Consider the following 72,089-nt stretch of genomic DNA (forward strand, 5'->3'; position numbering starts at 1 on the left):
GCTGAGGCAGGAGAATCGCCTAAGCCCAGGAGTTGGAGGTTGCTGTGAGCTGTGTGACGCCACGGCACTCTACCAAGGGCAATAAAGTGAAACTCTGTCTCTACAAAAAAAAAAAAAAAATTTTTTTTTTCAAAAAAAAATCCCAAGACCAGAGATGATGGCGTGGTTATGGAGAAAAGGGAACACTTCTACACTGCTGGTGGGAATGCAAATTAATACATTCTTTTTGGAAAGATGTTTGGAGAACACTTAGAGATCTAAAAATAGATCTGCCATTCAATCCTATAATTCCTCTACTAGGTATATACCCAGAAGACCAAAAATCACATTATAATAAAGATATTTGTAGCAGAATGTTTATTGCAGCCCAATGCATAATTGCTAAGTCATGGAAAAAGCCCAAGGCCCATCGATCCACGAATGGATTAATAAATTGTGGTATATGTACACCATGGAATATTATGCAGCCTTAACGATGAAGACTTTACCTCTTTCATGTTTACATGGATGGAGCTGGAACATATTCTTAGGAAAGTATCTCAAGAATGGAAGAAAAAGTATCCAATGTACTCAGCCCTACTATGAAACTAATTTATGGCTTTCATATGAAAGCTATAACCCAGTTATAACCTAAGAATATGGGGAAGGGGGAGAGGGATGGAAGGGAGGGGGAGGATGGGCAGAGGGAGGGTGATTGGTGGGATTACACCTGCGGTGCATCTTACAAGGGTACATGTGAAACTTAGTAAATGTAGAATATAAATGTCTTAACACGATAACTGAGAAAATGCCAGGAAGGCTATGTTAACCAGTGTGATGAAAATGTGTCAAATGGTCTATGAAACCAGTGTATTGTGCCCCATGATCACATTAATGTACACAGCTATGATTTAATAAAAAAAAAAAAAAATCTTGGCTCTGGCTCTCAGATCTCCACTTAGGCAATGATTGTTTTTTCTTACCCAAGAGCACAGGAAAAAGGATGAACAGGGTAAAACACAGACCTCTCTGCAAGTTCGTAAAGATTGGAGTTTGCACCCACTGTAATCTTGCCAATTACTGTTAGCTTCTGCCTGATCCAGCTGGACATTTGAGGCCTCTAACTGGACCTATGCTAATAAATGGTCAGATCTCATCTGATCTCAGGACTAAAAATATTGCTCAAAGAAACTCTGAGTTAAAAACACAAATCTGTGGTATTTTGCACCCTGAGAGAGAACTTACCCGCAAGCCTCGGTTGCAGTGAGAGAGTGAAAGACAATAGATCCAGCAGATACCTCCCTTGGGCTCTGTGTTCCTGGGGGGCCTCTGAGACTCTATCTAGGAACTCACTTCTGACACAAATTAAATTTAATGGAGTTTAATTGAGCAAAGAGTAATTCACAAACTGGGCAGCTGAATTAGAAGAAATCAGAGAGTCTGTAATGCTGAGATGATCCATGGACAGAAAAGAGAAGATGAAATAGCTGAGTTGGTTACAGCTCAGCATTTGCCTTACTTAAAGGTAATTTCAGCAGGTGGCAGCTACCTTTGATTGGCCAGGAACTCCATGATTAGCTAAGAGAAAAGAACAGAAAGGAGGGAAGATGAATGGATCAAACATTAGGATAAACAGCTGACATTTTAAATTTTGAACTTTTTTTTTTTTTAGAGACAGCTTCTCACTTTCTCGCCTTGGTAGAGTGCTATGGCATCACAGCTCACAGAAACCTCCACTTCCTGGGCTTAGGCAATTGCCTCAGCCTCCCAAGCAGCCTCCCAAGCAGCTGGGACTCCACGTGCCCACCACAATGCCCGGCTATTTTTTTGTTGCAGTTTGGCCGGGGCTGAGTTTGAACCTGCCACCCTCAGTATATGGGGCCGGCTCCCTACCCACTGAGCCACAGGCACCGCCCTAAATTTTGAACTTTTTTTTTATTGTTAAATCATAGCTGTGTACATAAGTGCAATCAAGGGGTACAATGTGCTGGTTTCATATACAATCTGAAATATTCTCATCAAACTGTTGAACTCTTAAACTAAAGAAACTTTTAAAACCAATAAGCCTTAACCAAGGTTATAATTTAAAGAAGTAAGAGGTGTGTCTTTTCTATTTTTTTTTTTTTTTTTTTTTTTGAGACAGAGCCTCAAGCTGTCACCCTTGGTAGAGTGCTGTGGTCCCACAGCTCACAGCAACCTCAAACTCCTTTGGGCTTAAGCGATTCTCCTGCCTCAACCTCCCAAGTAGCTGGGACCACAGGCGCCCACCACAACACCTGGCTATTTTTTGTTGCTGTTGTCATTGATGTTTAGCTGGCCCTGGTTGTGTTTGAACCCACCACCCTCGGTGCATGTGGTCGGCGACGCCGTAGGTGCTACGGGTGCCAAGAGGTGTGTCTTTTAATAGTTGGAAAACAGTGTGTATGGGGGGGTTCTTTTCTTCCCTTCCTTTCCTTCTTTCCTCCCTTTCTCCCATTTCTTTTCCCCTTCCCTCCTCCCTCCCTCCATCCCTTCCTTCCTTCCCTTTCTTTTTTTTTTTTTTGTTTTTTTCACAGAGTCTCAGTCTATTGCCAAGGCTAGAGTGCCATGGCATCAACCTAGCTCACAGCAACCTCAGGCTCCTGAGTTCAAGCAATCTTCCTGCCTCGGCCTCCTGATTAGCTGGGACTACAGGCACCTGTCACAATGCCTAGCTAATTTTTCTACATTTTAGTAGAGATGGGGTCTCACTCTTGCTCAGCTGGTCTCTGAACTCCTGAGCTCAAGCAATCCTCCTGCCTTTGCCTCCCAGAGTGCTAGGATAGTAGGTGGGATTGCTTAAGCCCAAGAGTTTGAGGTTGCCGTGAGCTATGCTGTGGCACTCTACCCAGGGCACAGAATGAGACTCTGTCTCAAAAAAAAAAAAAAAGCACAACAGTAAGCAATAACAACAACAAAAGCTATTTCTGAGAGGAAACGGAATCAGTATGGATGCTCCTACACCACAAAGTACAAAAAAAAAAAAAATACTGTTGATGGAAAAGAAGCCATAATCTGTAAAATAATTTAAAAAGGTATATTCTGAGCCAAATTTGAAGACTATGACCTGGAATCACACAAAAAGCCTTAAGTAGGCTCAGCGCCTATAGCTCGATGGGCTAGGACGCCAGCCATAGACACCGGAGCTGTGGAGGGTTCTAATCCAACCCGAGCCTGCCAAACAATGATAACTACAACCAAAAAATAGCCGGGTGTTGTGGCGATCACCTGTAGTCCCAGCTACTTGGGAGGCTGAGGCAAGAGAATCACTTAAGCCAGGAGTTGGAGGTTGCTGTGAGCTGTGACACACGGCACTCTACTCAGGGCAACAGTGTGAGGCTTTGTCTCAAAAAAGAAAAAAAAAAAGCTTTAAGCATGTGGATTCAGGGTGGTGGGGTTACAGTTCAGTTTTACACATTAGGGAGATAGGGATTACAGGTGAAATCATAAATCAATACCTGGAAAACATACATTGGCTTGGCCCAAAAAGGTGTGACATCTGGAATCGGGAGCTTATAGTTGTAGTGGGTTTAAAGATTCTTTAGCTGACAGTTGGCTGAAAAAGTTAAGCTCCGGGCGGCGCCTGTGGCTCAGTGAGTAGGGCGCGGGTCCCATATGCCGAGGGTGGCGGGTTCAAACCCAGCCCCCGCCAAACTGCAACAAAAAGCCGGGCGTTGTGGCAGGCGCCTGTAGTCCCAGCTGCTCGGGAGGCTGAGGCAAGAGAATCGCGTAAGCCCAGGAGTTAGAGGTTGCTGTGAGCCGTGTGATGTCATGGCACTCTACCTGAGGGCGGTACAGTGAGACTCTGTCTCTACCAAAAAAAAAAAGAAAAGAAAAAGTTAAGCTCCATCTAAAAGACCAGGAGTCAGTGAAAAGGAATGCTTAAGTTAAAGGATCTGTTAATGAGAGACAAAGTACTGGACTGATCAAATGATTTGTTATGTACATTGAGACTATGCAGGTAGAGCTTGCAAAGCCTTAGGCCTGTTAGTGAGTCACAAAGACCATCTCTAAGAAGGGGAGGGGGCATGATGAGTTAGGTCTGATCGCCTTTCTCAAGGCTAGCAACTCAATTTTAGCGATCCTCTTGGCCAAGAGGGGTCCACTCAGTCAGATTGGGGGGAGGAGGAGCCTTTAGATTTTAGTTTAGTTCACAATGCCAATACCAGATTTGCTCATAAGACTACTCACGCAAAAACTTTTCTCTCATTAATCTTAAAACTACGAAAGGACAGTGATCTGCTACTGTCTGGTCAACACGACCACACAGAGAGGGAAACTGAATCTGACTTAAAGAAAGAAATCTTACCACGTTGACTGCTGGTCAGAGTTCCAATTTTCCTGGCTGTGGTTTTCAGGAGAGAAGAGTGGGAGTCAGAGTCTGCTTGCTATGCAGACTGTAGGGATGAGGGGAAATGTGCCCTTTTTCTCCCGAAAGTTTGTGAAAAATTAACTCACCTTTAAGGCAGATGAATAAGAGAAATATTTATTTCCAGACACGATGCACATGGGAAGAATCACGAGAGTGATTACCCAATATTTCACTGAAAACTCAGATATTTTGGCACGGCACCCAATGCACCAAGGTAGGCAGGTTCAGACCTGGCCTGCTAAACGACGACAACTGCAACAAAAAAATAGCCGGGCGTTGTGGCGGGCGCCTGTAGTCCCAGCTACTGGGGAGGCTGAGGCAAGAGAATCGCCTAAACCCAACAGTTTGAGGTTGCTGTGAGCAGTAACTCCATGGCAGTCTACCAACAGCGACATAGTGAAACAATGTCTCAAAAAAAAAGGGGGGGGAAAGAAACTCAGATATTTTTATACCTGCTTTCTAGAAAGGAGGGGGGAAAATGTGGAGGATGGAGGATAGGTGCCAGAAATGGTTGCTAGGGAGGATGCATAGGCGGGGAAACAAATTGACTTGTAAATTAACCTGAGAGACAGGTATTGTGTTTTAAATGATTTGGGCCAGCTCAGACAGCATTCTTAATCTCCTTTCTCCCACAACATATTCAGATAACTAGGAGAGAAAAGGAAGTCAGTTCTCCCATTTGATCTTTCCATCAGGTGAGTCCAGTTTATGCAGATAGAGGGAAAGCCCCTTCCAATGCTTCCTGATCTCGAATCACCTTTATTTTATTTGTTTACTTATTTATTTATTTTTGAGACAGAGTTTTGCTTTGTCACCCTCGAGCTCTGTAGCATCGTAGCTCACAGCAATCTCAAACTCTTGGGCTCACGAGATCCCTGTGCTTCAGCCTCCCAAGTAGCTGGGATTATAGGCTGCGTATCTTTAGAGATGGTGTCTCTTGCTCAGGCTGGTCTCAAACTCTTTGAAGCTCAAGCAATACAGCCTCCTCGGCCTCCCAGAGTGCTAGGATTACAGGTGTGAGCCACCACACCCCAGCCTAGAGTAGCCTTTAATTCAAAGTATGTGAGACTCTGTCTCAAAAAAAAAAAAAAAGTTGTAACCTTGGGTAGCTACCAGTTTGAAGTTTATTTAAGAAACCTTTTCAAATGTAATTCAAAATTTCAATTTGAAATCATGTTGGGTTTAGACTGAACTCTACATTCAATGATTACTATCCTTCTATGAACAGGAAAAGGCACAAACAGACACACAGACAAAAAGGCCTTGTAAATCTGGAGGCGGAGATTTGAGTCCTGCTGCCACAAGCCAAGGAAATCCTGGGGCCACCAGAGCTGAAGAGGCAAGGAAGAATTCTTCCTTAGAGACTTCAGAAGGAAGCCTGGCCCAACTAACATCCTATTCTGGACTTTTAGTGTCCAGAACATTAAAAAAAAAAATCTGTTATTTTAAACCTCTTCTATTGTTGGTTGTGGCAGCCCTAAAAAGAATTAATATAATTGCAAATATTTTAATTTGTTCCCTCAAGAAACGTTTATTGAACACTAACACGTGCCAGGGAGAGAAACAAGGAAATCCTTGTTCTTAGGTAAGTAAAGGCTACATTTCTGATAGTGATGGTGGTGGGAAAGAGAAAATAAACAAGCAAACAACAAACAAGATAATTTCTGATGGTGATAAGGAATGTTCAGATAGGGTGAGGTGACAGAGAACATCAACTTGTGTGGGGCTTCTTTAGATTAAATGGTCAGGGAGAAAGTTGTCTGAGGAAATGAGCTGAAACTGAATAAAAAGAAAGCTAAGACATGTGGAGCTCAGTCATTGTGTTGTAGGCAAATGTTACAGCTGGTGCAAAGGCCCTCAGGCAGGACTCAGCTTGTTCATGAGGAACAGGTAAAGGCCAGTGACTCAAGAAGGGTGAGCAAGGAGGAAGGGGTACAAAATGCACAGAGCTCCAAGAAGTGGGAGGGGTCAGATCCTGTGCAGCCTTGTAAACTACAGTAAGGAGTTTATTGTAGATGCAATGGAAAGTCTCTGGAAGGCTTTAAAAAAGAAATAATTGAGGGTTGGGTGCAGTGGCTCACACCTGCAATCCCAGCACTCTGGGAGGCCAAGGCCAGTAGTTTGCCTGAGCTCAGGAGTTTGAGACCAGTCTGAGCTAGAGCAAGACCCCATCTCTTAAAATATATATATATCCAGGAGTGTGGTAGGTGCCTGTAGTTGCAGCTACTCAGGAGGCTGAGGCAAGAGGATTGCTTAAGACCAAGAGTTTGAGGTTGCTCAAACCTCAAACCACAGTTGTGAGCTGTGACCCCAGGACACTCTGTGGAGGGTGACAAAAAGTGAGACTCTGTCTCAAAAAACAAAAACCAAAAAAAAAAAAGAAGAAGAGGAAGGAATAATTGTCTGATTTTTATTTATATGTTTATTATTATTGTTATTTTTTTTTATTTTGAGAATCTCACTTTGTTGCCTAGGCTGAGGCCACAAGGCCATGGCATCAGCCTAGTTACCAGCAACCTCCAAGTCCTGGTCTCAAGTGATTCTCCTGCCTCAGGCTCCTAAATACCTGGGACTTATGGGTCCATGCCACAACACCTGGCTCATTTTTCTATTTTAGTAGAAACGGAGTCTCACTGTTTCACGTTGGTCTTGACCTCCTGACCTCAAGGAATCTTCCTGCCTCAGCCTCCCAGAGTACCAGGATTACAGGTGTGAGCCACTGTGCCGAGTCTCTATAGCTCATTTTAGTCTGAGATTAAAGAATAAGACGACCTGGTTTTCGAGAAGGCAGGCAAAGGCTGCGGAAATTGAGTCTAAAGACTTACGAAATGGGGTAGATAATTCTTTAAAGTCAGAGAAACTGCTCACGTACCCCAGTGCCTGTCTTTGCCATGTTCCTGTGTATAAGATCTTTGACTTTTTAGCTGGGTACATCGCCCAGTCTTCCACGCAGCTAAACGCAGAAGTGAGATTATATTCTGTTTAGTGGGCTCTCAGGGGAAGTGGTGTATGCAATTTCCTGGACTATCCTTAATGGAAGTGGAAATTCCATTCCCTTTTCTTCTTCTAGTTGACTAGATTTGGTATGCATTGACAGAAATCTCAGTAGGAAGCAGCAGAAAAGAACCCTGGTCCTAGGGTGGCGCCTGTGGCTCAAGGAGTAGGGCGCCGGTCCCATATGCCGGAGGTGGTGGGTTCAAACCCAGCCCCGGCCAAAAACCACACACACACACACACACACACAAAAAGAAAAGGACCCTGGTCCTGGATGGCACCTGTCGCTCAAAGGGGTAGGGCGCCAGCCCCATATGCCGGAGGTGGCAGGTTCAAACCCAGCCCCAGCCAAAAACTGCAAAAAAAAAAAAAGAACCCTGGTCTTTAACATGGAGCCAGACCAGTTCTAGAGTGCCTGCTTCTGGACTTTTACAAGAGAGATTAAATACTATTTCATTTAAGCCACCACTTTTTTGAGTTTCTGTCACATACAGCCGATGTTAATCCTAAATGACATGATATCCATAAAATTAACACCTTTCCTTAAGGTGGGCTAAATAAATGTCTTCTTATTACAAACAGGAGTCTAATTAGAATTAGTTCCTTTTTCTTATTTGGGCCATGTACAATTTAGTTTAGTTTTTTTGTGTTTTGGGGGATTTTTTTTTAGAGACCGAGTCTTACTCTGTTACCCAAGCTAGAGTGCCGTAGCATCAACCTAGCTCACAGCAACCTCCCACTCTTGGATTCAAGTGATCCTCCTGCCTCAGCCTCCTGAGTAGCTGGGACTACAGGCACCTGGCACAAAGCCCAGCTAATTGTTCTATTTTCAGTAGAGATGGGGCTCTTGTTCTTGTTGCTCAGGCTGGTCTGGAGCTTTTGAGCTCAAGGTATCCTCCCGTCTTGGCCTCCCATGATGCTAGGATTACAGGCAAGAGCCACTGTGCCCGGCCACAATTTGGTTTTTATATACACCAAAAACCCTTACTCAACCTGTGCTTTGTTTCCTTTTTAAGTTTTAAAAGAAATAAACACTTTCTTTTCTTTTTTTTTTTTTTCTTGAGACAGAGTCTCACCATGTCACCCTGGGTAGAGTGCTATGGCGTCACAGCTCACAGCAAACTCTAACCCCTGGACTCAAGTGATTCTCCTGCCTTGGCCTCCCGAGTAGCTGGAACCACAGGTGCCCACCATAACACCCTTCTATTTTTTGGTTGTAGTTGTCATTGTTGTTTAGCAGGCCCGGGCTGGATTTGAACCTGCCAGCTCTGGTGTATGTGGCTGGCGCCCTAGCCGCTGAGCTACAGGCACCGAGCCAGAAATAGATACTTTCTTCAGATCTATTATTAAAAGCTCCACTACTTCCTCTAGGGAAGCAACAATTGATCCATATTTTCCTGGCACTAGCTCACATTTCATAAATCCTTGTTTAAAATTAACCCAGATCATTAAACAACATAAAATATTCTTTAAAATTATACAATGAAAGCTGCCTTCTGAGAGATTTTTAAAAAGTGAGTTTATGTGTAATCTCAGATGAGGTGACCAAATATCTGAAATTGGCTAAGACAGCCCAGCTCCCAGACTGCCGGCGGCTCTGGTTTCTGTCTCAGCACACATCATACGGTTCCAGCCAGACGTCATCCAACTTTGGGACAGGCATTCCTGCCCCCGCTCAGGAAAGAAAGTCACTGAAAATGAGAAGAAACAATAGGAAGAGTGTAAATGGGGGGGAAATACCCAACTATATTTAAAATTTTATTTATTTATTTATTTTTTTTTTTTTGTAGAGACAGAGTCTCACTGTACTGCCCTCGGGTAGAGTGCCGTGGCGTCACACGGCTCACAGCAACCTCTAACTCTTGGGCTTACGCGATTCTCTTGCCTCAGCCTCCCAAGCAGCTGGGACTACAGGCGCCCGCCACAACGCCCGGCTTTTTTTTTTGTTGTTGTTGTTGCAGTTTGGCCGGGGCTGGGTTTGAACCCGCCACCCTCGGCATATGGGGCCGGCGCCCTACTCACTGAGCCACAGGTGCCGCCCTATATTTAAAATTTTAGTTAATAATTTGGTTCTGTGACCAAGTGTAGGAGCATTTGTCAATATTGCTTAGTTTGGTGTTTTCTACACTGCCTAGCCTGACCATGCATAGGGTGTGATCAGTAATTTAAAAAGTGATAATAGGTGGCACTCATAGCTCAGTGGGTAGGGTGCCAGCCAAATACACCGAGGCTGATGAAAACTGCAACAACAACAACAACAAAAAGTGACAATAGGCTAAACCAGGCTAGAAATGCTCCAGTGCATTGCACATGGTGAGAACATTTTTCAAAAATTTCTATTTATGTTTTGTATGTGAGTCTTTGGTGTGGACAGTGATCAGAAGCAGTTTTAAAAAACTACTGAATGTTAGTAATTTATTTATTTATTTTTTTAGACAGAGTCTCACTTTGACACCCTCAGGAGAGTGCTATGGTGTCATAGCTCACAGCAACCTCCAACTCTTGGGCTCAAATGATTCTCCCAAGTAGCTGGGACTACAGGCAGCTGCCACAATGCCAGGCTATTTTTAGAGCCAGGGTCTCACTCTTGCTCAGGTAGGTCTAGAACCTGTGAGCTCAGGCAGTCCACCCACCTCAGCCTCCCAGAATGCTAGGATTACAGGCATGAGCCACCGAGTTGGGTCTGAATTTTAGTAATTTATGAGTATACTTAGAGTATACTTACCCATTGTTTTCTTGATAGTATTAAGAAATTGTATTCAGGGCGGTGCCTGTGGCTCAGTGAGTAGGGCACTGGCCCCGTATGCCTAGGGTGGCGGGTTCAAACCCAGCCCCCCCCAAACTGCAACAAAAAAATAGCCGGGCGTTGTGGTGGGCGCCTGTAGTCCCAGCTGCTCGAGAGGCTGAGGCAAGAGAATCGCATAAGCCCAAGAGTTAGAGGTTGCTGTGAGCCATGTGACGTCATGGCACTCTACACGAGGGTGGTACAGTGAGACTCTGTCTCTACAAAAGAAAATAAATTAAAAAAAAAAGAAATTGTATTCAGTATGCATTTAATATATACAATAGCAGCAGTACTGTAACCCCATTGCTTTCCTGGGTAGGTTTATTCCTTCAAGCTCCATTCTCACCCAAGGTTTCTTTCTTTCTTTTTTTTTTTTTTTAGAGAAAGAGTCTCACTGTGTCACCTTCAGTAAAGTGCTGTGGTGTCACAGCTCACAGCAACCTCCAGATCTTGGGCTTAGGTGATTCTCTTGCCTCAGCCTCCCAAGTAGCTGGGACTATAGGTGCCTGCCACAAGGCCCAGCTATTGTTTGTTGCAGTTTGGCTGGGGTCAGGTTTGAACTCACCACCCTCGGTATATGGGGCCGGTGCCCTACTCACTGAGCCAAAGGCGCCACCCCACACCCAAGGTTTCAAAATCTATTTCAGACTCAGGACTGTTGGATGGAGGGTTGTCTACAGGGTTGAACCAGTGGTGGTTCAACTTCTAAGTTCTCTGGACATAAGATGTTTGTTTGTATACTTATTTATTTTTTGAGAGAGAGTCTCACTATGTTGCCCTCAAGCTGTGATGCCAGGTAGAGTGTCCTGGCATCACAGCTCACAGCAACTTCAAACTCTTGGGCTCAAGTGATTCTCTTGCCTCAGCCTCCCAAATAGCTGGGACTACAAGTGCCTGCATTTTTTTTTTTTTTTGTAGAGACAGAGTCTCACTTTATTGCCCTGTGGCATCACAGCTCACAGCAACCTCCAGCTCCCGGGCTCAGGCGATTCTCTTGCCTCAGCCTCCTGAGTAGCTGGGACTACAGACACCCGCCACAACACCTGGCTATTTTTTTGTTGCAGTTTGGCGGGGGCCGGGTTTGAACCCGCTATGCTCGGTATATGGGGCCAGCGCCCTACTCACTGAGCCACAGGCTTTTGTTGTTGTTGTAGTTGTCATTGTTGTTTTAGCTGGCCCAGGCTGGGTTCCAACCTGCCAGTCTCAGTGTCTGTGGCTGGCGCCGTAACCACTGTGCTGCGGGCGCCGAGACTGGACATAAGATGTTTAAAGGCTAATTGGAAGTTAGTCAAGTGGACAAGAAGAGGAAGGGCATTTCAGATAGAGAGAACAGTGTGTGGTAAACAAAAGAAAGAAGCTGGGCATGGTGGTGGCAGGTCCCAGCTACTCAAGAGGCTGAAGTGGGAGGATCACTTGAATCCAAGAGTTTAAGGCTGCAGGTGAACAATGATTACACCCCTGCATTGCAGCCTGAGCAATAGAGCAAGACCCTGTCAGTTACAAATATATTTGTGTCTGTGTGTATATATTGAACAAACAGAAGATGGATGGTGCCTGTGGCTCAGTGAGTAGGGCTCATATACCTAGGGTGGCAGGTTCGAACCCAGCCCTGGCCAAACTGCAAGAAAAAAATAGCCAGGCATTGTGGCCGCACCTGTAGTCCCAGCTACTTGGGAGGTTGAGGCAAGAGAATCACCTAGCCCAAGATCTGGAGGTTGCTGTGAGCTGTAATGCCATAGCACTCTACCGAGGGTGACAAAGTGATACTCTGTCTTTAAAAAGAAAGAAAGAAAGAAACAGAAGATGGGCCAGGTGCAGTGGCTCACACCTATGATCTTAGCACTCTGGGAGGCCGAGGCAGGCAGATTGTCTGAGCTCAGGAGTTGGAGACCAGGCTGAGCCAGAGCAAGACGCCATCTCTCAGAAATAGCTGTGCATTGTGGCAGGCACCTATAGTCACAGCTATTCAGGAGGCTGAGGCAAGAGAATCGCTTAAGCCCAAGAGTTAGAGGTTGCTGTAGCTGTGAAGTCACAGCACTCTACTGAGGGTGACACAGTGATACTCTGTCTCAAAAAAAGAGAAAGAAATAAAAAAGAAAAGAAAAAATAGAAGATGGCTGGGCACGTCGGCTCATACCTGTTATTCTAGCATTCTAGGCAGCCAAGGTGGGTGGATCACCTGAGTTGGGGAGTTTGAGATCAGACTGAGCAAAGTGAGACCACTTCTCCACTAAAGATAAAAAAACTAGGGCAGCACCTATGGCTCAGTGGGTAGGGCACCCACCCCATATACTGAGGGTGGTGGGTTTGAACCTGGCCCCAGCCAAACTGCAACAAAAAAATAGCCAGGCGCAGTGGTCAGTGCCTATAGTCGCTGCTATTCAGGAAACTGAGACAAGAGAATTGCCTGAGCCCAAGAGCTAGAGGTTGCTGTGAGCTGTGATGCCAGAGCACTCTACTGAGGGCGACAAAAGTGAGACTCTGTCTCTGAAAAAAAAAAATAGAAAAAAGTAGCAGGGCATTGTGGCAGGCACTTATAATCCCAGCAACTTGGGAGGATGAGACAAAAGGAACACTTTAGTCTAGGGGTTTGAGGTTGCTGTGAGCTATGAAGCCACGGCCCTCTATCATGGCTCTAGGGTGACAGAGTGAGACTCCATTTCAAAAAAACAAAACAAACAACAATAAAACACCCCTCAAAACACAGAAGAAACATGGGAGGCTGAGGCCGGTGAATTGCTTGAGCTGACAGGTTGGAGACCAGCCTGAGCCAGAGCAAGACCTTGTATATAAAAATAGCCGGGCGTTGTGGTAGGCACCTGTAGTCCCAGCTACTTGGGAGACTGAGGCAAGAGTATCACTTGAGCCCAAGAGTTTGAGGTTGCTGTGAGCTATGACACCATGGCACTCTACCAAGGGCAACAATGTGAGACTCAGTCTAAAAACACACACGCAGAGAAGAAATAGTGTAATGTATGGATTCACAATATATTATATTATCTGTCATTCCAAAATCCAAAAAGTTCTAGAAACTGAAACATTTTTCTTAACCTATTAAGCAAGAAAACCAGACCTGACTCAGTCTGAACTCATTAGTGGGCTACATTTGTCAGGGACCCCCCAGGAAACAGATGGCATTCTCTTTTTTTTTTTTTTTTTTTGTAGAGACAGAGTTTCACTTTATGGCCCTCGGTAGAGTGCCATGGCATCACACAGCTCATAGCAACCTCCAACTCCTGGACTTAAGCGATTCTCTTGCCTCAGCCTCCCAAGTAGCTGGGACTACAGGCGCCTGCCACAACACCCAGCTATTTTTTTGTTGCAGTTTGGCCGGGGCCAGGTTTGAACCCGCCACCCTTGGTATATGGGGCCAGCACCTTACTGACTGAGCCACAGGTGCAGCCCGACAGATGGCATTCTCAAATTGTTACTTGAAGAGACTTTAATAAAGAGATTATCTATAAAGGTGCGGGTGGGGTGCAGAGAAACTATGGGGGCTATTGCTGGCCACAGGGATGCGATATGGAACCATGCCCTGGCACTAGAAAAGGTAGAGCTGTTATGACCCTTAGACAAAAGGAGATGTGTGGGCGGTGCCTGTGGCTCAGCGGGTAGGGCGCCGGCCCCATATGCCGAGGGTGGCGGGTTCAAACCCAGCCCCAGCCAAACTGCAACAAAAAAATAGCCAGGCGTTATGGCGGGCACCTGTAGTCCCAGCTGCTTGGGAGGCTGAGTCAAGAGAATCGCCTAAGCCCAAGGATTTGGAGGTTGCTGTGAGCCGTGTGACGCCACAGCACTCTACCGAGGGTGATAAGGTGAGACTTTGTCTCTACAAAAAAAAAAAAAGGAGATGTGAGGAGAGAGTGGTTCTTAGAACTCAGAAGGAAAGAGACAGGGAAAAATGACCACCTAAGAGCTACTGTGAGCATCAGAGTCCTTCAGTCATGGGGAAGACCCCAATCTTCCTGGAGAGCTTTATGGGCTCCCCATTAGCTGTACCCCATCAGAGGTAATGATGTGTGGGGCCAAAGCCCAGACAGGTCAGTTTCCAGGGCACAGAGCATATGGAGAAGGGTGAATAATAGATCCGCAGGGGCCAAGGTAAGATACCTGACTCAGTGGAAAATCATATCTGAACTGACTTCAGGTCATGTGCAAACTTATCACACTTAAGGCAAATATTCTAGCTTTCCAACAAATTCTTAATGTGTTTGATAAAAAGTTGATGCTTTAGACACTTCTAGGTGTTGTGTAATATGCAGCATAAGCACAAGGTACTTGTCAAAACCTAAAAAATTGGCAACAGTAGTGCGATAGCTCAGTCAGTAGTGCACCAGCCACATACACCTAGGGTGGCGAGTTTGAACCTGGCTGGGGCCTGCTAAGCAACAATGACAACTGCAACCAAAAAATAGCCGGGTGTTGTGGTAGGCATCTGTAGTCCCAGCTACTTGGGAGGCTGAGGCAAGAGAATCGCTTAAGCCCAAGAGTTTGAGGTTGCTGTGAGTTGTGATGCCACAGCACTCTACCCAGTGCAATAGCTTGAGACTCTGTCTCAAAAAAAAAAAAAAACACCCTAAAATAATTACATATTTTGTAATATCTCTAGCCTCTGGGAACTTTGCTAAGAGACTATGGGCCTGCATATCATAAACTGAGTACATTTCCACGTGTCTAATTTTGCATGTGGGGAATGGGGTAGATATTGGCATCAGTATAATATGGAAGGCAGGGGGAAGCAGAAAGGTACACTGGGGCCATGGGATAAAGAGTCCACCGAGTTGGTTGTAAATGGTGGGGAACTATAATGAGGAATTTCACACTGGGATGACATTGTTAGATACAAGTCTGGGGAAGATCATGCTGCCTACGACGTACAGGTTGGGTAGAGCCTCTTGGGCAGGGGAGCACAGGATGGCCTACATTTGGGATTTCTCTCATACCTGAAAGCAGAGGAGAAGCAGCAGAGAGGAGGCAGTGAGGTATGAAAAACTGGCCATAGTGACCCTCATAACTGCACAGTGTGACACGTGAAGAGACCACGGAGGAAGCAGGGAAGTCCATACCAAAGGCAAGGACACTGATAAATCTTTCATACGTTGCCTTCAGCACTGCTTAGTAAGCTGCTTGGCAAAGCTTTTGCTAGCATTGGGGACACATCTCCACCAAAAAAGATACCATTCTCTTCCTTTTTGAATCATAGATTTTGTTTTTAAGGGGATTGAACCAGAACACATACAACTGGACATGGTGGCTTACGCCTGCTATCCTGGGAGGCTGAGGCAAGTGGATTGCTTGAGATCAGATTGATCAGATTGTTCAGATCAGCCTGAGCAAGAGGAAGACCCTGTCTCTACTAAAAATAGAAAGACTAGCCGGGAGTGGTGGTGGACGCCTATAATTCCAGCTACTTGGGAGGCTGAGGCAGGAGGATTGCTGAAGCCCAAGAGTTTGACATTGCTGTGAGCTGTGATGCCAGGGCACTCTACCCAGGGTGAGGAGACTCCGTCTCAGAAAAAGAAAGGACAGAAAAAAGAACCCATAGGTATTAAGCAGCAATGGCTACTCAGTGAGTCAGAGATAGAACCTGGACTGGTTGTCTACCTCCTTGTCATGTTGTTTTTCTCATATCCCGCTGCCACTTGATCAGTATTGTCAGATTAAATAAGGAGGATGCCATGAACTTGAGGCTGTATCTATGCTTTTTTTTTTTTATTATAGAGACAGAGTCTCACTTTATCGCTCTCTTCAGAGTGCTGTAGTGTCACAGCTCACAGCAACCTCCAACTCTTAGGCAATTCTCTTGCCTCAGCCTCCCGAGTAGCTGGGACTACAGGTGCCCACCACAACACCTGGCTATTTTTTGTTACAGTTTGGCCAGGGGCTGTTTTGAACCTGCCACCCTCGGTATATGGGCCAGCGCCCTGCTCACTGAGCCACAGGTGCCACCCTGTATCTATGCTTTGAGTTCCTTTGTCACAAACCACAATCTAACCTCGGAGTGTATTTCATGACAGCCAACGTTCAGTCAGTCATAGGCAGTCAGCTGATCAGTTCATGCCAAATAAGACCATGCCACGTAGGTGCAGCCAAACAGGTGATTTTCTGCTTTGCTTCCATGTTTGGCCTATAAACGCTTGCTGCTCGTACTGCTGGGTGGAGCACTCCACCTCTTCTGGTTCTGAATGTTGCCCAAGTCATGAATCATTTTTTGCTCAAATAAACTGTAATAAATTTTATTTGTCTAAAGTTTCTTTTTTTTCACATAAAGTTCTTTATTACAGACCTACAAAAAAGAGAGAATTATATATTACTCTCACTTGTTCTGGTTTCTTTTTTCTTTCTTTTTCTTTTTACAAAACTGCAGCAGGAAAGAAAGACATTAGGAGGCAGATGTTCACATCAGGAGGGACCAAGGTGTTGCTGTGTGACCAGGAACGCTGTGGGCTGGCCCTGGGCTCTCCCCAAGCATCCTGGAGAACTGAAACAAGCCCTGGAAGCAGACAAGAGCAGGTGGGTGGGAAGGCGCTGTCCCCAGGCCAGCAGCAGCACCATTCCTCTGACAGCCACCCTGGCAGTCAGCCGGCTCAAAAACACGTGTGGCTCCTGTGTTTGGAGGCTGATCTCCAAAGCACGGGCCACAGGGGCCATACAGAGGCAGGTGGCAGAAAGGGCCAGCACAGAAGGACTGTGAGTTCTATGGGGATCCCTCCCTGGGACCATGGGGGTCCCAGGCAGTCAGGACTCTTCCCTGCTTGTCAGCCAATCAGCTTCTTCAGGAAGGCTTCCAGCTGGTCCTCATCCTTGTTGCCCACAAACTTGTCCACCACATCCCCGTTCTTAATGGCTAGCATGGTGGGTACTGCTGACACCTCATATTCAATAGCAAGGTCTGTGTGGTCATCAATGTCTACCTTGGCCATCACCACCTTCCCATGCTGCTTGGCCACCATCTTCTCTAACCTTGGCCCCAGGATCTTGCAGGGGCCACACCATTGTGCATGAAAATCCACAACCACTGGAGTCTCACTGTTGACAACTCGGTCTTGAAAGTCAGGTCTATCTTGGATGTTAAAGGTTGTTAAATGGATCTTGGTGGTACCTATTGTCCAGGTTGGGCTGGGTATTACTGTCAGGCCACCAAGACTGCACTGTGGGGTCTGCAGGGCCCCAGAGGTAAGGGGTGGTCACCCACCCTGAGGGAACTTCCTGGAGATGACAGAGGCCAGAAACCTCCTTAGGAGAAGTCGCTGAGCCATCTCCCTGCAGCACGAATGGAAAGATATAAAGTTTTTTTTTTTTTTTTGAGACACAGTCTCACTATGTCACCCTTGGTAGAACGCCATGACATCACAGCTCACAGCAACCACAAACTTCTGGGCTTAAGCAATTCTCTTGCCTCTGCCTCCCAAGTAGCTGGGACTACAGGCACCCACCAGAAGGCCCAGCTATTTTTATTATTGTTGTTGCAGTTGTTGTTGTTTAGCTGGCCTGGGTCAGGTTCGAACCCGCTACCCTTGGTGCATATGGCCAGCACTGTAAACTGTAAAAAATTTTTCTTTTAACGGTGTGAAATATGGTGATTGTCACATACATGTGTGTATGAGTTTCTAAAAAGAATATACAAGATGTATAGGAATAAAAGACCAGCCCATTAACTATTGACTTACCAGTCTTTACTTTTTGTTTGTTTTTTTAGAGAGAGAATCTCACTCTATCACCCTCGGTAGAGTTCTGTGGTGTCACAGCTTACAGCAACCTTCCACTCCTGGGCTTAGGCGATTCTCTTGCCTCAGCCTCCCAAGTAGCTGGGACTACAGGCGCTCGCCACAACACCCGGCTATTTTTTTTTTTTTTTTGTAGAGACAGAGTCTCACTTTATGGCCCTCGGTAGAGTGCCATGGCATCACACAGCTCACAGCAACCTCCAACTCCCGGGCTTAAGCGATTCTCTTGCCTCAGCCTCCCGAGTAGCTGGGACTACAGGCGCCCGCCACAACGCCCGGCTATTTTTTGGTTGCAGTTCAGCCGGGGCTGGGTTTGAACCCGCCACCCTCGGTATATGGGGCCTGAGCCTTACCGACTGAGCCACAGGCGCTGCCCTCTCTCTCCAGTTTTTTAAGGGTTTCCATACATTTGCTTGTGCTTTACCTTATATGCATTTGGTGAATCTTAACTACCACAAGAAGTAGAAATTAAGAAAGTAAAAGTATACCTTCTTTTCACCACCACAACCCTTCAGCTAATTCTTCAGAAGTGACCATTCATAAGAGGTTTGTACATATTCTTTCAGATTTTTTCTGTTTGTAGCCAGCATGGCTATATGTTATAGACATAAAAAAGCCAATGCTGCTGGGTGGCGCCTGTGGCTCAACAGAGTAGGGCGCCGGCCCCATATGCTGGAGGTGGTGGGTTCAAACCCAGCCCCAGCCAAAAAAAAAAAAAAAAAACAACCAATGCTGGGTTTTTTGGGGGTTTTTTGCAGTTTTTGGCCGGGGCCAGGTTTGAACCCACCACCTCCAGTATATGGGGCTGGCGTCCTACTCCTTGAGCCACAGACGTCACCCCCAATGTTGTTCTTATGTGGTTTTCCCAATATAATAGTGTAATACTATGAGAGTGTTAGTTTAGCTTTTTTATTCTTTTCTTTTTAGGGATTGTTATCCTGCCTTTTTTTTTTTTTTAATTTCAGATTGATATGAGGGTACAAATATTTAATTTACATTATCTTATTTATTTACTTGAGACAGAGTCTCACTTTGTCACCCTCAGTAGAGTGCTCACAGGAACCTTAAACTCTTGGGCTCAAGAGATTCTCTTGCCTCCCAAGTAGCTGGGACTACAGGTGTCCACCACAATGCCCAGGTGTTGGGGTCTTGCTGTGGTCTTGAACTTGTGACCTCAGGAGATCCACCTGCCTCGGCCTCCCAGAGTGCTAGGGTTATAGGCGAGAGCCACTGTGCCTTGCCTTAAGTTACATTGTATTCATTTCCAAAATAAAGTTCAAGTTATAGTTGAGCCCTTCACCTAGTAGTGTGTTGAATACCTTCACATTGTGCACATTAGATGAGATCCTGCCTGTCATCCTCCTTCTTTCCAGAAGCTTCTTTTTTCACTTAATAATGTTACTTTTTCCATGTAAACGTATATAGATTGACCTTATCCTTTTCACTGATTGCTTTCAGTTCCAGTGCATGCATGTTCTTTAATTTAGCCATACTCATACTGATGGGTAGATAGGTTATTTTATTTTATTTTTTATTTTTTTTAGAGACAGAGTCTCACTTTGTCACCCTCAGTAGAGTGCTGTGGTGTCACAGCAAACAGCAACTTCCAGCTCTTGGGCTTAGGCAATTCTTTTGCCTCAGTCTCCCGAGTAGCTGGGACTACAGGCGCCCGCCACAAGGCCCGGCTATTTTTTTGTTGTGGTTTGGCCGGGGCTGGGTTTGAACCCGCCACCCTTGGCATATGGGGCCGGTGCCCTACTCACTGAGCCACAGGCGCCGCCCCCTATTTTTTTTTTTGAGTCAGAGTCTCATTATGTTGCCCTCGTTAGAGTGCCATGGCATCACAGCTCGCATCAACCTCCAACTCCTGGGCTTAAGTGATTCTCTTGCCTCAGCCCCGAGTAGCTGGGCCTACAGGTGCCTGCCACAACGTCCAGCTATTTTTTGTTGCAGTTGTTGTTGTTTAGCTGGCCCGGGTCGGGTTTGAACCTGCCACCCTCCGCGTATGTGGCTGGTGCTGTGGGTGCGGAGCCAGTAAATAGGTTCTTTTAAAGTTTTAGTTATGACAAATAATTAACATTCTTGTGCTACATACACATAATTCCTGTTAGTAATTAGAGAATGTTACAATCTAAAGTCCTTGGCCAAAGTATTAATATTTTGTAGGAACTGATATCTTTTTTCACTTAAACCAAAGAAAAGTCGTTGGTATTAATCTATAAATACAGCAACAAAACCATTTTATTGATATATTTTTTTTTGAGACAGAGTCTCACTATGTTGCCCTTGATAGAGTGCTGTGGCATCACAGCTCACAGCAACCTCAAACTCTTGGGCTTAAGTGATTCTCTTGCCTCAGCCTCCCACGTAACTGGGACTACAGGCGCCCACCATAACATCCAGCTATTTTTTTGTTGTAGTTATCATTGTTTTGGCAGGCCCGGGCTGGGTTTGAACCTGCCAGCTCCGGTGTATGTGGCCAGCACCCTAGTCGTTGATCTACAGGCACTGAACCCGTTTTATTAATTTTTGTACAAACAATAAAAGTGACTAAGGGCTTCAGTCTACCCAAACAATTAATATCTTGCTGCTTTTTCCTTTAACTTACTGATCTCACCTTCTTAAGCAAGGTAATTCTAGAGATTACACTTAAAATTCTTTGGGGTTTATTTAATGGTATCTTTTATCATTTGATGGACCTGAGAAACAATGGCCAGGTCAAAAAAAGTAGAAGTTACCAAAAGTTAAAAGTAGCATTTCCACAGTAGAGAAGGGGCCGGGGTATCCAGACATTCTCTAACTCCCACCTCATCTTTAGAAAATGACCTATATGAGAGGAACAGAGCGTAGTGGCTCAGAACATGGACTCAAGCTGAATAACCAGGGTTCTGTTGCTCTGTGGCTGTGGACTTTCAGCAAATAACCTGTCTGGGCCTCAGTTGCTTTTTTTCTTTTTTGAGACAGAGTATCACTCTGTCACCCAGGGTAGAGTGGTGTTTATAGCTCACAGAAACCTCAAACTCCTGGGCTCAAGTGATCTCTTGCCTTAAGCCTCTCTAGTAGCTGGGATTACAGGCACCCAATACAACTACCGGCTAGTTTTTCTATTTTTAGTAGAGATGGGTCTTGCTATTGCTCAGGCTCATCTGAACTTCTGAGCTCAAGCAATTTACCTGCCAGGCCTCAGCCTCTCAGAGTGCTAGGATTACAAGCATGAGCCACCTCACCAGGCCTGCTTCATATGTTAAAACAGGGATGATAATACTGCTGTACTGTACAGTTGTTATAAAAAATCGAAAATATTTGTATTTGTAAATCACTTATAGTGCCTGGCACATACTAAGTGCTATATGAGTGTTTGTTAAGTAAAATAACACGCAATGTTATAGGCACTGTGATTGTTCTTTCTAACTCCTGAAAAAAATAGCTGTTTCTGAAACTTTCCCAAAGCTCAAATATAGCTGACATTGCCCAGAATATCTTATGAAAATCTCCCACCTCCTCTTCACCAGACCCTTCACTTGGAAGGGCTGCACTATATTTCAGTGATCTGTTCTGCATGTCTAAACTTTTAATGAGAAATGGTATTTTATTTAGGTTAAAAAAACAATGGACAGATACTGAGTGTCTATTTCCCAGACAGTTGTTAGTGCATTCTTTGTGTTCAACAAAACATACTAACAAAAAGAGGAAATTTGCAAAAATACGTAGCACATTATAGAAGAAATTGAGTCATATTTCAGAAACACAAGCACAGTGAAAATTGCCTGCATTCTTAGGAAACCTGTGACTTTTTGAATATAAGAAAACAATAGGAAATGCATTGACATACATATTTATATCCACCTTTTCAATTTATTTATTATTTTTTTTAAGACATAGCCTCAAGCTGTTGCCCTGGGTAGAGTGCTGTGGCATCACAGCTCATAGCAGTCTCCCAACTCCTGGGCTCAAGCGAGTCTCCTACCTCCACCTCTCAAGTAGCTGGGACTACAGGCACCCGCCACAACGCCCGGCTGTTTTTTGGTTGTAGCTGTCATTGTTGTTCGGCGGGCTCGGGCTGGATTCGAACCCACCAGCTCAGGTGTATATGGCTGGCACCTTAGCCACTTGAGCCACAGGCGCCGAGCCACCTTTTCAACTTTTAATATAACTATCAGAAATATAGTCAAATTTTATTTGTTCAAAAGCTGATTAGCTAGACCTGAGATTTTATAATTCTTTTGTTAATATTTCCTTCCCACCCCATCCTTGTGATTTTCTCTATTTTCATCAGTTATAAAGCATGTGGAGTCAGGTGTGAATTTGTTTTTTCTTAATACAGTTGAACTTCTGCGGCAAACTGCATAGTTCCTCACCTTCTCTTTAGCAGGCAGGTACAGGACTAAAGGCCTTTCCTTCTGGGGACAGCCATAATTTCTGGAAAAGTTTGATTGTGGCCTTGAGTTTAATAAGTAGTTTGGTTGACGGTATTACAATTTAGTTTGTGAAGAAAGTTGAATGTCTCATCACTTTCTTACATTATCACTAAGAGGATTTGGGGGCTTTACACCAGTTTTCTTTTTCTTTCTTCCTTTCTTTCCCTTCCCTTTCCCTTTTCTTTCCTTTCTTTCTCCTATCTTTCTTCCTTTTTTTTTTTTTTTGAGACAGAGTGAGCTCTTTCACCTTGGGTAGAGTGCTGGGACTCACAGCAACCTCAGACTCTTGGATTCAAGCCATATTCTTGCCTCAAATCTTCTATTTTTAGAAGAGACAGTGTTTCACTCTTACTTAGGTGGGTCTTCAACTCCTGAGCTCAAGCAATTTGCTGGCCTGGGTCTCTTAGAGTCCTACTAGTATTATAGGCTAGCCATTCCTAGCCTTTGACACCAGTTTTCAACCTCAGCTTTAGCACAGAATCATATTTATAGGATTTGAGGGATATGTTATGGTCTGAATGTTTGTTTCCTCTCTCTTCCCACCACCCCCCAAATCATAAGTTGAAATTCTAATTCCCAAGGTGATGATATTAAGAGGTGTGGCCTTTGGGAAGTGATTAGATCGGTCACAAATGAGATTAGTGTCCTTCCACCATGTGAAGACACAGGGGGATGGCGCCCTCTGTGTACCGGAAAGAAGGTTGTCCCCGCAAACTGAATCTTCTGATGCCTTGATCTTGGACTTCTCAGCCTCCAGAAATGTGAGACATAAATTTCTGTTGTTTATAAGCCACCCTATCTATGGCATTTTGTTACAGTAGCCCAAAGAACCAAAACAAGGATTTAAATAGGAAGGGAAATAGGCTTGCTGTGGGCAGCTGCGCAAGTACCTACGGAGAGTTGGCTTTCAAACTTTGAACTTAGATTAAAACACTAAGGACACGCCTGTAGTCCCAGCTGCTTGGGAGGCTGAGGCAAGAGAATCGCTTAAGCCCAGGAGCTTAAGCCCAGGAGTTGGAGGTTGCTGTGAGCTGTGTGAGGCCACGGCATTCTACCGAGGGCCATAAAGTGAGACTCTGTCTCTACAAAAAAAAAAAAAAAAAAAAAAAACACTAAGGACAGGTGGGTGCAGTGGCTCATGCCTGTAATCCTAGCACTCTGGGAGGCTGAGGCAGGTGTATTGCTTGAGCTCACAAGTTCAAGACAAGCCTGAGCAAAGTGAGACCCTATCTCTAGAAAACAATTAGCATTGTGGTGGGTACCTGTAGTCCCAGCTCAGGAGACTACGGCAAGAAGATCTCTTGAGCCCAAGAGTTTGAGGTTGTTGTGGGCTATGACACCACAGCATTCTACTTAGGGTGACAAAGTGAAACTCTGTTTCAAAACAAAAAACAAACAAACAAACAAAAACACTAAGTGGGGGGGAACACCAAGGAAAGATGCTATAGCACATACAACTCTAGCCAGCTTATTACTGGGTATTTTACGTGTGTTTGTTTCTTATATATTTCACATTGTTCCAGAAAGTTAACCAAAGCTATCTTATGATTCCTCTTCCAGGAAAGCATCAGGAAAATATGCTCCTCCTGTTTCTTTTCTTTCTCCTCAGCCTGCAAAAGCCTGTGCTTAAATCTGTAATAATTTCTTTTCAAACATGAGTTGCTCTGGCAACTGCACGCCTTGCTCTCTAACTTGACCCCATTTCCTGATGAATGGCCTTTTCATTTCTTTGCTAAGTCCTAAAGGTTTTCACATTCTGCAATTTTCTTTGCTAAATAGCTGTAGGCATAACTGCTTATAAAATCACAGACAATCATAAAACCTTAGATTTGGAAGAAACCTCAGAGCCCATCTAATCCAACCCCCTCATTTTACAGTTAAAGAAACTTAGTCCCCTAGAGGGTAAATAACTTGTTCAGTGTCATCTAGCTCATTTGTGGATGGGGTAGAATTTTCTCAAGCTAATATTTTGACTTGGTAGAACTACAACTAGAATCATTTTAAAGGGCACATACTTTTTCATCTTGATTCTTTTGAAATATCATAATAATATAATTTATAGACTTTGCAAAATCACCGCTTCTAAACTTGAAAAATACTGTGATGTGAGAAAGTAGTTAATGAAGTTTGTGATTTACATGCTTTTTAAATAGACCATTTATTACAACTCTGGTCTCAGATGTACTAGTTAATTGAGGGTTGGCTATGTCAGCCTAAAGAGATTGCTTTGCTTTAACCTTTATGCAGGGGGAGGTGGATGGAAGGAAAATGGACCAACACAAACAGAAATAATGTCAACATGGGATCAGGTTGGCCTCAGTAATCTATTGTCGTTATTATTGCTAATATGATATCATACTTTGTGCCCACAAGATCATAACTCTAGGCTGGCAGGATCAAGTCCAGACAAGAAGTCATAAATGACTTTTGTGTCCAGAGCTTTAATCTGGCTAAAGCCAAAAGTGAAAAATCTGTGGCTTCCCCACCCTCTTTTTACTGCCTATTCATTCCAGAGAGAGGATCCTCCTATGTGACCACAAGTAACTCACAGAGTCTAAAAGCCACTTTTCCTGACTGCTCTATGCCTCTCTTTGCAAGATAATGTATCCCACAGGCAGGCCCAACAGTTGTGTGCTTAGTGAAGAGGTGCAGATAGATGTTTCCAACCTCCCTTCAGCGGACACCTACCCTTCTGTTCAGACTGACCTGAAAGACACTTGTATATAAGACTCCTTCCCACATATTTAAGTTCTGTCCACAATTCCAGACAGCCGCCCTCTGACCACATTTTGGGCAGTATGGTCTACCCTAAAGATAGGGAGGAGCAAAAGCCCAAGTAGGCCCTGGAAGCTCAGGCTTCACAGGAATGGAGTTCTAGGTTTCTTAAGTAAAAGGAACTTGATTCAGAAGGGGGAATGGGGAGCTGGGGGGGGCAAATCCCACTATATAGGCCTGGCACCCTGTGGGAAAGAAGAGGACCAGAAGAGATCCAGAGTAGAGTCCTTTAAAGTGTAGGACCCCAGAAAGAAGTCCTGGTTAACTGGATGGAGAGCAGTGTTGCCAGCAGGAAGGCTCTGGGGTGGGCCTCCTGCAAGAGTTGTATTTTGGGTTGGACCTGAATGAGGGGTGGAAGCCAAGATGTTTGATGGCCAGAAGAAGCCAACAACAAGCTATTTTTTAAACAGAGGAGGTTTAAGAGATGCATGCACTAAAAGGGCATCTGAAAAAACAAGTCTGCTCAGAAGTATGTCATATCAGAACTGGAAAGAATCTTCAAGACCATTCAATAAAAATGGAATGTGGTGACAGAGACAAGCACCTTGTCCATGATCAGACTGCTAGTTAGAGATGGAGCTCAGCCCCAAAAGTTGGAACTTCAGCTTCTAGGTTCTTAGGCCTGGATGCCTTCCATGACCTGGGGCTGAACTCATTTCAAGTATAACTTTAAGAAACGTGGAAAAAGGCTCATCATGTTTTAGCTCTTACACTGAAAGTATATCTTTTCACCTGTGTGACAGAGCAGAACTACAAATACCATAATTTCTACTGAAAATCAATGGCCAGTGTGTATCTATGACTTTGTGTGTGTGTATGCAGGTGTGTGTGTGAGAGCGGAAGAGAGAGGATCAAATAAAGAAAAAGGAGAAGTCCAACATGTAAAGTCCAGGGGCTGACATCTTGGTGGGTGCGCTAAGTGCCAGAGAAGCTTAGTTTCCTCTTATGAATCTCAGCAGGAAGGGATGTCATCAGTGTTAGGTGTTTCAGTTGGAGATGGTGGTGCAATGAGAAGAGGCAGAAATGAGGCCAGGCGCGGAGGCCCATGCCTCAGAGGCTGAGGCAGGTAAATTGCTTGAGGTCAGGAGTTCAAGACCAGCCTGAGCAAGAGTGAGAACCCCCGTGTCTACTGAATATATAAAACTTAGCGGGGCGGTGCCTGTGGCTTGGTCGGTAAGGCGCCGGCCCCATATACCGAGGGTGGCAGGTTCAAACCCGGCCCCAGCTGAACTGCAACCAAAAAAAAAAAAAAATAGCCGGGCATTGTGGTGGGCGCCTGTAGTCCCAGCTACTCTGGAGGCTGAGGCAAGAGAATCACTTAAGCCCAGGAGTTGGAGGTTGTTGTGAGCTGTGTGATGCCATGGCTGTCTACCGAGGGCCATAAAGTGAGACTCTGTCTCTACAAAAAAAAAAAAATAAAACTTAGCCAGGTGTCATATGGGCGCCTGTAGTCCCAGCTACTTGAGAGGCTGAGGCAAGAGGATCTGAGGCCCAAGAGTTTGAAGTTGCTGTGAGCCATGACACCACAGTACTCTGCCCAGTGTGACAGAGTGAGACTTCATCTCAAGGAAAAAAAAGAAGAAGAAGAGAAGAGGAAAAAATGAAGAGAAAGTTCTAGCGGCTCTGAATTACCCCTCACTCCCATTTCCCCATTTACCGCCCCACCCCTGGAGATTATACAGTAACTGCATTCATGTATCCCCACACTGTCGGTAAAGTTTGTTTTTAAAATGAAAGCCAGGAAATAACATATATTGAAGTGGCAAATATGCTGTGAGCGTTGATTGATAGTGTTATGAGAAATTAACATTTGTGCTATATGAAATAGGGAATTAGAATGGAGTGCAGAATTTGTATTCCAGTTCCTGCCCTGTGGCAAGCCATTTAACCTCTTTACAACAGTTTTCCCAAAGGCAAAGTGTAAATAGGAAAATTTGCTCTTAATATTTATGACAGCAAAAAATGGGAAAAATAATCTGTAAGTCCAACAACAGGGAAATAAATTATAGAATATTTATATGCTAGAATACTGTCAACATTAAAAATTACAGTTTTTAAAATGATTCGTAATATATTAAAAATTCACAACATATTGTTAAGTGAAAAATCATGATTTAGAAACTAAATCTATTGAATTATGTCAATTTTATTAACTATCCTTACATGCATATAAAATATCTGAAAGAAATATGTAAAAATTCTAATTTTGTGATCTCATGGTGTCAATAGAGATGGTTTTAATTCTCTTTTTTATATAGTATTTTTACTATTTTCTGAATTGTGTTTAATAAACATACATTAATTTTATATCAGGAAAAGATGTTGGGCTTTTTTATTTGTTTTGTTTTGTTTTTGGAAACAGGGTCTGTCTATGTTGCCTGGGTTAGAATGCAGTGGCATCATCACAGCTCACAACAACCTCAAACTCCTGAGCTCAGGTGATCCTCCTGCCTCAGCCTTCCAAGTAGCTGGGACTATAGGCATGCACTGCCATGCTTGGCTAATTAAAAAAAATTATTTGGAGAGACTGTTTCTCATCTTTGCCTGGGTTATCTTGAACTTCTGCCCTCAAAAGACCCTGTCCCCTAGGCCGCCCAAAGTGTTAGGATTACAGGTGTGCATCACCTCTCCTGGCTATATAGTTTAATAGAAGCAATATGCTGTAGCCTAATTCATAAAGATTTTGTGAGGAAAATAGAAATAATATATGTTTAAAAACTCTCAATTCTGACAAACATGCCAGACAATCCAAGTTCTTATGTTACAGGGAAATTTTAATGTCTGCTTCCATGGACAGCTTTTTTCTTGTTGTGTTGTAAATGGATGTGCTCAGGTGTAATAGTCCCAGACCTCAGACAAGCGCAGTATGTGTGTCACTACCACTTCAGGGCTACTTCTGTGCTGGGCCTTAGTGTTCAAGAAAAAGGCAAATCAATCATCATCATACAGCAACAATATCCAGGCACCAGCTCTTTGGGAAGGTGCCTGTGCCTGAGGTAGGGCTTCAGATAGGGGTGGGAAAGGCGTAGACAGACTCCTTTTTCCTGTAGCTTCAATTTCAGGCCCTCTTCTCAGCGAATGATCACCATGTCCTGTCATTTTCCATGAAAGCCACTGCTAATGTGGCAGGGGATTAAAATTCAGGTTCTTGGGAAATAAAAGCAGAAGGCAATGGAGCTGTTAGTGGTATTGGTACCAGAATGGACCTTGGCATCCTGGGAAGTGAAATAAAGGGAGGTGGCTACACCCACCATGGCTACTGAGTCAAGCACTTGCTATTCACGGTCTCATTTACCTCCAGTAATATCAGGTTAGTCATGTTATTCCCCACCTTTCTGATCCTCCTCCTCCTCCATCTGCTCTTCTTCCTTTACTGGAGAAATTGAAGCTCAGAGAGGCAAAACAAACAAACAAAAAGCATGTCCTAAGATCACAGTTAAAGGCTGGAGCCAGACTTTCAATTCAGATTTCATTGGCTTGAAATGCACTTTTTTTTTGAGACAGAACCTCAAGCTGTCGCCCTGGGTAGATGCTGTGGCATCACAGCTCACAGCAACCTCCAACTCCTGGGCTCAAGTGATTCTCCTGCCTCCACCTCCCAAGTGGCTGGGATTATAGGCGCCTGCTACAACGCCCAACTATTTTTTGGTTGCAGCCGTCATTGTTGTTTGGCAGTCCAGGGCTGGATTTGAACCCACCAGCTCAGGTGTATGTGGCTGACGCCTAAGCCACTTGAGCCACAGGCACTGAGCCTTGAAATGCACATTTTTTACAATGGAGTCCTATAAGTCCCAGAATGGTTTAGCACCAGATTCATAAAAGGAGGACTTGGAAAATACAAATTCTTAAGTCTGAGGCTTAGAAATTCTGATTTTAGTGGCTGGGCATGGTGGCTCACTTCTGTAATCCCAGCACTTGGGAGGCTGAGGCAGGTGGAGCTCACAGGCTTGAGGCCAGCCTGAGCCAGAGCAACACCTCATCTCTAAAAACAGCCGGGTGTTGTGGTGGGTGCCTGTAGTCCCAGTTCAATGGGAGGTTGAGGCGAGGGAATTGCTTAAGGCCAGGAGTTTGAGGTTGCTGTGAGCTATGATGCCACAGCACTCTACCAAGGGCAACAAGTAAGACTCTGTCTCAAAAAAAAAAAAAAAAAAGAAATTCTGGGCAGCGCCTGTGGCTCAAAGGAGTAGGGCATCGGCCCCATATGCCGGAGGTGCCGGGTTCAAACCCAGCCCCGGCCATAAACTGTAAAAAAAAAAAAAAAAGAAAGAAAGAAAAGAAATTCTGACTTCAATAGGTCAGGAATGGGACCAAGGAATCTGTATTTTCACAGCCCCCACACCTGGCTGGTTGAGGAGGTTCCAGGACTGCTGCTCCATCCCCTGTCGCTGCTACCATGCACCATGAGTCACAGTGTGTTCCTGCCCAAGGGCCTAAAGACTCAGCCCAGCAAGGGGCTGCCTGTGAGCTTCCCACTCTCGCCAGTTCTGCAGGCTCAGCTGTCCCCCTCATAAGGTTGCAATTGGGAAAGCCACATAATCAAGAAGGATGATAAAACAAAAAGTATAAATGTAACTATTCATAGATGGAACTGAGGAAGTCTCTTGGGGGGGAGTGAATGGGAAAAAGGGAAAGCCCCTGCAAAGAGTTTGCTTCAGTGAAAGTTGATGGCCAATACACTACTTATAAGGAGGGCAGGTGCTGTTAGGCACAGGCCCTTCATTTGGCTGACAGGGCGGGACTGGGGCCAAAAGAATGCCTCACCATAGGGCAATAGCTGAGGAGCCATCAGGATTATCCTCACTGCTCTTTCTCCAGGTTTAATCAACTTCTTATTTATTTATTTGCCCAGGCTAGAGTGCCATGGCATCAGACTAGCTCATAGCAACTTCAAATTCCTGGGTTCAAGCGATCCTCCCACCTTAGCCTCCTGAGTAGCTGGGACTACAGACACCAGCCACAACACTTATTTTTAGTATAGACAAAGTCTTGCTCTTGCTCAGGCTGGTCCTGAACTCCTAAGCTCAAGTGATCCTCCTGCGTCGGCCTCCAGAGTGCTTGAATTGCAGGCGTGAGCCACTGCGCCTGGCTAGTTGTTCTATTTTTGGTAGAGATGAGGTCTTACTCTTGCTTAGGCTGGTCCTGAACTCCTGAGCTCAAGCGATCCTCTTGCCTTGGCCTCCAGAGTGCTTGCATTGCAGGTGTGAGCCACCACACCCGGCCAACTTCTTCTTTAAATAAATACTTTAAAAATAAATTTGAAATATTGGTTTGAAGAGGCACAGAAGCCTTGGTCTGCCCCATGTGTCCTCAAGTTTTGGTCCTGCCCTGTCTCTCCTCCTTCCCCACATCCCCTCTGCCTTCCTCCAGGGCTTTGCACATCTCCTCCCACTGCCTGGAGCACTCTCCTGTCTTTCTCTTTCTCTTCACCTATCTTGTTTTATTTGTCTCTCAGCTCTAAGCTGAAGCATCCCCTTTTCAGGGAGGCTTCCATAACATAGAGGTTAGACAACTGTCTATCATAGCATTCTTCACATTGTTATCACATATCTAATTGCATATTTCCCCCTAAACTGTGAGCAACATTCTGAAGATGAACTTTTTTGCTTTATCCACAGTTTCCCCATAGCCAGCTCAACTCTCATTAAATCTGGACTGAGTGATCCAATGAGCAGGGAGCCTGAGCTCCTGCACGTAGCAAGCACTTCACTTCAGAAGCTGGGATGGGAACTGTGAACAGTTCACAGAAACGTAGGTGTCTGGAGTTCCTAACTGTACCAAAGCTTAGCTTCATCCAAATTATGATGCTCAGAGTCCCAGAATGAGAACGTGGCCCTTTGCTAGTTATTCAACCTCTCAACCTCTCAGAGCTTTTCTGAGTGGCAAAGTGCAGAGAAGTACAAAATGTTGAAAACAACTCAAATTTAAGTCCACTCTTATGGAGACATAATAGAGATGTGGGCATCTTTAAAGGGCCACAGTTGGGACTCGGCTGCATTCTGGTTCCCATTTTTCCCACCTCAAGCCATCCACCTGGGAGAGGAAGCACCCCCAGGATGGTGCCGCTCCTCATCAACCCCACTCATCACCACCACTATCTGGCTGGTTAATATTTTGCCTGTTATTACAGATCAAAGGGGGGGAGAACAGAAAACAAAGTGGCAGCGTTTGTGGGTGTAAGAATGTGGTAGAGCTGTCAAAAACTCTTTCCTCCTTCTCTAGGGAAAAGTTTTCCTGCTGCTATTTTGAGACTCAAAATTAAATACCATAACTGCTGTCTCTGAAGGTGACAATGCTAGAAATGTCCCTCAGGTTCTAACATGAGAGGTTTTAAATATTAGCTGCTTTAATGAAGTGCCGTACAGATAACATTTTAGAGCAGGCAGTCAAATAGTGATCAAAAAGAGAAAATGGTCAGCTAAAGAAAACAAGCTAAAGAATTAGAGGAAGGGTTGCCAGATTGAACAAATAAAAAATATTTGAGACATATATACACTAAAAGATTTTGTCATTGTTTATCTGAAATTTAAATTTAACTGGGTGCCCTATATTTTATCTAGCCACTTTTATTGGCAGGCCTCTCCTTTTCTTTCATTCTTTTTTTTTTTTTTTTGAGACAAGAGTCCTTGGTAGAGTGCCATGGCGTCACAGCTCACAGCAACCTCAAACTCTTGGGCTAAAGCGATTCTCTTGCCTCAGCCTCCCGAGCAGCTGGGACTACAAATGCTCGCTACAATGCGCAGCTATTTTTAGAGACAGGGTCTTGTTCTGGCCCAGGCTGGTCTTGAACTCGTGAGCTCAGGCAATCCACCCGCCTTGGCCTCCCAGAGTGCTAGGATTACAGGCATGAGCCACCGTGCCTGGCTTTATTTCATTTTTTATTGAAGCTTTTAAATGTATAAAAGTAGAAGAAATATTATTATGAATTTCCCTCAAGTATCAGCCAGCTTCAACAATTATCCCTTTATGGTCAATATTGTTTTACCTCCACTCACTCTTCTTCCCCACTACCACCTTGATTTTAGACCAAATCTAGGACATAAAATTATTTCATTAGTAAATATTTCAGCATATATCTCTAGAAAGGTAAAGATCTTTTAAAAATATCCACAATATCGTAATCATGCTTAAAAAGGAACTGTATTTCTTTAATGTTATTACATATATAATGAGGGCTCAAATTTCTCTAATTGTCTCATGGGCTTTTTTTTTTTTTTTTTGAGACAGAGTCTCACTCTGTTGCCCTCCACAGAGTGCTGTTGCATCATAGCTCACAGCAACCTCAAATGCTTGGGCTCAAGCAATTCTCTTGCCTCAGCCTCCTGAGTATCTGGGACTACAGGTGCCTGCCACAACACCTGGCTATTTTTTGTTATAGTTTGGCCAGGGTCGGTTTTGAACCCGCCACCCTTGGTATATGGTGCCGGCGCCCAACTCACTGAGCCACATGTGCCGCCTAAGGAGACAACTCTTATCACTGGAAAGGGCACCAGCTTGAATCTTCATGAATAAACTTTACTGAACTAACCCTTATCTTCCATTCATTTCCCCGACCCATATATTTACCTTTCCACCTTATACCATCCCTACATATTCAAACTTTTTCTTTGTTTTGTCACTTCTCCATAAAGTTATTTTTCATTGTTAAATGGTATAAAAGCTCTCAGGCCTAACCGCTTGTTTGGGTTGTTACTTTCTTTTTCCATGAGACCCTCATGCATGTAAACATTAAAATAGTAACATCAAACAAAATCCGTATGTCTTTTTTTTTTTTTTAGGACACATAAAAATTTGCTTTAATAACTTCTTTGGGAAAAAAAATCACACTTGTAGTGAATAAACAAGAAACATTTTTATGCTATTATTTGTATCTACCATGTCATGAATTCATAGGGGAAGAGGTTCCAGTAGCTCAGGGGGGCACCTTGCCATTGAACATGACAAAGCATTGATTGACTTTTGAATTCATGGGAAAGAGGTTCCATCACCTTGTATCACTGTTACATGGGGACTATTGGTTATCCTGTGTGCTATGCTGTACACATATTGTGCCATGAGCTCATGGGGAATAAATAGGTTCTTGCACCTAAAAGCATGGGTCCACTGGTACTCCTGTGTACTATATTATATGCTGTGAATTCATAGGGAATGGGTTCTAGGAGCTCAGGCTCCTTTCCATTGGTTCTCACAAAGTGGGCTTCTCTGGGTGGTGCAGGCTGGCGCTTCAGTTGAACCCAGGTACCTTTCTCTTTGGCTTCCTTCTTTTTCTGATCATTTTCCTTCACACGTTTCAGGAAGCTATCTCAGCTCTTAGAGTGCTTAATATGCTCAATATGAACATTAATCCTCTTGGCAAGAATCTTGCCCTTAACTTGTTTACAACAATGCCAACAGCATGCTGGGTAACATTGTAGACTCTTCCAGTTTTCCATGGTAACATTTGTGTGGCATGCCTTTTTGAACAGTACCCATTCCTTTGATGTCTACAATATCATGTTTCTTGTAGATTCGCATATATGTGGCCAAAGGAACAACTCCATATTTTCTAAAAGGCATAGAGAACATGTATCGGGTGTCTCTCCTCTTTCCTTTTATATTTGTCATTTTGGTGAATTACTGGAAGATGGCGTCTCTGGCTGAAAGGCAAAATACGTATGTCTTGTCTCCTGTTAATCTTTTGTCTGTTTAATTTGAACATAAGAAGGTAAAGGAAAAAAATATTCTGTCCTACAGTTTCTTAGTATCCTCCAATGGTAAGTAATTAAGATGTTTTGCAAGTATTATAGACTTAGGAATTTTAACACATTTGATGTGTTTGTAATCTATTTCAGTAATTAATTTTACTGACGTCCATCTGTAGCCAAGGGAAAACTCTTCACCTTGGCCCTTGAATTTTTTAATATTGCCCCAATAGTCTTTCATGCCTTTCTTATTTTCTTGATGACAAGGTGTCTATCATGAGCTTGTACAATCCCTGTTCCAGAGCTGTAAATCATCATTTCCCCATGGAGTCCTGGCTCCTTTAAGGGAGAAATGATTTTTAGAGGCAACAACCTGGTTTTGAGGGGTGCTCACCACCTCTCAACCTTAGTACTCTACCTTTCCAGCAGTGAGTGCTAAGAAATACAAGCATTCCTAAAAAAAGGAATAAATCATGTGTCCACACTAACTTTTCTAGCTCAAATTTAGGATTATAGGGTTTTACTAGCTTTCTGACTTTTATGTTAGCATTTCTCTGCCTCTGGAAATCCTTGCTCTTCAGACTTTAATATGATTACTTAATTACTTTGTCCTCTCTGTAGAATAGTTAAGTAATACTAACAATGAGATTACTAAGAAAAGCTTAGAACTTTTGCATGTTTTCCACTCCCACCACGATAGGTGAGTTTTACTAGGGATGTGCAGTGAAGTTAGTTTTAAAGTCATTTGAAATACATTTTGTTTGGATGGTTAGGTCACTAACTTGATATATAATTAGATTCATTTCTCTTGTTTTGTGACTATCAGGAATTTCTTTTAAAGTTTTTTTTTTTTGAGATAGAGTTTCACTATGCTGTCCTCTGTGCTATGACATCACAACTCACAGCAACCTCAAACTCTTGGGCTTAAGTGATTCTCTTGCCTCAGACTCCCAAGTAGCTGGGACTACAGGTGCCTACCACAACGCCTGGCTGTTTTTTGTTGCAGTTGTCATTGTTGTTTTAGCTGGCCCAGGCTGGGTTCAAACCTGCCAGCCCTGTGTATGTGGCCGGTGCCCTAACGACTGAGCTACAAGTGCCAAGCTTCTTTTAAAGTTTTGATATAATTTTGTTTTACTATGTAAAACGTTTTCATGTTTTAAAGTCGAATCTATTGAACAAGGTATAGAGAGAGAAGTCTAGTTTCTATCCCTGTTTAAATACATTTCCTTCTTTCTCCCTATAAACAAATACCTATTTATTTGGAAACCAAATAAACCAAATACCTATTTATTTATGGTTTATTTTTTCATCTTTTGGTTGTTTTTAATTAAACAAATACAAAATGTCTATTTGTATTCTCCCTTCATTATTAGATAAACAGAAGCATATTTTTATTTTGCTTTTTTCACTTAATCTTATAACCCAGAGATCTTTTTAAAAAAATATACAGAGAAAGTTTTCACTCATTTTTTCAGCTGCATAGTATTCCACTGTATCTATTTTCTTTTTTTAATCCATTGGTAGACATTTGAATCATTTCCAATCTTTTGCCACTACAAGTAATAGTGCAATGAATAACTTTGTGCATATATTAATAGCCTTGATTAGTGTCTCAAGGCTCAATTTTGGTTTCTAAATCAGGCCTCCTCCAGGGCTTCCTAGGGAAGGATTTTCTTACCTTTTGGTAATTTGGGCTATCGGTTTTCCTCGTTAGTCTTACATTTTCTCCTCTAATATTTTCTTCAATTCTCTGATTTTTCTGGTCAGATACCGTCTCTTCTTATTTTCAAGCACAATGTATATATATATATATATATATATACATATATATATATTTTTTGTAGAGACAGAGTCTCACTTTATGGCCCTCGGTAGAGTGCCGTGGCATCACACAGCTCACAGCAACCTCCATCTCCTGGGCTTAAGCGATTCTCTTGCCTCAGCCTCCCGAGTAGCTGGGACTACAGGCGCCCGCCACAACACCCGGCTATTTTTTTTGGTTGCAATTCAGCCGGGGCCGGGTTTGAACCTGCCACCCTCGGTATATGGGGCCGGCGCCTTACCGACTGAGCCACAGGCCCTGCCCCAGCACAATGTATATTAATAACTATGAATTTCAGTGACATTGGAAAGAAATGGAGGTAGTACTGTGCTCAGCCCGCCAGTTTGAAATAGATGCTTCCCAATGCCTTCTTAGTACCATCAAAAATCAAAATCTGGTATCTTACATGAGTCATCACATTGTTTTTCAACTGTTTTATGCCAGAATTCCTTCATTAAGAAATGAATTTAGAAACTTAAGAGTTTTGTTTAAATGTATTTAAGTCATACATTTACTTGTTTTTAATTCTGCATTTACTCAGGAGCTACAATGTGCCATGAACCGTGGTTCCAATTCTTATTCTTGGCTAGATAGCTGAGCCTACCACTGACAGCAATAGAGAAGTGGCTGATCTTTGGGTTATTCTTTTTCTTTCACCCTTATTTAACTGGTGGATATTTCAGAAGTTTGGAGAAGGCAGATCTGGACTGCAAAGCTTAGGTTATGATGCCTATAGTTTCATTGTCAGGGGCATAGGACTGCGGTTCTCAACCCCTGGGCCACCGACTAGTACCAGTATGTGGCCTGTTAGGAACTGGGCTGCACAGCAGGAGGAGAGTGGCAGAGAGCCAGCAACCAAAGCTTCATCTGTCACTCCCATCACCACCAGCTGGGACTGTGTAGTTGCAGGAAAACAAGCTCATGGCTCCCACTGATTCTGCGTTATGGTGAGTCGTATAACTATTTCATTGTTTATTACATTGTAATAATAATAGAAATAAAGTGCACAATAAAGGAAATGTACTTGAATCATCCTGAAACCACCCCTCAGTGGAAAAATCATCTTCCATGAAAGCAGTCTCTGGTGACCACTGACATAGGCTATTCCTAATGGGAAGACAGGTTAAGGGATAAATTGGATGACATTCAGAAACCAAGGTGAGAAGTCAAGGAAATGCTAGCTGGGGCAGGAGGCCCACCAGCTGCTTTCATCCCATCAAGTGATAGAACCAAAGCACATGTACTTACGCATATGCGCTAAAGCCAGAATACCTTAACAAGAATTTCCTGGAAGAGTGAAGAGCTTAATGTAGAAGGTAGTTTAATAGCTTTCTTTGGAATTTGGAAAGGTTTGCACCTACATGGGCCATAGATTTTATCTGGGGATGGGATGGGTTCAATAGCTAATAGCTTCTCTGCGTACTTTCCAGCCTCAGGAGTCAGTAATTTAGTATACTTAAGTAGGGATCTCCCTGACATTTTTGCATTGAATATCAGAATAAATAGGTAATAGCCTATCCATATAACTTGCTAACTTGTCATTTAGGTTGCCTGAGGGCTGCAGTAAATTGCTCTGCCACATTTTTAAGTGAATATACAAATGCTGAGCACCAGTGAGGAGATGATCTTGTGTTTTATTTTATTATCATTCCTCGCTTCTGGTGCTAAGAAATGATTTGCTTGTGAGAAGGAAGGGAGTACTGGCTTAATAACTTGTAACCAGACCTGCCCCACAGCTCTTCCCATTCCCCTGTTTTAGCCATCTTTTTCCCCCCAAGAACAATAGAATCTCCTAATGTGGGAAAGGGTGGTGGTAACCCCTGAATGTAAAATGCCTCCGGGATTCAGGTCCAAGTGAGAGTAAAACAGTGAAATAAACTTGTAGTTGGTGACTATCTTATTCTTTCTAAAAGTAGCACCAAGAGAGAACTTAAAATAATGATATTAACACAGGGTTTATTATAGAGCAGTGACTGTTCTAAATGCCCTACTACTATTAGCACTTAAAACAACTCCATGAGGTAGATACGGTTATTATTTCCATTTTGTGGATTTAAGAGGTTCACCCGTGGTCACACAGAGAGTACTCGGCACTGTGCTAAACTATCTCTAATGAAATACTGATTTCCTGGCTGTATTTGAGTTTGTTCAATAATGTATTTCCAGGGTAGACTTAATCCGTTTTTGAGAAAACATGGTATTCACTCCAATTTCAAATTAGGAAGAATCTTTGGCTCAATTTCTTGAGTCTCTACAAGTCCCTCAGTGCCTTTACTTGGATAATTAGCTGTGAACAATATCAATTATAAGTTAAGTGGACAAATTTAATTGCTACCGAAGACCAATTGATTTTTTAAATTATCATTGATTGTTCAGTGGTTATCTCCGTGTAAAGATTTGTACATTCTGAATCTTTAATTTGTTTATTAAGTAGTCCAAAGGTTGACACCACTGTAAGACAGGTGAATTTCCCCCTGCTCTTTTTTCCCCTCTATGAAGGTAAACACCTTGGAATCCTAACACAGTCAACAACAAAAACAAGTAATAAAGCAATAGCAGTTGATATTAAATTATGCATAAGTTTCTTGGGGGACTTTATGAGGCAATGATACTTAATCCTAATGTTGGAGACAGAAGTTGTTCTGTTAGCTGTCTCACTGGGTACCCAGATGCTGACATTTTAAATCATTAAATCAAAATCACAGTGAAGCCACGTAAGATCATAAAGATAATTCAAAATTGATGTGAATTTAGAGAGACAAGAACTGGATTATACTCTTTGAATCTGTCCTTACCCCCTTAACAGATTCCTCAACAATAGGTAGGCATGTAATTTAATTTTTTGATGTTTCAATTTTCTGATCTTTAAATGAGAATAATCACATCTGTCTTACCTACTGGCAGAGTCTGTGACAGTGCATTAAAAAATACTAAATGGGCAAGGTACGATGGTTTACACCTGTAATCCTAGCACTATGGGAGGCAGAGGCAGGTGGATCACTTGAGCTCATGAGTTAAGACCAGGCTGAATAAGAGCCAGACTCTTCTCTACTAAAAATAGAAAAACTAGCCAAGCATTGTGGCAGGCACCTGTAGTCCCAGCTATTAAGGAGGCTGATGCAAGGGGACAGCTTAAGCCCAGGAGTTTGAGGTTGTGGTGAGCTATAATGCCACAGCACTCTACCCAGGGTAACAGAGTGAGACTCTGTCTTAAAAAAAAAAAAAAAATTAGGTAAATTCAAGGATCATTAATATTTAGAGAAAACCATGATAGTTTCATTATTTTGTTATAAAAATACTGTCTGACACTAATTGAATCAATACTCTTTTGCTACATAAGAAACTACCCAAAACTTGTTGGCTTAAAACAACCATTTATTATGCCTCTCATAAGCCTACAAGTCAGCTGGTGGGTTTTCTGGTCTGTGCCTGGCTCAGCTGTTCTCTACTGGGCTTGCTTAGGCATTTGTGGTCAGCTGCTGGGTCACCCTGGGGCTGGCTGGTCTAGGATGACTCCAGCTGGGACAATTTGGCTCTCTTTCAAGCAGTCTCTCATTCCTCAGCCGCTAGCCCAGAGTTTTCTCATGACAGAGAAATGGGAACAAGTGAGCAAGTGAATATACACAATGCCTCTTGAGGCACAGGGCATGGGGCTATGAATAGTGCCCCGCGATGGCCAGCACATTCTAGCAACCAGCCTGATTCAAGGCGTGGTCATGCCAAACAAATAAATTCCACATCTTCGTGGGTGGAGCTGTATAGACACATTGTAAGGAGGAGGAATAATTGGAGCCGTTTTTGCCATTGATCTCCTACACTAAGTGAATCAACTTATTTTCAATTTAAATCTCTGACCTTTTAAAAATCTATTTTACTGAGCAGTGACTTTTGAAATGTGCCATTTTTAGGTCACTGTGTTATCTTTTAATATGTGTGCACATATTCATATTCATGGCTGCTGCCTACAGACAAACCTAAAATAAACATTTGAATATATTTGCAATTATTGTGAACATTTCTTAACTGGAAAATGTAGTAGATATATTCATATTAATTTATTAACTCTTATTTGCTATATTAGCATTTTCAAAGGAAAACAAACAGAAGATCTGACAAAAATAACTGATAATTGTTGCAGTTCTCAGGGCTGATTTTTTCTTTTCTTCTTTTTTTTTTTTTTTTGACTTTGGTAGATTGCTATGGCATCACAGTTTACGGCAACCTCAAACTCTGGGGCTCAAGAGATTCTCCTGTAGTCCCAAGTAGCTGGGACTACAGGCGCCTGCCACAATGCCTGGCTATTTTTTTTTTTTTTTTGGTAGTTGTCATTGTTGTTTATCAGGCCCTGGCTGGGTTCGAACCCACTAGCCCCAGTGTATGTGGCTGGTGCTGTGACCACTGAGCTACAGGCACTGAGCCAGGGCTGATGTGTTTTGCACTACTGGCTTCTGGCACTACTAGAGCACCGAAATGATGAGTGCACTTCATTACAGGTCCTACATGTGTCAGATTCAACAAAGAATAGAAACAATATAAACCAAGAGTCCAGGTCTTATGCCTTGCCATTGAAAGGGAAGAGAGGAAGTTTGGCTTTGTTTTATTTTGTTTTAGCTAGAATGATCCCGACTGGATGACTATACTGATTACATTCCCTGACTGCATGTGCAACTCATGATTTCACTTGGGCGGGCTTAGGCATTGGCTTGTATAATGCCAAACATCTGGATGTTTTTCTCAGCATCATAAATACACAATTAGGAATGTTCTAATTTTGACATTTAATTGTATACTCTTCAACCAGATGTGCCATACAACCTGGGCAATTCCAGAAGTTTGGGTCACGAGGATATATTTCTGATTAGGTTTTATTAAGAAAAGTGTAAATATAAGCTATCTGAATTACACATAAGCACTTGGCACTATCCCGTAGATTATAACAGCCCCTCTATGTTGGCATAATGTTCAGGAACATTTAAAATATATTGCCATAACATTTTCTAAATGACTGTATTGTGATTTAATGTCATATTTGGCACACACAACCTAAAATACAGTAGCTAATAGTGTAAACTCATTTTATTTGCATACCATTGTTAACCACTTTCATGTAGTACTTACCAAACATGTCAGATTATGGCTGGGTGTGGTGGCTCATATCTGTAATCCTAGCACTCTGGGAGGCCAAGGTAGGTGGATTGACCGAGCTCACAGGTTCGAAACCAGCTTGAGCAAGAGTAAGACCCTGTCTCTGAAAATAGCTGGGCATTGTGGCAGGCGCCTGTAGTCCCAGCTACTTGGAAGGCAGAGGCAAGAGGATCTCTTAATCCCAAGAATTTGAAAGGTTGTTGTGAACTGAAATGCCAGGACCCTCTACTGAGGATGACAAGTGAGACTCTGTCTCAAAAAATAAAAAAAAAGTGTCAGATTATTACAATCTATTTAATGCTGGACGTTGTGGTGGACACCTATAGTCCCAGCTACTTGGGAAGAGAATTGCTTAACCCCAAGAGTTTGAAGTTGCTGTGAGATGTGACACCGTGGCACTTTACTGAGGGAGACATAGTGAGACTCTGTCTCAAAAAAACAAACAAAAAAAGTATATCCTTTGCACCTCTGGAATTAAGGTCATGCTAGCATTTTTACTGTGTAAGTGCCTGGGTTTAGCAGTTTTTAACTGATCTATAAAAGTTGGCACCCAAATCAAGTCTTAGTAATAAATAAAGGCCACTACCATCATTACTTGAGGGAATTGCTCATTCCCTGAAATTTAGTATTATACGTATAATTTTTTGGTGTATCTCCTGCTTTTCAAAATAATCTTTCAGAAAAGATTCCACTATAGTCTTTGTACAGCAGAAGAAAAGCTCTTTCATTTCCTGCTTGCTTTATAAGAGTAGGATTTTCTTCCTTGTTGAGTGACATCTCTCATTCTGGCTTTTAATATACTTTCTACTGTTTATTGGGCATGTGACCTCAAGCTGTCACTTGGCCACTTTGTACCTCAATGTACTCATCTGTAAAAGGAACTAATAGTACCTATCTCATAAGAATTGTTGTGAAGGTTAAATGAGATACCATATACATGCATTTAGGACACTATATATTGCTCAATGAGAGCTAGGACTTACTATTATAAGATAAGAGATTTAGTATGAGCCCATTCAATATCAGAGAAACGTCTGAAAAGAACAGGCTATTGGGGTGGGATTTGGCATTTATTGAAAGGTATGGAAGAAGCTGTGGCTACAAGACAGTCATTACCTTATTGTCAATAAATAGTTTCCTTTCCTTTTAAAAATAATCATTTTCAGGCTTGACACCTGTGGCTCAGGTGGCTAAGGCACCAGCCACATACACCTAAGCGGGCAGGTTCGAATCCAGCCCAGGCCTGCCAAACAACGATGACTGCAATCAACAAAAAATTGCTGGGCATTGTGGTGGGCGCCTGTAGGGAGGCAGAGGCAGGAGAATTGCTGGAGCCCAGGAGTTGGAGGTTGCTGTGAGCTGTGATGCCACAGCACTCTACCCAGGTAGACAGCTTGAGGCTCTGTCTCAAAAAAAAAAAAAAAAAAGGGGCAGTGCCTGTGGCTCAAAGGAGTAGGGCACTGGCCCCATATCCTGGAGGTGGCGGGTTCAAACCCAGCCCCAGCCAAAAAAGAGAAAAAAATAAAAATGATCATTTTCATTTTTCATCTTCAGGTTTGTTTAGGAAGAGAACAAAGATTTCCTTGAAGCAGTTGTACTAGTTATTAGCTCTACAATTTTTTTTTTTTTTTTTTGAGACAGAGCCTCAAGCTGTTGCCCTTGGGTAGAGTTCCATGACGTCATAGCTCACAGCAACTTCCAGCTCCTGGGCTTAAGTGATTCTCTTGCCTCAGCCTCCCAAGTAGCCGGGACTACAGATGCTTGCCACAACGCCTGGCCATTTTTTGGCTGCAGCCATCATTGTTGTTTGGCAGGCCGGGGCTGGACCCGAACCCATCAGCTCCAGTGTATGTGGCTGGCGCCTTACTTAGTTGCTTGAGCTACAGGCACCGAGCCTGTTTTTTTTTTTTTTTTTTTTTAATTGAGACAGAGTCTCACTTTGTTGTCCTCTGTAGAGTGCTGTGATGTCATAGCTCACAGCAACCGCAAACTCTTAAACTCCTGGGCTCATGCGATTCTCATGCCTCAGCTTTCCAAGCAGCTGGGACTGCAGGTGCCTGCCACAACACCTGGCTATTTTTTTTAATTTTTTTGTTTCGCACTCCCAGGCCAGGTTCAAACCCACCACCGTCAGTGCATGTGGTCGGCGCCGTTGGTGTGCTACGGGCACCGCCAAACCCCTGTATATGTGACTGGCGCCCTAACCATTGAGCTATGGGCGCCCAGCCTAGCCCTGCAATGTTAAAACATCACTGTATGTGTTGCTAATGGAACAGTCCGGGCAACTCTATTCAGCTGCATATAATCACAAGAAGATGAATACATTTTCCTTGGTACAGAAAAAAGCCATTCTTTTACTGACTCTTTAAAAAAAATAATTCCCTGATAGATTTGGCTTTACATTGACCAAGTACTTAATTTGTTCTGAATAGTCTGCAGAGAAAGTCTCTAAAAATTGGAAAGACACTGCCGATTCATTGACAGAAAAAATTGTTTGCTTCTGTGTTCTAACAGCAGAGTCACTGATTTCTTAGCTGTGGGGGACCTCCTATTTCTGCAGGGGCCAGATCCCTACGTTCAGGACTGCACACAGAGGCATGACAGTGGTGTGATTACACAGGCCTGCACAGACGCTCCAGCACTGGTGATGTACCACACTGCAAAGGAGTCCAAAAAATAAAATAAATGTGAGGGAATTCTAAAGCCCTTGGAAAGATCTTATCCAATATTAAAAAAAAAAAAATTTCATTTCTGGGCGGTGCCTATGGCTCAACCTCATGTGCCAGAGGTGGTGGGTTCAAACCCAGCCCCAGCCCAAAACTGCAAAAAAAAAAAAAAAAAAATTACATTTCAATATATGCTGTCTAAACACTGAAAATTATAATTCCTACTTCAATTAATTGACTTTTTCACCTCCATCAAAATTCTCTGGACTGTTCTATTTGATCCAATTCTGGATGAACTTGATGTTTTTTCCCTGCCATAATAAGGATGACATTCATACAACTACAATCTGTTGTTTCCACCATGCCATAACGCAAATAGAATCCCAGAGCTGGAAAGTCCTGCTGAACTCATTTTTACAAGTGAGTATGAAATATTTAAACTACTCTATTCACATGATTTCCTTTTCTTAGAAAAAGGCCACAGCCTTTGATAAGTGAAAGTCTAGAAGCAGGGAAAACGACTTTGTTTAAAGCCCTTGCCAGGCAGTTACATCAAAGTTAAAGGAACTTAATGACATGGAGAAGATTTAGAATAAAACTTTGTGAAAGGAAGGAAGGTTGTATAGAAGAATGAAGTATCGGTCTATTTTGTATTTGATTCAAATATGTTAGAAAATTCAAGTAAAGCTTGAAATAACCTGAAATATTTACTAGCAAAGAATAAAGGGAAAGAGATGCCATTCAGGATACTGGATAATAGGCCATTTGTGACCTGGTTGACTATCAAAAAAGAAGTTAGAGACATATCAAATTCCTTTTCACATTTAGTTAATGGTTAAAAGAAAACACACAACGTAGTTGATCGGGAACCTCAAAGTTGGTATGGTTTCTGAATAAATCTGGCATTTATTAGTTGACCAGAAACCATCACTATCCATGATAAAATGGAGATTACATTGTTCATTGACCCAAGTAATGTCAGCACCAGTCAGAGATTAAAACAGGGTGATAATACAGTATCTTAGAAAGTCACTACTACTGCTCTCGATATTCCATTTAAACAAATGAACAGGGCAAGTGGCCTGCACAGATAATAGGCATTATTATTATTATTATTTTTTAATGGTTAAAATGTTAAATTTTATTGTATATATATTTTACCACATTAAAAAAAAAAACCAGCCGGGTAGCGCCTGTGGCTCAAAGGAGCAGGGCACTGGCCCCATATGCTGGAGGTGGCGGGTTCAAACCCAGCCTCGGCCAAAAACTGCAAAAAAACCCCAAAAAACCAGCCTTCCTATCTGATACAAAGTTGGCACCGAGAAATGTTAGTTTGCTTCTTCTTTCTCAATATTCTTTTTTTTCTAACTTTAATTAATTAATTTATTTGAATGTTTTTTCTTTTTCCTTCCTTCTTTTTTTTTTGAGACAGACTCTCACTCTGTTGCCCAGGCTAGAGTGCCGACATGCCAGCTTTGCTCACAGCAACCTCATACCCCTGGGCCCAAATGATCCTCCTGCCTCAGCCTCCCAGAGTGCCGCGATTACAGGCATGAGCCAGAAATACAATTATTGAGACTATAAGGATTGCCAAGGAAGAAAGGAATTTTTAACAGGACAGATGTCCAGGGAACAGGAGAATCTGCATAAAATCTGTCTCTCCACCTAAGGGATATCATAGGTTTTTAAAAGAGGGAGGTTGTGCTTTTCGAGGTCTTAGTATATCTCAAAAGAGCTATATGCATGGGGGGGCAGGTCGTTGGGGATGATGAATCTTGACATCAGGGACTCTGCCCTGGGAACTTTAGAACCTTAATTCCTTTGTCTTATAGAAAATGCATCGTTTCAGGCCCATGTAGTGGCTCATACCTATAATCTCTGCATTTTTGGAGGTAAAAGTGGGAGGATCACTTGAGAACAGCAGTTCCAGTCCATCATATTTTTTTTTCTTAAAATTCTACTGTAAGCATAGTTTAACTGGAAAGGAATGTACAGTAGTTAGAATTGTGCTCAACAGTTAAAGATAAATGCTTTAAGTCAAACAGATTTGTAGGAGATGGTCCAGGGTCCCTGGGTGGTTCCAAGAGAAAGGCTCCTCATGGAGCTGCGCATCGGGACACTCTCAATGCAGTGGGGAATTTATAAGGAGCTCAGTAATCAAGCTTAATGTTTATTGATCAACAGTACAGTGTTATCCATCCACTCAACGCCAGTTACGGTGGGAGGAGACAGACAGTTTGGTCAAGTTAAAGAGAATGCAGACTTTATGAAAGGATGATGAACTGACTCTGAAATCTAACAAGGTTTTTAATGTTACAGTTTGAGCATCTGATAGGATATGGCTCTGTAGAGCCACGTCTGAAGAATTGAAGAAAAATATCTAATCTTCAAGCAAGGGACAAAATAAGGTATATGCATAAAACTTCCCATTCTTTTCCCTGTGAAATATTTTCATCCTTTTGTCCCACCTTAGATGCTGCTTCCTCTGTGAAGCTTTCTGTTACTTGTAGAGGCAAAAAAATAATAAATTTTGTGACCCCAGGTTACATGCATTTACTTCTAGTACTGTCCTCATCTCATTGCAGTCTAATAATTTGTCATGTGTTAACGTCTTCCTTTATTAATGCAATGGGAGTTCCTTGGAAGAGTGTCTTATTTATTTTTGTAGTACTGGGTACATAGCAGGTCCATAATAATATGAATTGAATGCATGTGGTTATATATGAGAACAAGAAATGTTCATGATGATTATAATGCCTGTAATTCCAAAAATAAACGGGCTGACAGGCAAAACAAATCTCACAGACCAGATTTCTGTTTACCAAAACCACCTGCTTGTCAGATCAAATTATTTGAGTATCATCCAAAGACAAAACTCTAAGAGATCTTGAAAAGTTGGAGAAATTATCTATTGCAACTCAAGATGATATTTAATAGAAATAATAGCCAACATTTTTTTACAATCTTTGATGAGATTCTGTGTCCAAAAATATTAGGCAAAGAAAATTGGGGGAACAAGAGAAAATCTACACTTAAAAAAATTCACTTTTCTTCTGATATTTAATTTGGAAATATGTAACTTTTTTCTTTGTATTTTAATGGGATAAGTGGTTGTGAAGAGGGTGATTGGAACCTCTAAATTATTGGAAGTTTTCTCAGTTCCCCCCCCCCCCCCCGTAACCTGCCTGGCCACACTGGTAACTGGTCACATCACATTTTCCCATTTTAGGATGATAAATATGTTATGGGGGAAATTTTAAAAAATTAAATCAATATCTGAAAGTGAAAAAGACACAAAATAAAGATACAAACAGTGTGGTATTGTTTGTAGTTAATATTAGTAATTAGCATTTTATTAAACTATCTGAAATTGTTACCAAAAGAAGTTGTTTTTCTTTTTTCTTTTTTTGTAGAGACAGAATCTCACTTTATGGCCCTTGGCAGAGTGCCGTGGCCTCACACAGCTCACAGCAACCTCCAACTCCGGGGCTTAAGCGATTCTCTTTCCTCAACTTCCCGAGGAGCTGGGACTACAGGCACCCGCCACAATGCCCAGCTATTTTTTGGTTGCAGTTTGGCCGGGGCCAGTTTTGAACCCGCCACCCTCGGTATATGGGGCCGGCGCCTTACCGACTGAGCCACAGGTGCCGCCCAAGAGTTGTTTTTCTTTCTCTCTCTCTTTCTTTCTTTTTTTTTTTTTTTGAGACAGAGTCTCACTATGTTGCCCTTGGTAGAGTACTGTGGCATCACAGCTCACAGCAGCCTCAAACTCTTGGGCTTAAGCGATTCTCTTGCCTCAGCCTCCCAAATAGCTGGGGACTACAGCCGCCTGCTACAACTCATAGCTATTTTTTTGTTGCAGTTGTTGTTGTTGTTTAGCTGGCCCAGGCTGGGTTCGAACCCGCCAGCCTCAGTGCATGTGGCTGGCGCTATAACCACTGTGCTACGTGCATGGAGCCAAGAAGTTGTTTTTCTATGCCAAATATTTTCTTTAAACACAATTGAAATATATTTGCATATATCAATTTCTATATGAAACATTTGATTTTTCTTTTCTTTCTTTCTTCTCTTTTTTTTTGGAGACGGAGTCTCACTTTGTTGCCCTTGATAGTGTCGACATAGCTCACAGCAACCTCAAACTCTTGGGCTCAAGTGATTCTCCTGCCTCAGCCTCCCAAGTAGCTGGGACTACACTCGCCCACCACAAGGCACAGCTATTTTTAGAGATGAGGTCTCACTCTTGCTCAAGCTGGTCTTAAACCTGTGAGCTCAGGCAACCTACCCGCCTCAGCCTCCCAGTGAAACATTGATTTTTCAAGTGAAAGCATTTGGTGGTTTTGCCAGTACAAGAGCCTCACTGTCAACTTGGTTGTATATTTCAATGGAAACACCTTGGGCAAAGAGTTGGGCCCTGGAATGATGTCTTTTGTTTTATTTTTATTTACTTTTAATTTCAAAATATTAAGGCGGTACAAATGTTTTTGTTACATGGACAGTTTTTGTAATGCTTGAGTTGGAGCTGTAAGTGTGCGCATCGCCCAAATGTGCTCACTATACCCAGTAGGTAGATTTTTTGCTCATCTTCTCCTCCCTGCTTGATTTCCAAGGACATCTGTGTACCCCCATGCCCTTTGGTTAGTTCCAACTTATTAGAGAGCACATGCAGTGTTCGTTTTTCCATTCTTGAGTTACTTCACTGAGGATAATGGTCTTCAGTTTTATCCAAATTGCACAAAAGGCATTAATTCATCCTTTTAATGGCTGAGTAGTACTCCCTGTGCCAGCTATATCACGTTGACAAGTTATTTGACCTTTGCCACAGAGTTCTTAATAATAATTAGAATAAATAGTTCTTAATAATTAACTATTTCACAAGGTTATGCCAATGAAATTATGAGCACAAAAGCATGTGTAAACTATAAATTACCATGTAAATATGAGCTATGATTATAGCTTCATCTACCATAACATCACAAAAACATCATGGAATATGGGGAGCCCATTTTTTTTCTCCAAATGTGCTCCTCTGTAACACAAGTAGTGGAGACTTTTTCCATTTGCCTCTTTGTTTTTATTTTTCCCTTTGTTTGTGTGTGTGGTCTGTAGCACAGATTTTATTATCTTAACTATTTATTGGTGTTCAATTCAGCGGTATTAAGCACCTTCATTTTGTAGAGCAACTATCACTATCATTCATCTCCAGAAATCTTTTCATCTTGCAAAACTGTTACTCTACTTATGAAATGATACCTCTCCATTCTCCTCTCTCTGCTTCCTTGAATCTTAAGGTAATTTAGAATTTGAATGCTGCTCCCACCTTATCCCTAACACAAAATTCATTGCCAACTAGAAATGTAATAGTGGTAATCTCAGTTCCATCTGCTACTCCCTTGGTTTTGGTCCTGGCAAGATAAACAGAGGATATGGTGAAGAAATACTGTAATGTCGAATTTGCAGAAGAGAAATTTGCAATTCAGTTATATGTAGTAAGCCAGTCTTATTATTTTGCAAACTTTTGGACATAATGATTCTTCTGGAAATATATTCTAGGAAATAATTGGGGGATGTATACAAGGAGTTATCTGATAATGGATAAAAAAAAGTAAATAGGTCTCCTAAATTCTCATCAACTGCAGATCAGTTTAATAACTGATGATATGTGCCTACAGTGAGTAGTGCATAACCACCAAATATTTCATTATAGAATATTATTTAAAAATATGGCATGTGGTTATGCTGTAGTACTTAAGGTAAAAATAACTACAAAGCAGTATATGTACTGTTTTGATATTACTTTTATGATATCACCTAATTGATATTATGCCAAATAAGTAATAAAAATAACACGTTTGCATGTGTGTGTATACATCTATACCTTTATGTGTGTGTGTGGTGTGTGTGTGTGTATATATGCATATGTATGAAAAGGCTAGAAGGTATACAGTAAAATGTTAATGGCAATTAACATTTTGGATGGCAGAATTATTAGTGATTTTAGTATCTTCTTTTCAATTTTTTATGTGTTGCAATTTTTTCACTGACCATACATTCCTTTTATAATGAGGGACAAAATTTAATTAAATAGAAACTCAGGCATAGGCCACCTCCACAGCAAACCCTGCGATGAACTCTGAAGTATTTCAGCTATGAACACTTGAGTAATTGGAAACGGGGAGGACCATAAAAAGCAGCCACGGGGGGCTAGTATTTGAATGAAAACCCAAAGAGCTTGTTCAGATCACGTCGACTTTCACATCACCAGTACAATTAAAGCAAGTAAATCAGCTGGGCAACATGCCACTCACTGTGCGCTCACACGTCACAGCTGTCTGCATGCTCACTTCTCCACCTCGCTCAGTCTTTACAGTTTTTAATATGAATATCAACTCTCTTTTTCATAAACCTAACCTATAAATGCCACAACCCCTCTGAGGGACTTCCCCAGGCTTCATTTTAGGCTCCACAAGAAAGGATGTAAAAGAGACTTTTCTTTTGTAAAGTGATTCTATAATTGTGTCCAATGTCCATCATTGTCAAGGCCAAGTAATCATATTTAATAGATCCTAAATTACATTTCGTCAGGCAAGGATTCCCTTGATGATATTAACCAGAGCACAGGACGGACAGTCAGAGGCCTGAGAGTAAGATATTATTCTACATGGGGCTTACAAGCTTTGCTGCGCAGGGGTCGACCCCGCTAAGTCTGGAGTGGTCTGGGATCTGTGCCTTCATCGCAATCCTCAGCCCTCCCTGACTTACCCACAAACCACCCCCTGATTTCCTGTCCTAAAATCACTTCCAAAATAACTTGGCACACTTTTGACCCTTTTCTTTGAGGAAATTGCCATCATGAATTTATTATGTAATACTTTTACAACACTGCTCTAGCAAGACAGCCAGTGAGGTGTGTAAGGATCTACCTACGCTGTCTCCATTCCAGCCCCTGTAGGAAAACTGAAAGAGAAAAGCTGAATGAGGGGAGAAAGCTGGAGCAATGCCGTGGTGGCTTGTGCGGTTTGTGTGAGTGTTGCCAAGTATCAGTGTGAAGATCTTTTCCTGACTGGAAAGATTGTAAGGTCATAATGCCAGAAATTGAGTACAGGGACAGATTTTCCTTTGCAAAAAGGACATGTTGGACCAAATTTTCATTAGGAGGAAAGTTCCTGTCGCTCCTTCTTTGAGCATCCCTATTAGAGTGGCTTTGCTTGCGGATTTTATATCTCAAAGGCATTGAAGAATAAGAAGATGTCAAAATAAGATTTTTTTCCCAAATTAAACAAAGTTTAAATTTTTTTGTTTTCATTTTTGTTTTTTGTTTTTTTTTTTAAGACAGAGTCTCACTCTGTCACCCTGGGTAGAGTGCCATGGTGGCATCATAGCTCACAGCAACCTCTAATTTTGGGGCTTTAGCAATCATTTTGCCTCCGCCTCCCCAGTAACTGGGACTACAGGCACCTGCCACTATGCCCAGTTAGTTTTTCTGTTTTTAGTAGAGATGGGGTCTCCTGCTCAGGCTGGTCTCCAACTCTTGAGTTCAAGCAGTCACAGCCACCTCGGCCTCCCAGTGTGGGAGGATTCTAGGCATAAGTACCACTGAGCTCTTGCTACGTGCCTAACACTTACTGGTGCTATATATACAAGGGTCATTATGAAAATTTTGAGATACAAAAAAAAAGATCAAGAAATGTAAGATCTGCATAGATGGAAACAAATGAAGCCTCCCCCCAGCAACACCAATAAGCCAAGCAAGAATCAGAAAGGACTCTGTCAACTGTGTTTCTTTCTTTTTTTTTTGCAGTTTTTGGCTGGGGCTGGGTTTGAACCCACCACCTCCAGCATATGGGGCCAGTGCCCCACTCCTTTGAGCCACAGGTGCCACCTGACTATGTTTCTTAAAGGTAAAACAATGGACCATAACATAGTCTGTCTCAAAACTTTTATAGTGACCCATGTTCATGAACTCTTTTCTTTCTTACAGAGGCTCTATAACCTACAGATATACTTATCTCAGTTTTAGAGATGATGCTTACAAGACAGCCACTTCCTTTTCCTTTGTAAAGTTTTGGGATGGCTTGGGCTCCAAATGCTCTGGGCCGCTCTTCATTTTTTTTTTTTTTTATTAAATCATAGCTGTGTATGTTAATGCAATTATGGGGTACAATGTGCTGGTTTTACACACCATTTGAAATGCTTTCATCAAACTGGTCAACATAGCCTTCACGGCATTTTCTTAGTTATTGTGTTAAGACATTTATATTCTACACCTAGTAAGTTTCACATGTATCCTTGTAAGATGCATCATAGGTGTGTGTGGTCCCTCCAATTACCCTCCCTTCACCCACCCTCCCCCCTCCCCTCCCTCTCCCCTTCTCACCACAGAGAATTGGTTGTCAGTGTTCCGCTCATAATCCCGCTCAGTTGCTTAAAACTTAAAGTTTTATGTATCTTGAAATTCTTGCCTACAGAAAAACTATTAAAATATACATGTGTAGCCGGGTGCGGTGGCTCACGCCTATAATCCCAGTACTTGGGAGGCCAAGGCGGGTGGATGCCTGAGCTCACAGGTTCGAGACCAGCCTGAGCCACAGTGAGACCTCGTCTCTAAAAATAGCTGGGCGTTGTGGTGGATGCCTGTAGTCCCAGGTACTCTGGAGGCTGAGGCAAGAGAATCGCTTAAACCCAAGAGTTTGAGGTTGCTGTGAACTGTGATGTCATAGCACTCCAGCGAGGGTGACAAAGTGAGATTCTGTCTAAAAAAGTAAATAAAATAAAATACCCAAGTGTAGAGTGAGGAGGAGAGGATGATGGCGGTGGATGTTTAACATTTTAGAACAAGTATAGGATGATAAGCCTAAAGCAGCAGCAGCAGAAGAATAAAAATATGTGACCATTGTCAAGATATTTGTTTTATAATTTGGGGAAAATATTCTTTACACACAGGGACAAATTTTGTCTCCTTTCTTTTTCCTTTTTTTTTTTTACTTCTCTTCCTTCTGTTTTAAGTCTCTGGGTTTCTGTGTCTTTCTCATGCTCTTCTTTACCAATTCTTTTATTTTTACTCACGTTTCTATTTTACTATCACTCTCTTATCCCTTAAGAAAGAGAAAAAGTGAAATAAAATGAATCCAGCTTCTACACGGTCCCTTTAAATGTAATAAAACACAGGGGCAGAAACTGAAGGACGGAACCGGCTGGTTTCGTGACCATCGCTTCCATCTTCCATTATCATTAACTCCTCTCGCTCTCTCTTCTTCTCCACTTCCTCCTTTCCAATAAGTCACGTCCTTCTTTTCAATAAATCACCGAGGCTAAGATTTAAAAGCACTTTACCATAGTCTGATACACTACAGTAGTTTAATTTTCATATCAGTCTAACCCAAATTGGTTTCTCATTGACAGAACTCAGCTGACATCTCTTCGCCTGCTGAGTTCCTGGAATGGAAAATGTCAGTAAAACCTGTATTATCATTTATTTCCACTGTGGAAATATTAAGCAAGCTGGAATGTGGTGATTGCTTTAAATATATTTTTATCATAACACAATTATTAGAATAACAAAAAATTCACAGTTTCCCTGGGAATGAGCTCAGGTTTCAAAGACAGTCATTATTTAAAATCTGACCAGGGGGTCTCCAGTGAACTTCCATAATTTATTTTCCCCGGACATGTTCATATACTACTTACCATCTTCTCAGGGCTATTGTGATTTCTTAGAAAAGAGTTGACACTCTTTTATCTTTTAATGGGGGTTATTTTTAAATGCGTTTCTCCATTTTTAACTCCATTGAATAAACAATGACAGCCATGTGTATTTGTGTCACGTTTTCTATTTTCTAGAGAACGTTCACAGCATTATCTATTTAATCCTCATTAGAACACCAGACACTTGCCAGCACCGTGATAGGCCTTGTGGTTTAGATGGAAACACTGCACGGCCCTTTCTTGGACAGGGTGGAGAGACACTCTGGGAACATGTGAAATAATTCCAGACAGAATAATGTATTAGGAGTGTGAGCAAGTATGCTGCACATGGAAACTGGGTGCCAAATTATTGTCTATTGTCCTTCGATAGTATTTATCACATCATATTTTAATTTGATATATTGATTCAGTCGGCTTCTACTAGGTTAAGGAGAAGAGCTGATGTCTTATTGATCTCGGTCCTCCCAGCATCAAACACAGGCCTTGAATGGGATGGCCAGTTACTCTTTAATGAATTAATGAATGAAATGGACACACACACATTTAATTGAGAATTCCAAGAAAGCAGAAAATAAATGAATTGTTTTTGATCAACATAAGTATTGTCTTTGTGCTAATACAAAGCCAGTATACACACTAGGTGGCCACATTAGTTTCCAATGTCTTACGGATATGAGATTGTAATGGTCAAGGTCAGATGCCTAAGAAGGATCAAGTTCCCACATTTGCTATCACTTTGAGGATGAGATCCTTCAGATGTTTGCCTACCACCGTCCTAACTATATTTGATTGCTTATTTTGGGGGCCAAAGGAAAGCTATTTGACATAAAAAGGAGGAAAACATGAACTCTTGAGTTTTCTTTCTCACATGTACCCAGCAGCAAAAGTATCTGGTCAAATTTCTAACCTGGTTTGATTTTTCACATTCATTCTTTTCCTTTGATCTTTGATATGTCACCTCTGGAGAAGTGCTGGACTTTCTTTAGGTTGACTTATACAAACACTGAAAGCAAGATGACAGAGCTGTTCTTTTTTGTGAAGATTGGCTAAAAAACTCTTTCATCTGATACCCTTTTTTCCAGACAGGTTAGAAGAGACCTTTTAACGCCAATACCAATGCCTTTATTCATGACACCTCAATTTAGACACAATGTTTATTTCTATTCCTCTGGTTCTGGCAGCCGGGCTCCTTACCCCCCATCCCCACCTCTTGGCTTTGGGGGTTCAAGAGTGAGGATTGACATGGGCCTTAATCAGAGAGGTTGATGAGGAGCCCTATGCCATCTCTGAGTTGATCTCTACTAGGATGAGCTTTAGTTATTTTCCACTTGTTTTGGGGTGGCTGGGTTTTCCGTGGGGAAGCTGACCTGTTGCTGGGCCTCCCTGTAGCTGGCTGTGTGCCTGGTCCCTCCCTCAGAGCCCTCTGCTAGGACTCTGTTTCCGCCTCTGTAGACACCTGCTCTCCCCTCAGGAGTCTGCCCTGTGTCTTCCTTTTTCTTTCCCCTTTGGCTGATGTTTGGTTTTAGCTCCACTTCTTTTTTTTTTTAGAGACAGAGTCTCACTTTATTCCCCTAGGTAGAGTGCCGTGGCGTCACAGCTCATGTCACACAGCAAACTCCTGGGCTTAAGTGATTCTCTTGCCTCAGCCTCCCAAATAGCTGGGGACTACAGGTGCCCGCCACAACACCCAGCTATTTTTGTTGCAGTTTGGCAGGGACCAGGTTCGAACCCACCACCCTTGGTATATGGGGCCGGTGCCCTACCCACTGAGCCACAGGCTCCCCTGCTAGCTCCACTTCTTAGACTGACACCTCCTGCCTTTAAACAACCATCTTCTGGTTAAGATTTCCTGTGTGGATCTCTGACTCTGCCCACACTCTAAAAGGCTTAATGTTTCTCACCTGGTTTTAGCTGTTTCAGTTTTTATGGCTGCTCCACTCAATTTTTTTTTGAGACCGAGTCTCACTAGGTTGCCCTCGGGAAAGTGCTATGGTGTCACATCTCGCAGCAACCTCAAACTCTTGGACTCAAGTGATTCTCTTGCCTCCTGAGTAGCTGGGACTATAGACGCCCTCCACAATGCCTGGCTACTTTTTTGTTATTGTTGTCATTGTTGTTTAGCAGGCCCTGGCTGGGTTTGAATCCAACAGTACCGGTGCATGTGGCTGGCACCCTAACCACTGAGCTACAGGTGCCGAGCCAGCTCCACTCAATTCTGCATAAGATAGCAAGAGAAACCTAGATGCTCTTTCCTTCTGGAAAGAGAGAGGGTTAACCCACTTTTTCAGGGTCAGTGAAATGAAGATGTATATAAGAACCGTTTAACTGTATTCTGAAAAGTATGAACAAGCTCCCTCCAGTTTATTCCACCCAGAGGCCAAAAGGCACTGGAACTTGAGATCCTGGGCTAGAATTGTAGAAAGATTTTCTTTTCTTTCTCTCTTTTTTTTTTGAGACAGAGTCTCACTATGTTGCCCTCAGTAGAGTGCTGTGGTGTCACAGCTCACAGCAACCTCAAACTCTTGGGTTCAAGCGATTCTCTTGCCTCAGCCTCCCAAGTAACTGGGACTACAGGCGCCTGCCACAATGCCTGGCTATTTTTTTTTCTTTTTTGAGACAGAGCCTCAAGCTGTTACCCTGGGTAGAGTACCATGACATCACAGCTCACAGTAACTTCAAACTCCTGGGCTCAAGCGATTCTCCTGCCTCTGCCTCCCAAGTAGCTGGGACCACAGGTGCCCACCACCACGCCTGGCTATTTTTTGGTTGCAGCCATCATTGTTGTTTGGCGGGCCTGGGCTGGATTCAAACCCCCCAGCTCAGGTGTATGTGGCTGGCACCTTAGCTGCTTGAGCCACAGGCGGCGAGCCAATGCCTGGCTATTTTTTGCTGCAGTTGTCATTGTTGGTTAGCTGGCCCTGGCGGGGTTTGAACCCGCCACCTTTGGTTGTATGTGACTGGTGCCATAACCACTGTGCTACGGATGCAGAGCTTGTAGAAGGATTTTCTATAGCTCTTGTTTCTTACCAGACTGTCCCCCTGCAATGTATACATTCCTTGGCTGATGGGAGAACATAGGAGAGGAGAGGAGGGGAGTGGCAGCTCACCTCTTCCTGTCTCTTGCTTGCCCATCAGGGGCCACTGTACTCTGTTGCAGTTTCCCCTGCATTGGAGCACCACTCTTCATACACAGACCACATCGATCAAAGTCCCACAGAAAACAGAAGACCTGCTCAGAAGAGGGTTATTCACAGAACTGAACAAAGAGGCTATTTATAAGGGTGTAGGCAAGTTTAAGGGAAACCAACAAAGGGTGGTGAAGTACCCCAGGGCTGGCGACAGCTGGGAGTCTTCACAAGCCCTGGGTTTGAAGGGCAGAGGGAGGGAAGGGCTATCAGAAAGCTGAGAGACAGCTGCAGCTGTTGGAAAACGCCGCGTGGGGCTGTGGCCTTTTCCAGAGGGAGAGACCCATTGCCAAGCCTTGGTGAGGCGGGGAGAGGCCTCTAGCACCACGCTGCCTCCACTGCCCACTCTCACATATCCTGCCCATCTCTTGCAAGTGCCTCCCATTTTCTGAATCCACCCAGAAGGCAGAGGGGAAGGGCGCTGGGAGGTGCAGGGAGCAGAGGGCAGCCTCTCAGGGCACAGAGAAGGTTGAGGAGGCAGGCCTCCGGAGGGGCGATGCCGAAGATATGTGGTGCACTGGGGAATGGTTCTCAGCTGAGGTTACCTCTTTACACAAGAAAGAGACTTCACTGTAATGAGTGTAATATTGTCAGTTAAGTTTCTCAGAAGCCTATATAGCCATTTCCCCGCCCTCCATAAACAGACATTTTTCTAAAATGGTCAAATTATATGGTAGGTAGAAGGTGCCCGCCAGCCTTAGCGTCTTCCTGGATGTGTGGCTTGCAGATTTGTCCCAGCACCCTTCAGCCTTTAGCACCTTGATCTTACAGAAATTTCTCCCATGGTAGATGCACTGATGACAAAACTCCAGGGTTTTTTGATGCCTTTGTTGGTTATAAGCTTTTTAGCAGTTGATACCAAACCACAAACCAACTTCTCTATTCTCTTTTATTTCTTTTAATGAGACTTGTCTAGTACCTATTGGGAGTACCTAGGAAGATTTCCCCTCCTTTCCATCCCAACACACACACACACACACACACACACACACACACACACACACACAGTCTCTCTCTCTCTGTCTGCCTCTCACTCATGCTCCTTTGTAGAGAATTTGAAAACGGGGCTTTTTGATGTTGGGAGCCAGAAAATGACTCCCTGGGTGGGAAACTGAGGTATTGCTGAGTTGAGTGGCCAGAGGTTCCCCTTAGATTCACCTTCTCAGCTTGTGCAGTTTGACGGCGACTTAGCATTTCTTCTGGAGATGTTTCAATAAACTCCACATCCCCCAGCTGCACAGGAGCAGAGTAACATACTCTAAGCTCCAGATACAGGCTCTCAAACTAATATGAAAGGTAGCATTGAAGGCAAAGGGTGTTACTATTTTTTATGCATACAATTCTTTAATTCTCCGCCAAATGGTGTTTTCGGAGTTCTCTAAAGGAGAGGCCTTTACACTGTGACAGTTTCTTGTCACAGCTGCTGTAAGGGAGCCGTAGTAGGGCTGCCAGCCCTCTTGCAGACATTTGTTCCTGTGAGGGCAACCTGGGCTGGGCGGTTGCCAGTCCATGCTGGGACACACATGTGAGCCTCAGAGAGAGCACAAGGACACCATGGGGCGGGGTGGGGGTGGGATTAACACCAACACTGACCTCTGGACAGGGGCACAGTGAGAAGTGCTTTGCAACCTGCTCCTACCATTCCTTGCAGAGCTGAGAGCTTTGAAAGGCCACCTGGCCAGGCTGAGCCTCATGGAAGGTTCTCACTGTGTAAAACCAGAGAGTCCTAGACTGTGTGCTAAGCAGCATGGTTCCCATGGCTCTGAAGGCTAATGTTTTTTGCATTCTTGGTTTACGGGGTTTGGTCCTCTTATCAAGATTTGGCTGGGACTTCCCAGTCTTAGCACTGGATGTCTCATGTCCTGGGGACTCCCCCTCTTGGTCACCTATTTAGAATCTTATGACACTATGGGATGTAGGGGAAGGCCTGGAGTGTGGGCATTGTTATTGGATGAAGAAGGTCTGGCTGCCTGTTGCTGTCAGCCAATATGCAGGCACGGGGATGGGTCTACCAAACTTTGTTAGAAGGCTGGAATTCTGGAGAACAGTGAGAGTAGCCTCTCTAAGACTGTTCTGTTCTTCCATTTCCATCATTACAGTTTTATACATTTAAGTTCAAAGTGAAGACCATGTTAACCCTTATCTTAAACAGCAATCAGCAGAATCCATGACTCATAAACAATTAACAACATTCTCATTTAAAAGGTAATCTCCTAAATCAATCCACCTAAACTACTCTAGAGAGGCATCTTTAGGATGGGAGCTAAATTTATAAAATAGGAAGAATGGGAAACCAGGAGGAGGTCACGCAGGACCTATACCCCCCAGACTGGCTGTGTCTGCCCAGCCTGACGGACTCCATCCTGTTCTCACTACATGTGCTTTCAGCGTGACACATCTGACAGTCGGACCCACAGAGGCCAGACCTTCACTTGGAGTGCGGATGTGATATCACATCCCTCTTCACCAGGTTCTAAAGGCTCCCCAAACTGGGTGCACTTCTGTCCCACTGAGCACTCTGAGTGGTGGTAGACTAGCTGAGTTTAAGCGTCGTAAATTATCTCAAAACTTTTTGTAGATTATAAAGCACTACACAAACATAATTCTTTTGGTTGCATCAAGCTTTCTTGCTGGATAACCCTTGGCTTGAGCATGTGTGGATCTCTTGACTTTGGAAAAGAGAAGGATCATATAAATATTATTAATTTAATATGTTAAATAATTTAAGACACTGAAAATAGTATACTGTTTCTCATACATCCACTGAACATTGTGCTAAGTACTTTATATATCACTTTTATGGTTTTTTTTTTTTTTAGATGAGTCTTACTTTGTCACCCTTGGTAGAGTTCCATGGACTCATAGCTCACAGCAACCTTAAACTCCTGGGTTTAAGTGATTCTCTTGCCTCAGCCTCCCAAGTAGCTGGGAATACAGGTGCCCGGCTATTTTTAGAGATGAGGTCTCCCTCTGGCTCAGGCTGGTCTTGAATCTGTGAGCCTAGGTGATCCACCAACCTCGGCCTCCCAAGGGCTGGTATTACAGGTGAGCCACCACGCCTGGCCTATATATGTATCACTTTTTTTTTTTTTTTTTTTTAGACAGAGTCTTACTATGTCACCCTCATTAGAGTGCTATGGTGTCACACAGCTCACAGCAACCTCCAACACTTGGGCTTAAGCGATTCTTTTGCCTCAGCCTTCCAAGTAGCTGGGACTACAGGCACCTGCTACAATGCCTGGCTGTTTTTTGTTTCAGTTGTTGTTTTAGATGGCCCAGGCCCAGTTCGAACTCGCCAGCCTGTGTGTATGTGGCTGATGCCATAACCACTGTGCTAAGGGCGCCAAGCCTGTATCACTTTTAATTGTTCAAAAAAGACTATAAAGGGGTGAGCATGGGGGCTCATGCCTGTAATCCTAGTACTCTTGGAGGTTGAGGCATGTGGATCGCCTGAGCTCAGGAGTTCAAGACTAGTCTGAGTAAGATTGAGACTCCTGTTTCTACTAAAATAGAAAAGCTAGCTGAGTTTGGTGGCAGGCGCCTGTAGTCCCAGCTTCTTAGGAGGCTGAGGCAAGAGAATTGATTAAGCCCATGAGTTTGAGGTTGCTGTGAGCTGTGATGCCACAGCAGTCTACTCAGAGTGACAGGGTTCTCTGTCTCAAAAAAAAAAAAAAAAAGAGCTTATGAATTTTTTCCTTGGTAACTAAGTTTCTAGATACTGTCAACAAAATTATTATATAGACGTGATAAAAATCATTTCCTGAACTGCATATTTATATATAAAACTTATCCCTTTATAATATTTATATTTAATTTTTAATGATGTCTGATTAAGTTTAAAAATTTTTCTAGGGCATTCATCTTTTACTTCCATTGAGTTCAATGTGTTTTTATTTATTTTTTATTTTTATTTTTTTTGTGGTTTTTGGCTGCGGCTAGGTTTGAACCTGCCACCTCCGGCATATGGGACCGGCACCCTACTCCTTGAGCCACAGGCGCCGCCCTCAATGTATTTTTTAAAATGAAGAACTGAAGTTTGCTTCTTACTAACTTAGACTTCACCTGTTGGAATCATTAAAGTTCATAGCTTATCCATGATGTATTTGACACAACAATTAAATCATGATATTAAACCAGTTTCCATTTATCAAGATACATTGTTGACTGAAAGCATTTGAAGTCCATGTCTAAGGCACAATTTGTTCACAGAAAGAATCTGAAAGATTTTTTACTCTACAATAGCAGCTAAATTTGAATTACATTGTCTAAAGAAGAAATATCTCCCCATTAGTTAAAGGGCTCAGAGCAGGGAGGCTGAAGCAAGAGGATGGCTTGAGTCTAGGAGTTTGAGGTTGCTGTGAGCTATGACACTATGACACTCTAGTCTGCGACAATAGAGTTAGACTCTGTCTCAAAAAAGAAGAAGTAGCGTGCAGAGTGTTCACATAAACCAATTTTCCATATATTTTAGAGCTTATGTATATAATATATACATTTTATATTTTTCTTTTCTTTTTTTTTTGAGACAGAGTCTCACTATGTCACCTTGGTAGAGTGCTGTGCCATCACAGCTCACAGCAACCCCAAACTCTTGGGCTTAAGAGATCCTCTTGCCTCAGCCTCCCAAGGAGCTGGGACCTTAGGTGCCTGCCACAATGCCTGGCTATTTTTTTGCTGCAGTTGTCGTTGTTTAGCTGGCCTGGGCCGGGTTCCAAACCACCGCCCTTGGTGTATGGCTGGCGCCATAACCACCGTGCTATGGTGCCGAGCCACATTTTATATTTTTCAATGCTATTTCTTAGTCACATGAAGTAGTTAAAAAAAAAGTCTTTCTTCCTAAATGTTGTTAAGAAAATTTCTTAAACAAATGGTGAGAAACCTGAAAAACCTGAGTCCAAACTTTATTTCAAGCTAGCCACAAGGGATGAGACCTTTCGGCATGCCAATTCAAGATTCCCTTTATGGATTTTATAGGAACAGTGAATGGTTAATCATTATTAAACTGAAAACAAGAAAAAATAATGTCTAGTTAAAGATTGTTAAGCTGGCCATTCAGCTGGGTGGGTAACCCTGGCTTCCCAGAAGTCCTTAATCTCATTTAGGTCTATCAGAAAAGTGCTCAAGCATTTTAACAGCAATGCCAATTACTTCCCAGAGGAGACTGTGAATTATATCACATAAGAAAGTTCTGTCCCTAGACAAGGTTTAGGAGAAATTTTGTTCTCAATGTGAATATAACTTTTGTGCCAAAAAATTATCATCAGTTTTTTCTTCTAAAATAATTTTTCTTACTATTTGATTTAAGGTTGGTAGCCCTTTTGGAATAAAGTTATCAAATATTCCTTATGTTAGAAGAACGTTGCAAGATTTAAGAAACAGGATAATTAGACATAAGCAACACTTCTGAGAAATAGTAAGATTGTATTATGGAAATAGTACCAAAATAAGCTGCAAATGTGATCTAGCCCACAGTGTCTAGATCTATCCATTTGTAGGAACTACGAGGCAAACTACACCACAGATGGGCAGTGAGGAGTATCCATACCATGTGAAATTTTGCAAGATCCAAAACACCTGGTTTCTTCAACAAATTGTAAGGGGTTGGGGGGAGAGGGAGAGAGAGGGGTGGGAGAAGGGAAGCTATTAAAAAAAAACACTTAGGCTGAGTGTGGTGGCTCATGCCTGAATCCCAGCACTTGAGAGGCTGAGGTGGGTGGATTGCCTGAGCTCACAAGTTCAAGACCAGCCTGAGCAAGAGCAAAAACCTGTCTCTAAAAATAGTCGGGCTTTGTGGTGGGAGCCCGTAGTCCCAGCTACTTGGGATGCTGAGGCAAAAGAATCTCTTGAGGCCAAGAGTTTGAGGTTGCTGTGAGCTAAGATGTCATAGCACTTTACCAAGGGTGACCAAGTGAGACTCTGTCTCAAAATAAATAAATAAATTAATTAATTAATTAATTCAGGCTCCGCACCTATAACACAGTGGTTAAGGAGCCAGCCATATACACCGAGGCTGGCAGGTTCGAACCCGGCCTGGGCCTGCTAAACAACAACTGCAACAACAACAAAAAAATAGCTGCGTGTTGTGGTGGGTGCCTGTAGTCCCAGCTACTTGGGAGGCGGAGGCAAGAGAATCACTTAAGCCCAAGAGTTTGAGGTTGCTGTGAGCTGTGACACTACAGCACTCTAATTAGGGCGACATAGTGAGACTCTGTCATAAATAAATAAATAATTAAAAAACCAAAAGATTTACCAACCAATTAACAACTTGTGGACCTTTTTTGATCCCTATTAAAACAGATATCATAAAATAAAATTATACCATTCATAAGGCAGTTGAAAATTTAAATTCTTGTTGGCGATTTAACACTAATTGTTATTAATTTTTAAATTGTAATAATGGTATTGAGTTTATATGTAAAAAAATCATCTGTATTCTTTAGCAATACACAGTGAAACATTCACAAATGAAATTCACCTCCCAGACATCATGTAAGAGGAAGGGAAATGGGTGGGGAGACAGATGCTGTATGATGAGCCTGAATTGATAATGGCTAAACCTAGGTGATGGACATTTGGAAGTTCTTTGTACAAGTCTTACTTTTTGCTTATATTAAAAACGCTCTCTAATAGAGGGTTTGAATAAAATGACATCAGCAAGATTGGTTCTCTGAGCTGTTGGTGCTTTTGTTTCTGTCCTGGGCCAACCCCTATTCCAGAGCCCATGGCCAATGCACAAAAAGCAGGCTGGGGGCCGGGAATGCCACACAGGTGCAGAAGTCAGTCCACAGTACCCTGTAAAGGGAAACTGAGAACACAACCCGATGGGAGAAAAAAGTCCCAGCTGGACATGAAGAAGAGGCTGACACTCTGGAGTCTTGTAGTGAGGGTAATACTCATCTCTTTTTTGGAAAATGTAAAACTTGGTGGAGTTCATTCTGGATCAGTTCGTTCTGGATAGAAAGGAAGGAAGCAAGTGAGAAAGAGACAGAACTGTTCTTCCAGGGTTGAAAAAAGTACTAAGCCTCTTCTGGGACGTAGTTAGTATTCTTAATCAACACTTATAGATGCTACTGAGATGAGGAACTCTTCTGGAAAAATTTTTAACCACAATCTTCATCTAGACTTTTTTTTTTTGGTCTCACTCAGTCGCCCTGAGTAGAGTGCTGTGAAGTCACAGCTCACAGCAACCTCAGATGCCTGGGCTCAAGTGATCCTCTTGCCTCAGACGCCCAAGTAGCTAGGACTACAGGCACCCACCACAATGCCCAACTAGTTTTCTATTTTTTTTAGTAGAGATGGGATCTCACTCTTGCCCAGGCTGGTCTCCAACTCCTGAACTCAAGGCTTCCACCTGTCTTGGCCTCCCTGAGTGCAGGGATCACAGGCGTGAGGCACCACCCCTGGCCCAGACCTTTGGTCATCCTTCCTCCTCTTTGTCTTCTTCCTTGTAGCATCTCCTTCATCCTCCCTGTGTCCTCTTCTTCCTCTTGTCATCCTTTTGGCTTTTCTTTTTCTTCTTCTTTACAGATGTTTCTCCCAAGAAAGAATTCTTTGGTCTGATTTGCTCAGAGGTCTGTGCCCTTGCAGCAAGCTTGAAATTAAATTCTTGACATTTCTTGTCAGCAATTTGAGAACTTGTTTCCTTCAACTTTTTTTATCATATAGAAAGAACTAAATTGTTTACTAGCATGTGATAAATAGTAGGAATCTTGGAGTTTTTAGACCAGGAGCACAAGCTAAGGCAGTTGGAAGCCTGGAAGAGGTAGCAGTGAAACAAGGATGTACAGAAAAAGGAGGCCGACGGAGGGCAGCGGCTGAGAGACGGCGGCTAACAACAACACAACAGGGAGAAACTCCCACAGCTGACACGGAACGTGATTTTCTTTCCTGACCTGTGTCGTTGTTCCTTCCCTCTCTCATTTTAGTCAACAACAAGGCCACTCTTCTGGTTGTCCACATCAAACACCTAGGTTTTACCCTTGTTTCCTCTCATTCTTTTACATCCACCTTTGATTCATCTGCTAATCCTGATGGTAGAACTTCAATATATATCATAATCCAGTGTCTCCTCATCACCACCACAGCTGGGCCAGTGGTTCCAGCCACTAGTTCTAACTGGGTTGTTGTCTGACTTTCCAAATTCATCTTCCAACTTCTACCTCTGCTTCTCTCATTCTCCTCTCCACTCAAGAACCAGATGATCCTCCCAAAATATGTTAGGTTATATCGTTCCTCTACTCCAGAGCCTGCACTAGCTTCCCAACGTCTCCCTGGCCTACTGTCCTGTACAATCCGCTTGTCACCCAACCCTGACCCTTTACCCCTCTGATCCCACCTTGGCTCTCTGACCACTCACCTCACACTGGCTTCCTGCTGCTGCTCTGGGTGCTGGGCGCTCGCTGCTCCCTCTGCCTGGGTTGCCCTTTCCCAGCCCCGGGTAACACTCTCCCTAGTGTCTCCTCCATGACTTAACTCGGCATCAGGGCTTGTCCGGGAAGCCTTCTTGGAGCTTCAGTTTAAACAATCAAACTCTCCTGCCAGCATTCTGCATCCCTCTCTCTGATTTGTTTTTCTGTGTGTTCTTGTTTTCACCCAATGCACTATAGAGTCTTTTATGCACTGTGTTCACTGTCTGAGGATTTCCCCTGGAATGCAAGCTCCATGGGGGCAGAGATTTTTGTCTCTTTTGCTTGCTGCTAAATCCTAAAAGCCTAAACAGGTCCTAGTCTACTAGGTGCTCAATAAATATTTGTTCAGTGAAGAGATGAGTTCCTCAAACTACCATGACCTGGTATCTACAGGGTGAGCAGTGCTTTGGGTGAATGAAGCAAAGCAACCCAGTGCAGAGGAGACAGACACCAGATCTAAGCCATGAGATAATAAGGCAACAATACCCAGAACTGAGCGGGGAAAGACAGTTGAAAGTGGGAGATACAGGGGAAGCCTCGGGAGGCCAATCTGACCTTTCCACAATAGCCAGGGGCATCTTATTTGGCTATTAAAATAGGGCACTCATAGAAGGTTGGAAATACTTGGGAACACAGTTACTTTAAAAGATTTTGAAGTTACATTTAAAAAAAGACATATTTTCTAATTCTGGACATTTATGCATCTGCTATTTTTCAGTTTGTTTCTCAGAAAAAGGTTTAAATATTTGAAGTTAGACATCTGGCAAGCCTGGCAACTAGCTGAAACAGGGCAGAAACAATCAGAGCTCTATTCCAGATCTGCCCAGTGTAATACACAGCCTCTGATGCTGCAGCTGTGCGGGAGAGGGTGGGAGTGGGCAGCGTGGGGGTGTACCCTGTACACTGGCCACTTCTGTGGGGGTTCTGAGAGTGGATGGAGTGGGAGAGGCGTGAGGGTGGGAGTGGGTGGCATGGGGTGTGGCCACTTTTCTGGGGGTTCTGAGAGTGATGGAACGTGGGGGTGGGGAATGAGGATGGGGGCGGGCAGCATGGAGTGTGCCTGGTGCACTGGCCACTTCTCTGGGGTTTCTGAGAGTGGATAGAGTATGGGGCTGGGGGATAAGGGTGGGAGTGGGCAGTGTGGGGTGTACCCTGCACATTGGCCACTTCTCTGGGGGTTCTGAGAGTAGATGGAACCTGGGGGTGGGGAATGAGGGTGGGAGTGGGTGGGATGGGGTGTGCACTGGCCACTTCTCTGGAGGTTCTGAGGTGGGTGGAGCACAGGAGGAGATGGAGGAGGCTGTGGCAGGAGTGCAGGACATCCCTAGACTAAGGCACATTTCTCTGTTGGCCCAGCTGGCCTGCAGTGACCAGACAACAGCAGGCCACATAGATGGAAGTGGTTATTTTAGTTTGCACTAAGAAAAAGACAGCAACTTAAGTGGGGAAAGAAAGGCAGCTGTTGCACATAAGCAATGTGTGTCCCTGCCCACCTGCCAGCCCCTTTTGTTAATCTCCCTGTGGTCAAGGCAAATTGGGCAGGCCCTGCCCTGTCTCCTCTTCCAATAATCTTTCAACCCCAGGTTGTCAGGTTTGAAGCTGTTACCCATTCCCACTGCCCCACACACTTTGGCCTTTCCTTGATGTTCATTTTTGTCTTGTATAAAAATATTGAGGCCTGGTAGGCACTGGTAGCTCAGTGGGTAGGGAGCTGGCCACATACACTAAGGCTGGTGGGTTTGAACTCAGCCCAGGCCAGCTAAAACAACAATGACAAGTGCAACAAAACAATAGCCGGGCATTGTGGCAGTTTCCTGTAGTCCCCAGATACTTGGGAGGCTGAGGCAAGAGAATCACTTGAGCCCAAGAGTTTGAGGTTGCTGTGAGCTGTGATGCCATAGCACTCTACCCAGGGCGACAGCTTGAGATTTAAAAAAGAAAAAAATTGAGGTCTTTATCACAATTAATGACAAAGTGGGGGCTGGGGGCAGGGGAGAGCAGAGAGAGAGAAGGAGGGAAGGGGTGGGAGAAAGGAAGAGCAGAGAGAGGGAAGGAGGGCGGCGTCTCCGTGAGTGACACAGTTTTGGGAGGCAAGGCATAATTGTAAGAGGGACTTTACCTAACAAATGCAATCAGTGTAACCTGGTTTCTTGTACCCTCAATGAATCCACAATGATAAAAAAAAACGGGGTCCTTATCTAATAAAAGTAATCAATGTAATCTGCTTCTGTGTACCCTCAAAGAATCCTGAACAATTAAAAAAATAATAAAATAAAAAATCAAGGGCGGTGCCTGTGGCTCAGAGAGTAGGACACTGGCCCCATATACCAAGGGTGGCGGGTTTGAATCTGACTCTGGCCAAACTGCAACAAAAAATAGCCGGGTGTGGTGGTGGGCGGCTGTAGTCCCAGCTACTTGGGAGGCCGAGGCAAGAGAATCGCCTAGTGAGCTGTGATGCCCTGGCACTCTACCGAGGGCGACAAAATGAGACTCTGTCTCCAAAAAAATAAAAATAAAAAATCGAGGCCCACATTTGCTAGGGCCTCAGACCTACGAGTGAAGACCCAAGAACTGACTGGATACTCTGTGCTGTTGTTGGAGAAGGTGGCGGCCACGTCAGTGTGAAGTGACAGCACAGCGTGGGTGGGCAGGGTTCAGTCCTCCAGGGGTCTCGCCCAGATTCTGTGATACCTTGAAGGTATCCAGGAGCGCCTGTGTATCCACTGACAGTGCTGAGGCTGGTGGTGAGCAAGCCTGCCAGAGGGCTAGCCGACGATGTGGCACATGTGTGTCCATCTGTGTCAGCCTGTGTGTCTATGAAAGGCCACCTGGGCAAGGAAGACAGATTGGACTTTAGTTGAGGGGAGTGGTGGCCTGGAGCCTCCCTGAGATTTGCAGGTAGCTCCCCACAGGGGCTCTAGTAAGACCCCCAATAAGAATGGAGGTGAGGCCTGGAGGTAGCCTAGAGGTACCACAGGGCTCTGGCTAAGCTTAAAGAAAACCAGAGGCAAGGTACAGGCAGCAGAACAGCAGACCTTAGCAGGACAACAGCACCTGGCAGAGACAAGGACCTGAGACCAGGGAGTTAGGACATCATGCTCAAGCCCCCAACCCTACCCATCTGGAGGTTGTAAAGTTTCAGGACGCACAACCCAATCCTATGTGTACTCATGTATTCAGATGCCATCTTGCTGAGAAGCCAGGACGAAAGGAGGATTAGAAGACGGAGAAATCACCAAATACTTTTTTTTTTTTTTTTTTTTTTTTTTTTGAGACAGAGTCTCACTCTTTCGCCTGGGTAGAATGCCGTGGCATTATAGCTCACAGCAACTTCAAACTCCAGGATTCAAGAGATCCTCTTGCCTCAGCCTCCCAAGTAGCAGAGACTACAGGTGCCAGCCTCAATGCTCAAAAATAGAAGAAAAATTAGCTGAGCATTGAGGCTGGCACCTGTAGTCCCATCTACTGCTGGCATTCTACCCAGGCGAAAGAGTGAGACTTTGTCTCAAAAAAAAAAAAAAAAAAAAAGTATTTGGAGATGGGATCCGGGTCTTGCTCAGGCTGGTCTTGAACTCCTGACCTCAAGCAATCCACCTCCCTCAGCCTACTAGAGTGCTAGGATTACAGGAGTGAGCCACCGCACCTGGCCTGACAAAGCAGATTGCAACTTCAGTCATGTTTCTCCTTGCTACTCCGTGGTGAAGAGTTGACAAGGATATTTGTCCTATTTATCCCAAACCACCAATTTTTAATTTTTACTCATCTGATAAGAAAAGTAAGTTGGAACCTAATTGGCACATGATTATATGCAGTTTTCCCCAGGGTGTATGGTTCCCCTGGGTATAATCTGCTCAGACATTTAAAAGCTTCTGGCCATGCTGGTGCAGTGGAAAGAGGGTGGGGTCCAGCCTCATATGGATCTTGGTTAGAATCTGGCTCATCCACTGTACTTCCTGCCTGTGGGGGCCTGGGTGAGTTACCTAACACCTCTGAGTCACAGTTGTCTATGAATGCATTTAACACTGCCTACTTCAGAGGGCTGTTCTGAAATTAAATGCCATCTAAATGTAGAGTGCCCAGTGTGCTGTCATGTTGTAAACGCTCAACAGATGTCAACTTTCTTCCCATGCTGAACAACTTGTATATTGGTAAATGAAGGTACAAATTGTTTCCTAGTTAATTTAGCCCAATCAGCTTCCAATAAATTGATATTAGTCTTTGGTGGGATGATCCAAATTATTCACATATCAAGAAAACATACTACTTTATAATTCTAATCCAGCCTATAGATTTAAAATTATAAGACCTATAGATATCCTATAGGACCTATAAATGTCTTTGCAAATCTTCCTCTGTACCTGGTTCTGGCTAACGATATAGAAAACAGCTCAGTCACTGATGTTAATGATCGCTTACGAAGGGTTCTGGGCATTTAAGAGTGATCTGTGGGTGGAGGAAGCAGTCCTAAGATGCTCCTTATGTGCCCGGGGCCTCGGGATGGGCGCTCAGGAGAGCTCCTGCCTGGAGCTGCCATGTGAGGTATTTCCCACAAGAAGCTGTGCATTTCCATTGGATGTGATTTGACCTGCATGGTTGACCTGGGTAACAACCAGCTAAATAAGAGAGGGCTGCTGCCATGCCTTGCTATTGGGGACAAATAATTCAGCACTAGTTTCAACTGACCCAAGCAACTTAAAGCAGAAGAAACAACCACTGAAAAGGTGAGGGAAATGGATCTAACAAATTATGTGTGATATTTTAAAATGCCATATTCTACTTCATGAAAAGAGGATTCCTTAGTACCCGATAAAATGGATACAAATATATATTCATGAGCTGATGTGCCTGGCCTCTCATAGGCCGTATTTTACGTGGCAGGAAAGGCTTGTGGTGAATAATGTGCTATAGGGCGGCAGCAGGTGAACAAGGAGAGAGAGGCTCAATCTCTTATCTGTACTCCATTTCATTTTAAAGAGGATAAAATGAGGATTGGCTTTATTTGGGGATCTCTGCATTTTTCCTGACAAATGATTAAGACAATTTGAGTGGAATATAATTTGGCTATCACCCAGTCAAACTTTTTTTTTTTTTTTTGAGACAGAGTCTCAAGCTGTGGTCTTGGGTAGAGTGCCATGGCATCACAGCTCACAGCAACCTCCAACTCTTGGCCTTAAGCGGTTCTTTTGCCTCAGCCTCCCAACTAGCTGGACTACAGGTGCCCATCACAATGACCAGTTATTTTTTGGTTGTAGTTGTCATTGTTGTTTGGCAAGCCTGGGCTGGATTCGAATCCACCAGCTCTGGTGTATGTGGCTGGCACCCTAGCTGCTTGAGCTACAGGCAGAGTCTCACTCTGGTGCCCAGGCTAAAGTGACCTGGCATCAGCCTTGCTCACAGCAACCTCAGACTCCTGGGTTCAAGCAATCCTCCTGCCTCAGCCTCCTGAGTAGCTGGGACTACAGATGCCCACCACAATGCTTGGATAATTTTTTTTGTTTTTAGTAGAGATGGGGTCTTGCTCTTGCTGTGGCTGGTCTTGAACTCCTGACCTCAAGCAATCCACCCACCTTGGCCTCCCGGAGTGCAAGGATCATAGGCGTGAGCCACCATGCTGGGCCCACTCAGACTTTTTGGATTTCTCCAGCCATTTTGTCTTTTCTCAGTCCACTAGAGCTTAGGTTTGCCTGGTCTCCATAAGCAGCCTGGAGTGGGTTGTAAGTAAGGATGGTCCTTCTGGAGTTACGGTGCACGTGTTTGTTCTGCCCTGCTGCTGGTTTATGGCAGATGGCAGTGATCATGTGGCGATTCACAGGGATGTGCCCTGTTATCCTCAGCAGAGGATGATCTCATTCCCTTGGAGACACAAATGGACGCGATTAACCTCAGGGAATTTGCTGGGGCAGAGGTACCTGAAGTCAGTCAGGGGAAAGAAGGAAAAAGACATGACACTTGAAAACACAGATGAAGTAACAGGCTGTGAAATCAGGAAGGAGCCCTGGAGGCCTGGAGCCCAGGGAGGGCAGAAGCTGGATCTGAGTCATGGCTTTATTTGGGATGGTCCTGGACTTGCTCTCTGTAGGGTCTCCTGAGAATAGCGAACCATATGTCCTGGTCTGCTCTGGATACTCCTGGTTTATGTAATTAAAACAGTACCCCCACTTATTCTTAAAAGGGTCCTGATTTGGATAATAAATTATATAGTCACCCTACCTTTTTGCCTTGCTAGATATTCCATCAGTATCTCAAGAGGATACTATATCTGACAGTCCAGTAAACAATGAAGGATGAGAGCAGGCCATCCAAAGGCCGTACGTAAAGCAGAACAAGATGGCAGAAGGGTAACGCGAGGTTTGTTACGACTGTCTCCTGGAGAGACTGGAGTGGGAAATGGCAGGGTAAAGAGCTCAACTTTTATGTTTGATAATGTGCTGTTCAGATGTTTCCTCCTAGCCAGAAACTGTCACTATCTTAAAGAATCAGCTGTCTGACCTCAAAAGAAAGTGACCACCTGCCCCCTAAATATCTTTCTGTGGTCCAGGTCTTCTAAAAAAGACCATCTCTGGGGGCAGCACCTGTGGCTCAAAGGAGGAGGGCACCGGCCCCATATGCCGGAGGTGGCGGATTCAAACCCAGCCCTGGCCAAAAACTGCAAAAAAAACAAAAATAATAAAAATAAAGGCCATTACTGGATGAAAGCCAATTATTCTGTTTGTGTGTGTTTCATTTTTTTACTTTAAAACTTTGAACAACAGAGCAAAAGATAAAAAAGTAGGACTTTGCTCCAGATGTGCAAGATTTCCTATAAGAAAAGAGATAAAAAAGCTTCATCACCACTTGTCCTAGTGAGGCAAAGAGAGGACTTGACTTCACAGGAGGAAGTTTATCAAATCAAAAGCTCTATTTGTCAGAATTTTTCCTCAAGTTCCCATCCTACAGCAGTACATTCTGATAGGTTGTACAGTCTCCTCATTGACCAACAGCAAAAAATGCAGCTAGACAAAGTGATTCAAAATAGGGCTGGGGGTTCAAGGAGCTATTAAAAACAAAGGGAAGATGCTAGTTCTGCCCAACAGAGAAAACCAGCCTGTCAGGAAAGGCAGGAATGGGGAGAGAAAAAATAATTTAAGACCTACTACATGTGTTTAATCTTTGTCTACACTCAGAAGACTTATAGATTCTCTTTTGAGACAGAGTCTGACTCTGTTACCCTGGGTGGAGTACTGTGATGTCATAGCTCACAGCAACCGCAAACTCTTGGGCTCCAGCCATCTACCTGCCTCGGCCTCCCAGAGTGTTAGGATTACAGGCATGAGCCACTATGCCTGGCTGATTTATAGAATTTAAAACAGGTAAAAATGAAAACAGGCCAGTAGGTGGTTAACACATGGCTACTTAGTGTAGTCGCTATTTTTCAG

General features: G+C 43.3%; 2 pseudogenes; both read right to left on the reverse strand.

Moving 5' to 3' along the window:
- Positions 1 to 16,843: 16,843 nt before the first annotated feature.
- On the reverse strand, positions 16,844 to 17,426 carry LOC128587536 (thioredoxin, mitochondrial-like; annotated as a pseudogene).
- Positions 17,427 to 31,085: 13,659 nt separating this feature from the next.
- On the reverse strand, positions 31,086 to 33,678 carry LOC128588663 (60S ribosomal protein L21-like; annotated as a pseudogene).
- Positions 33,679 to 72,089: the final 38,411 nt, after the last annotated feature.

The sequence above is a fragment of the Nycticebus coucang genome, chromosome 6 (assembly GCF_027406575.1).
Source record: "Nycticebus coucang isolate mNycCou1 chromosome 6, mNycCou1.pri, whole genome shotgun sequence".
NCBI lineage: Eukaryota > Metazoa > Chordata > Mammalia > Primates > Lorisidae > Nycticebus > Nycticebus coucang.